This window comes from Rattus rattus, chromosome 2, assembly GCF_011064425.1.
Source record: "Rattus rattus isolate New Zealand chromosome 2, Rrattus_CSIRO_v1, whole genome shotgun sequence".
NCBI classification, from domain to species: domain Eukaryota; kingdom Metazoa; phylum Chordata; class Mammalia; order Rodentia; family Muridae; genus Rattus; species Rattus rattus.
In genome coordinates, this window is record NC_046155.1 from 111,602,451 (window position 1) to 111,674,539 (window position 72,089).

The 72,089-nt window shown below is 42.7% G+C and overlaps 1 protein-coding gene and 1 pseudogene across 1 annotated transcript; one reads left to right on the forward strand and one right to left on the reverse strand.

Annotated features, from left to right (window-relative positions):
* Nucleotides 1-25,216: 25,216 nt before the first annotated feature.
* Nucleotides 25,217-33,714, forward strand: Prss23 (serine protease 23). The gene is made up of 2 exons (XM_032893260.1): nucleotides 25,217-25,379; nucleotides 31,937-33,714. The coding sequence occupies exon 2, from the start codon at nucleotides 31,948-31,950 to the stop codon at nucleotides 33,097-33,099; it is 1,152 nt and encodes a 383-aa protein (XP_032749151.1). The 5' UTR covers nucleotides 25,217-25,379; nucleotides 31,937-31,947; the 3' UTR covers nucleotides 33,100-33,714.
* Nucleotides 33,715-66,951: 33,237 nt separating this feature from the next.
* On the reverse strand, nucleotides 66,952-67,467 carry LOC116893211 (annotated as a pseudogene).
* Nucleotides 67,468-72,089: the final 4,622 nt, after the last annotated feature.

Below are 72,089 nucleotides of genomic sequence, written 5' to 3' on the forward strand. Positions count from 1 at the left end.
ACCTACCTATTACTTAGCTATGCATAACATTGATTCTGTTCCTCTAGGGGTATTCAGCTGTTTTATTGTTGTTGTTGCTGTTGTTGTTGTTAGAATGTTTGTCTTAAAAGAATCTACCCAAAAAGTTTGGCATTTAAAGTATATAAAGAGGAAGAGTGGAAGAGGAGTAGAAAGGAAGAGAAAGGGAGAGGGAGGGGACAGAGAGAGAAAGACAGAGACAGAGACAGAGAGACAGAGAGATAGAGAGAATCTAATTGTGACTGCCTCCTAGTGGCTCATAATGGAGTAACTTACGGGGTGGAAGCTCACTCAAACCCTCAGGAAAGACCGAGGCTATACTAAGGCAAGGAGTAATTGATTGGTTGATTACTTTCTATTTGCTGATATTATGCTGTGGGCTCCATATGCATTATCTCATTTAATCCTCTAGGGACCCATGGGCATGCCTCCTGAGATAAATTATGTTTTACTAGTGGGGAAACTGAATGATATGACATGCAAAGGTGAGCAGGGGTGGTGAAGATCAAAGTCGTTGGTATGTGTCAACAGGCGGGAGAGCTCCAGCATCGTACCACACGCAACACAATGACAGCAACAACAAAAACATAATGTTTTTAGCATGCTTCTATGCCTATTAGATTAAAAAACATCATAGCTTTGCCAAGAAAACTTGTGGCAAACTTTTTTTTGTTGCCTATTAGATCAGCGAATAAACATTTATTCAGACAGTGGAGAAAGGAAATCGTTGAGATGGAGGCAGTCACTAAATTGATCCCAATAATAAAATTGTGCTATTTCTGTCTTGAGGCACAGCACATAGACTTCAATGCACCATCACCTACATCAGTTCAGTCACAATTTGCAGAAGGTCAGTTCTCCCTGGGAAAACAGTGTTGCTCTCTAACAACAGAGTCTGACTTTGAAATTGTTTCTACAGGGAAACTAAAAACATAGACAGTCCCTTTGCATTATTTTTTGTACTCTTTGCTTTCCAAATCTTAACACCCAGAAATTAAAGAACAATGTACAAACTATTAAATCTTTTCTTTAGAGATTTGCCTGGAAGAAAAATCTGTGTATGATTAGCCTTCACATATGTCATTGCCCTCTCCCAGGGTCCTTTAGATGCTAATTAAACCCTGAATGTGTTCAATCAAAAGCCACCTTCAGCAGGAGGCACTACAATCATGTGAATGCTCAATGCACATATGAAGGACAGAGGACAAGCTTGGGTGTCAGTGCTTGAATTCCGACTTCTTGGGGTCTTTTGCCATTCGCTGTTAGCTGGATTATCTGACGATGAGGGTATAGATCTTCTTTTGTCTCTGCCTCATGTTTTGCCATGAAACCCCTGGGATTACAGATGCCCACTGCCGTGTCCAGGTTAGTATAGGTTCTGGGGATCTGAGTGTTGAGTCCTCATGCCTGCAGGGCAAATGTTTTACCTGCTTTGTTCTCTTCCCACCCCTGTCTTTGCTCTTCATCCCCAACCTGTCACTGAGAAAAGTCATGTAACAGTTGTGACTAGTTTAGCTACAAAATCCCCCTTATCTAATCTCTGAAGGGCCCCTGGTGCCACCCAGAAATCCTTACTAATCCCGCTTGCTTTCCATCACATTTCCCAGGGCACTTTTTCCAAGTTTCTCCTTTTCTTGAGCTCGCAACCCGTGTCAGCACCACGGTCTGGATCTACCTTCCTGGAGGACACGGCTTATTGACTTACTTCCTCTCCCATGGAAAACCTTCCTGATCCTTCTCCAGAGTTTGTGGGGGGTACTTCTCCCCTACCCACCCCCTCCAAAAAACCACACAATTAGAGTGTGAGCTCAGATCTCTGACTTTCCACCACACCTCAGTTCGTTCCCGTCAGTGAGGACAAATGAGTTGTGTTGCACTGATCTGGTGTGGTTCCTTCGCTCTTCCCTAACGTTACTGCCATGAAGTATTTTGAGCATCTCTGACTCAGACGTCAGCTATTTCTCAGTCTTGATTGCGTGTGCCACACCTCTCAGGGCTGCATCAGCTGCATGTTAGAGTCGTGTCATGATGGCTTCTCTTTCAGACCACACTCCCAGATTGGGAAAGAAGCAGATCTTAGATCAGCCCCACCAGAGATGAGCCAATTCAACACCCGCCCCCCATACTTGTTTAGATAACCTAGTCGATTCCTAATCAATCTTTATAAAATTATGATAAAATGCAATTTTTTAAAAACATTGCCATTTTGAATGTGCAGCTCAACAACAACGTTAACTACACTCATGTTGCCCAACCATTAACCCTATCCAGATCCAGAACATTAACATCTCCAGCGGTCAGAAACATGACACTCGTGTCTGCCTCCAAGCTCCTGACAGCCCTCACTGTACTTCCCAGCCCCATGAATGTGAACCCTCTAAGCACTGCACACTGAGAGGTATGCAGTGAGTGTCCTTTTGTGCCTAGCTCATTCGACTTGGCTTTCTTCATGGTGCACCCTTGCTGTGAAACTTACCAGAATTTGATTCATTTTTTAAGGCTGAATGAAAAGCCTCACATGTGTAGACCACTTGTCGGTCCATCTGCCTTTTGGGGTTTGTAATAATACTATGAAGTTGAATTTAAAAATATCTATTCAAGTCCCTGCTTGGTTCCTTTAGGCATGCTCAGAAGTGAAACTGCTTCACCCCATGGCAAGTGCATACTTAATTGGGGATGGGGACTACCACCGTTTTCTCTATATGAACAGTTGCTCTACTGGTTTACCTGGCCTCCAGCAGGCCATAAGGCTTCTCATTTCTCCACAGCCTCCCAAGAGATTATCATTTGTCCTGCTGATCAGAACTATCCTGATGGGAGAATCTTACTGTGGTTTTGATTTATCTCTGTGATGATTATGGGTGCTAAGTCTTTATATTTGCTCACTAGACTTCTAAATGCTCCTTTGAAAAGATAATCCACCCAAGAAAGCAAGTCCTTTGCCTATTTTTCACCAAGAGAGTTGAGACTTCTTCTGGTTCTTTTTGTTGGTCTTATTGTCAATGTCACTTTAAGTAAACATTTATTTCCTTTTTTTAAATTTTAAAATTAGCATACCAATTATTTTAGGAATTCAAAATCACATTTGATCCTACCACCTGGAAGAACAAAGGATGTCACTTCTATAAGTAGCTCCAGGATTCTGTGAGTAAAAATGAACACGGTAAGGACATAAGGGCACAGCAGTGTTCTCTTGGCTAATTTGGGGTTCCAGCATCTGAAAGGCATTTCTTGGGTTTGATCTGCTTTCCTAAGTAGCATCATGCTGTAGCTGACTCACTATGTTCCCTTTTTCTTTAACATCAGCACATCTACTCGCTCCTCACCATGCCCACTCCTGTTCTTTCCAGATGAAACAGGATCTATATCTCTCCTTGAAGATATATCAGATTCCCAAATCTGTCTTCCAAAACAGTCGTCATATTTCTTTACACGAGTGAATGTAAATAGCCACATCTAACACCCATAAGCACTTGTGCCTAGTTCTGTGATTCTGTGGCGTTCTCCAAAGTTGAATGCTCCTGAACCAGGGTTCAGTAAAGAATTTTCGTTGACTCATAATCCTCTACACTCCTGGACTCAGGGTTCAAATAGCTACTATGGCAATTACATTTTACGCTATTTAGAGATTATTCCTGCCTAACTTCATGCAGCATTTCCTATCTAATTAGTAGATATGAGTGCCATTTTCTCAAAGCCCTCAACCTTGTGGCATCTCATTTTTATTATTTCTTCATCCCATTTCAAGATTCAAAGTAGGTTTTCTAGTGTTTCTCCTTTCCACAAAGTGACAACTTTGCTACTAGTGTGCTAATAGCAAATAGACCTGGTCATAATTTAATTATCTGAAAATTAAAATATTTGATCAAACCTTATTTATAGAGGATGTGGTTCACATTCTAGCAACAGTACAGTGTGTTCAGCTGAATAATTGGCATGTATGATCCAGGTTGGTGAATTAAGGATTATTTACTAAAATATTTTATGACCATGAAGTGGAAATCTCTGGTTTCTTTGGAGACTCAGTTGTATCATGTGATGTCTTTCCGGAAACTGTCTTATGAAAGGATGTTTTGCTGAGAACAGACAGGTGTTTTTCTGGAAGCTGCGTCTGGAAAAAGGGCATGTGTTTTGCTGGAGCAGATGCTTGAGAGGCCATGTTATGTTTGAAAAGGGTATAAGGATAACCCAACAGACAGTGGGTGACACTGTGGCCTTGGTTTGCCTTGCCACTCTTTGCTGGTCTTTACTGGGCTTTGCTGGTGCTGCTTTTCCCTGAAGATGCTGTGGTATTGGTTCACCTTGCTTCCTTCACTGATCATCATTGACAATGACTTCATAAAGAGAAATGTACCAAAGAACTTCTCAAGGTGACTTCTTGCTGCATCTGCAACTTATGACCATTGGCAGAGCCTTGCAGTTTCTACTGGACCCAAACTGCCATTGCTGATTCATGAATGGTATTTGTGAGTGGACTGAGTGACCACTGCTGGTTCATGTGATAACCTGACAACAAATATTAGGATTACCCCAAAGAACTATTTCTAGACAGATCCACATTCCTCTTGCCCTTTTAACCTTTCCTTTCCACTACCTCTTGTGGGTGGTGGGCTAGAAGGAAGGTTAAGGAGTTTAAGAACTCTTATTAAAGTAGGTTTTGAACAATTATGAATCTACATGAATATGTACTATATGCATAATAATAACAACAGACCTCCTAGAGTCTTCCAGAACTAGAACTCTAATCAATAAGCAATTTCCATTGTTCTGCTGTACCCTATCCTTGCCTGGCCACTTTTTTCCCTATAATCTCTCAGTCCTGTGTTCAAGTTCACACTATGTCTCCAAGCTAGGATGTAGGGTGAACATGTTTAAATATTCCTATTACTGTTTTTCCCCCAATCTTTCTCAAAACTGTTCAATTTTCACAGATGTCTGGTGGTTAACATAGCCACATACCCTTCTCTTTCATTGAAGGCTTTGCTTAGGGGCTCTAGATTGTCCCCTTGTCTCCTGCTTTTTATAATCTCTGGGTAGCTTCACCATACATATAAATAAACTCCCTAAATCCATGGCCTCTATGCTCTTTATCTTTTTTACCTCTTAGCTCTACAAATATGACTCCCAGGGTCACTACTCAGACTTTGTCTCTGATGGTGACTCCACCCTGATCTCAAACATTCCACTCCAAGATGAGCACCCCATGGGAGCTTTCAATACACAGACCTCATCACTTTTCTCCTTACTATACCTCACCTCTGACCTCACATCCTTCCTCAAACACTTAAAGTCTTTCACTGCAATTAAGTTTGACTCTTATCTCCCTGTCCCATTTCCACCTCCTCCCTCATTGTTAATACAAGAACTCAGCATTCCTTGAACCAACTCACTGCTCTTTCTGGCCTATGTTCAAGCAGTTCAAGACTACTGGGGTGATGGAGGGAGCTCAAAGCTAAGTTGATTGGTTTCCTTTTAAATATATGCTCACAAACCTAATCCATTTCCTAATCCACAATGGAGATTGCTTATTGATTGATAGCTCTGGAAGACTCTAGAAGAATTTTGTTGTTATTATGCATATAGTAGGCTTAAAATGTTCAAAACTTACTTTAATAGTACTCATGTAGGTGTGAATTTTTCAAAGTCTACTTTAATAAGAGTTCTTAAACACTTTAACCTACTAAAATATATGCCTACAAAGTCTACTCCATTTCTAGTCATGCTCAGTCAATTCCTACCTAGGAAACCTATCAAATTTCCTCAGAAAAATTCATTTCTCACTCAACTACCAACCTTTTTCTTACATCTTATTCCATATCTATCCATATCCCTTCTTCCCATTCTGGCAAAATCTTTGAGCTACACACTTCACTGAGCAAATGTAGGTTATCAACACTGGACTTCTCAGGTCCTCTCCAGTGGATACACTTCTTCCTGATTGGTTTGTTTTTCCTAAGGTGGAAGAAATATCTATCAGTGATTTACTCTTTTACTCATGGCCTTTGTTTTGTTCCCTCTGGCTTTCTTCGAAAATGTGTTTTGTTTGTTTGTTTGTTTGTTTGTTTTCATTATGTCAGAGTGCTCTGTGTTTGCAGTGCTTGCAGCATAGTCTGCTAATACATGGACCCCTTTCCTTCCCTTTTCCTGGTGTCCCAAATTAGGTCTTTAGCTGAATAAGTATGTGTGTGTGTGTGTGTGTGTGTGTGTGTGTGTGTGTGTGTGTGTGTGTGTGTTGCAGTATGTGTGCGGACTGGGGGAAGAGACAGTAATAATCTGTCTAATGTCTCTTATTTAAAAAACATTATGACATGAATCATCTAAGATCAGACCCCCATCCTCATAACTTAATTTAACATAAGTTTTATCCTTAGAGGAACCATCTCCAAATAGAGCACAGTGGAAGTTAGAGTGTCAGTTATAAATCATTGGAGGTGAAGGACACTTTTGTTAGTCTCTATCACCCATAAAGCCAGGACTCAAACTCAGGAGTGTCTAAATCTCCAGCCCCTGCACTTGATGTTAACACACATGGGTTTACTATTCCAGGTCCCTAGCACTACCCCAAGCCTCGAGGTCTCATATGTTGAGACAGATATTTCCCCATGGAGCATTAGCAGCTGTGTGGAGAGAGGTAAAGAATGCTATGTCAACCCCAGCCTGAAAGAAAGGCCATAACGCAGCCACATTCCACGTTATTCTCATCTTGCCCCAGTTGAAGTATTAGGGAATTTTTTCTTTCTGATTGAATGAAATCTTTTGTTCATTTTTTTTTTACTCATTTGTGCTACACGTGAGCTGGGAGTCATTTCCCTAAAAGGATTGTCCCAGCATTGCAGCCTAACCCCACAGAGCTGGATACAGTTCTGTCTGGACATTCTCAGGAATGGAATTTGTCTACTTCTCATCAATCAATGGGCAGCTGCAAATGCAAGTAGCAACAACTAAACATTGTTGTAACCACCACCTGGATATTGAAACCTTCATGCTCTGTGGTAACTATGCTTCTCCTGGATGCCTGCCAAATGGTCATCCTTCCATATCTGTGCATCCCAAATCCAGCCCAACTAAGTGGGCATAGGAAAAATTTAAGACTCACATTTGTCCTGAATAATGTAAAGATATTTTCTTTACATTATTTTATTTTTATGTATTTGTATATTTATTATGTATTTTATTATCAGATGTTCCCAAATAACATTTGGGGAATGTTATTTCCTCAAAACTATTTACCTAGCATTTTTATTATATCGACTATCACAAATAATTGAGTGATTGAGAGAGAGTTTAAAAGATTCAGAAGGATGCGTATAAACTATAGGGGAATATCATGCCATTTTATATAAAGAACTTAGGAGTCTGTGATTTTGGCATCCCTGAGGATCTTGCAGCCAATGCCTCATGGATACTGAGGGATGAGTATAATCATTCTTGTAGTTAGTAACTAGCCATGCTGGAATTAGAACCATGGGGTTTTTTGTACAGATGTATTCTGAAGCATGAATGACATCACAGGCTCTCCTGGTTCCTGCATCTTCACCTTGCCTGTCCTACAGTCTCTAGTGTCTCTAAGTACTGAAAGAGAAGGCCATCCTAGAGTTCAGAAAATGAAAACTTAATGTTTGTGAGAGGATGGGGAGTCAGGGAGTGCCATTCTGGGAATACAGGAAACAGCAAGAACATGGGATCTCCAATCACAAATGAAGAAGGTTGGAGATGGCTCTGGGGCCAAGGCTCCCCCATGAGCCTATGCTTTTCTCTCCTCTTATGATACCCATGGCCTACATGGGAACTATGAATTCAGCATGTCCTCTAGGGTCAGTGAGTTCTTCTAGGGCAGGACTATTGTCAGGTCAGCTGACAATCCCAGTGTTAATTCAACTGTCCATTAGTGAGATGAATACGTGTGAAAGTCAACTTAAAGGAGGAAGGTTCATGGCTTCAGCCTCACTGAGTCCATGGCCACTTAGCTCCATTGATTGTGGGCTTTATGGTAAGGCAGAACATGGTAAGGCCGAGTGTGCAGTAAAGCAAGGCAGCACCACAGAGTAGGTGGCATTGTGTTGGGGTGGGGGTGGAGAAGTCCCACAGGAGACAGGGAAGCAGAGTTTGTTAATTCTCATCACCCATGGGAGAAGGTTTATGGGCTTATGGGCAGGCATATGGGTTATGAAACTACTAATGCAAATGAGCTGTCAGAGGAAAGATGGAGGACCATGTCTCAGTCACTGAGTCACCTGTCCCCTAAAGGATAAATCTCCTTCCGCAGTTGCCCTGACCTAGACTGGGTCAGAGCCTTCAGAGGTCTCTTCTTCCCTTTCCTTTCCCTCCCTCTTTCACACACTCCTACTCAATATTTCCCTTGGAATGTTCTTTCTCACGCTCTGACTAAGGTCTATGGGTCAGACTTGCTTTGATTCTTGAAATACCTTTGTCCTTTCCTCCTGTTTTCTTTTGTGATGAGTCTTGGTATTCAGACTTAAGGGGAAAAATCAAATAGAAATTGTGAAGTTGAGCCTATATAGAAATTAAACTATTGAATGGTGGGAAAGAAGAAACGGCATTATCCTGATTATCTCTCAGTCCGCATAACACCAAATGCAGGAGCATTGGCTTTGGGGTTCCAAGCCATCTCTCTATCTGTTCTCTCATGCCTTAGTCCTCTAGAACTGAAACTTCAACAGGCATAGACACAGAACTGGGAAAGGGAGGTGCCATTTTGGCACTGGACCGTAAGTGGTTTCTTGGAATTCCTAGTGTTAGCCATTATCTATCCATCCAATTTTTAATTTTTGAGTGCAGCATATTCAACAAGGGATTGGAACTTTTTATTTACTGGGTTTGGCTCCTAAATTCTCTGCTCAGATTTATTTTTCCTGTAAAAGGAGAGTTGGAAACATTTCAAAGTATGTTTTAAAGGAATTGTCTGAGCTCTCTAAAGATCTGGGATGGGTAAAATGGCCATGCATTCCACATAGCTCATCTCCCATTGCATCAGTAACCAAATGGGCGGTCTCCATCTGTGGTCCTACAGAGAGCTCACATATAGCCCACTCCTAGGAAAGTCACTCTGAGGGACTTTCTCATGCTCTACCACTCCCTCCTTCTCGCCCTCCCTCCCTTCCTCTCTCAGTCATGTTGTCTCTTGCCTGAAAAAATAAAATTGTTTTTGGGCCTATCTATATGTCAGGCAAAATAGCAGCTGTAGTCCATCAAATTGAAGCTCCCTTCCTTGGTCTCTCCTTTTAAATCACTTGACAGAAACACTGTAATAAATGAATGGAGCATAGATCTCAAATCATCTCTCTTCTGAATGTCCCCAGGCTTCCCAGTGTCTAATTAGGAAGCTGTATAATTGAGGGAGAAGTGGTCCCCTCTCTACCATTTATCAGGATCCTCATTGGCATGTATGCTTGTTTTAGGACTCTTCTGGAAGCAATGAAAATTGTAAGACTTCCAGGCTTTGCTGACATTGCAATATACTGCAGCTAGCTACAGCCTCTTAAGAGATGTGATTATAGGACCTGTTTACTGTAGCAAGACATCCAGTGCTGGCTAGACCAGTGCTAATGAATGCACATCCATGTAGTCAAGAGCAAGAGATTCACCTCACAGAATCATTGTTTAACCAAAGAAAATGTCACTTTATTCTCTGCAACAGGAAAGTATCCCTGGTATATACACATGCTTTGTAGAATGCTCATTCAGCATTTAGGCATTATTGAGCACTGTTTGAAGAGAAGACTGCTCAGATCCAATAGATGCCTCATGCTATGGCTGGAACCATTACCCTGTTTCAAACAGAACCCATCTCAGAAATGGTTTAAAGGAAGAAAGACCTATTTTGGCTCATGGCTTCAAAGGGTTGCAGTCAAGGCAGGCAGGGGAGTGGCACAGGTCAGGATGGTGGGGACCTGTGGCAGTGCCTATTCATACAGGAAATCATACAGTTGCAGGAACTTAGGTGGGGAGCAAAACCAAAACCAGACCAAGACAAAACACCCACGATTCAAAGACCTGTTCCAGGTATATAATGTGCATGCAGACGTCAGAATGTGCATATATTCGGGTGCTGGTCCTCAGGTAACTTCCTACAGCCTTTGTTTGAAAAAGGCTCTCTCATTGGCCTGGAACAGTTCCATATAAGCCAGGCCAGTTGGTCCATTAGCTTCCAGAGATCTTCCTGTCTCTGTCTCCAATCTCTCCATTGCTGGGATCATAGGCCCGGGCCTTGCTTTACACATAGATTCTGTACTCTGAACTCAGTTTCTCATGCTTTGAGAGGGTGAGTGCTTTACTGACTGAACTATGTCCCCAGGCCTAAGAATTCCAAGTCTTTAATATGTTGTTTGAATCCAGGCATCTGACAGTTCTGAGGCTATTGAGAAATTATATGAATAGTTACTACCTCTTTGGAGGGGAAAATTTGGGTTGAATTTTTACCATTTCCACAGCAAAACCCCTGCCTTCCTCTCTCCACCAAGTGGCTTCTATGTCAGTTACCAAAAGCTATGGTTTCTCCCTCCAAGACATCTCAAACCCAACTTGTCATCTTCATCCCAATCTAGTCAAGGTTCCTTAAAGCACTTGTTTGAATGTTCAAAATCTTGGTCTCTCAGCTTTCTCTTCCTCCCCTCCTATCTCCCTATTCAACAGCAGTCTGAGTAATTCTCAGAAAGCATAGGTGTAATAATCAGGGTGCTTCTCCTTCATTTACAATGTTTTGCAGACAGAGTCAAGTTCAGTTCTGTCCTACCCTCCATGCTGTCTTCAGTCTAACTGTAGTCTCTACATTTTCCACTTCTGGTCTCTGCTTCCTCCCATGGCTTGTACTCCAGGATTAGGGATTCTTCTCAGGCATTTGAATCCTTGGAGTAACTTGGATGTAACTTATTGTCACCCAGCCCAGATCTTCCGGTTTCCAGGTCAAGTGACATCTTTTCCTTTTGGAGTTGAAGTCTTCCCTGACACATGACCAGAAGCTGTGTCTGCACTCTGAACACTTCCACTATGGTGTTACTTCAACCAGATGACTTTACACATTACTGTCTCTTCTCTTTACATGTCATAGTTTTAGCTGGATACACCTGCCTTCTAGCAATCTTCCCCACTAGACAGTCACTCTTCTGCTGTAGCTCTAGTTCAGATCCCCTCTCTTCCTTGTATATAATCACTCTCTTCCTATCTAATATTTATACATTGGTATAAATGAATAACATGAGTAGGGTTTTCATCATTTTTTTTGTCAAGGTCATTTTATATAATCCAGACTGGTCTCAAAGTTAGGGTCTTTTACTTTAGACTCCTAAGTGCTGGGATTATAGGCATGTGTCACTATACCTAGTCTATTTTTTAAAAACCTAATTCTTTAATAACACCAAAAAGTACATAGCTAAGTAAATAAGTAAATAAACAAAACTTTCCTATTTGTCTACTCTATCTAACTTTATATAAACCTACTAAAGTTCATGAGAATGTCAGAAAATTGGCATTCTTAGATACTATTGTAAATTTCATGTTACAAATATTTTGCACCATAAATTTTCCTTCATAAGACTAAAAGTTAGGCAACTTTTTTTTGACAAATCTCTTACAAGTTCTAAATTATTGTTGCTGAGCTCAGGAAGCACATATAAGTGTAATTTAAAAAGCTGTCTGAGTCATGTCAACAGGAGGAAGAATATGCACTTGAGCAGTGAACTCTGATTTACCACAGTGATGACTTCACTGCTGTCTCAAACAACCCTGTTAGATCAACAGAATAGTCCTCATCGGCACTGTTCAGTGTGGAAAAGGTAACGCATAAGAGGGGCTAAGCAGTTATCAAGGTTCCCTATTGAGATACTGGACAGGGTTAGTCCTAAAATTTAGTATTTCTGGCCCTATACTAAGTTCTTCCAGCTGCCCCCACACTTACTGCCTTGGGCTAAAACAGGTGACTTCATTCCTCATCAGTCATTGATTTACCACGGAACATATTACCACTGGGGTCCAGCCTTTGTAGTGTAAGGAGTGGAAAACAGAATAGTATCATTTTCTTATTTCCAACTAGCCTCCTTTCCATGTTCCTAGATGTGGTTGTATAAAGTCTTTGTTTCTGCTTCCCCTCCTCTTGCCCCCAAGACTGTGGGTAGAGCCAAGATAGATGAGAGACAAGTCCAAGAAAGCAAAAGCAAAGGCTAGAGTTCCCCTCACCTGGAGTCACCCTGGTCTTGGATTTCTTGGTAGGAAAGATAATTTATTTCTACATTACTGCTAGGCCTTCAAGTCTTTTGTGTGTGGAGGCATCACAACAGAAACAGCATGGAACTGTGATATGCATATTTATATGGAACTGTGATATGTATATTTATACGGAACTGTGATATGCATATTTATATGGAACTGTGATATGCATATTTATATGGAACTGTGATATGCATATTTAGGGTAGAGATTCTTGAGTCTCAGTCTCCTTTCTAACACTCCAATTTGGGGATCTTATTGTTTGGGGTTTAGAATTCTTTACAATAAAAAGAAGGGCATGAGTTTGATTGTGCTCAGTGTATCTGGCAAATGCAGCAAGGAGTAAGAATCACTTGGTGCACGGTGGATTATAAACGCCCTTCATTGGTATTCCAACTGTATCAACGCTACAACCACTTTTGCAAAGTGCTCTTTAGACCAAAACTTTACACAAAACATTTTTTATTGGTTCCCTCATCCTTTCTTCTCTTGTTAGAGAGGAATTGGGTAAATCAAAGGTAAATTATTAGATCAAAAATACAAACCTCTGAATGAACTTCATTTCCCTAAAGCTCAGAGATCATTGGGCAGGGCTGGGCAGGGGATAAAAGGCTTTGATAATAAAATTCTGGATTGGTGGTGGGTTTGGAGGGCTGCTGCAAAGATGAGAATTTGCCTTGAAGTCAGCAATGAATTCTTCAAAGACTAGTCTAGCAAATCAAAGACTTGTCATTTATTTGTTTTTAATTTTCCCGCAGAAAGGTTTTTAAGGATTTAGCAGTGCAATTTTACTGCATTATAAAGAAGTCAGAAGAGGTGGGGGAAGAGCTGCCATCTCTTGTCGTGAAGGACAGGCTAGCTTAGATAACTGACTTCACCAGTTATCTGTTTGGAACAGTCGGAGCTCCTTATCCTTTCAGGATGAGTTCCGAGACACCTAGTAAATGCCAGGAAACCCAGACCCCACCAAATCCCTTGAATACACACACTCTCTCATTTTTTACTGTATGTACATGTCTATAGTAGAGTTTATTTTATGAATTAGATACAATAAGAGAAGAATAGTTAATAATAAAATAGTGCAGCTATAACAATAATTTCTATGAATAGGGCTCTCACTTTCTCTCAAACTATCTTTTTGTACGTTTACCTTTTCATTTAAGGGGAGTGTTTCACAGCTTCTCTTTGCTGTATCTAAATTACCAGTTTACTCTTCTTGCACTTTGGTACCAGACCATTATTGTTCGTTTGTTGGGGACCATTATTAATTAAATAAGGGTAACTTGAATGCAACTGCTAGGATGCTGAATCCATTGCCTTGCTAATCGAGATGATATTAAGTGATTTGGGGATTGGGAGCACACAGGGCATGGATACACTGGACAAGGAAATGATCCAAGTCCCATAGGTGGTGGAATGGTCCAGCACAAGGTTTCATCTGATTATGCTAAAGTAGCTAGCAATTTAAAATGTGTACGTTGCTTATTTCTATGACTCCAATGTAATGTTTTCAGATTTTAGTCAAAATGAATAACTAAAATTGCAGAGAATGATAGCTCGGTTAAACAAGCCATCGTACACAGTGATGCTATCAAAGTAGCTTACGTACTTCAGGCTTCACAGCCTTTCTGTACTGAAGCTTTTACATACAACAACTTTTACATACAACAACAATAACAAAAAGTCATATCACCAAGGATGGTACCACATTAATAGAGTCATATATATAAATATATGTAAGTATATTTATATTTATAATTGAGTCATATGTATGTATGTATGTATGTATGTATGTATGTATGTATGTATGTTTGTTTACATCCTGGTCACAGTTTTCCCTCTCTCTTCTCCTTCCATCCCTCTGCCCACACCTCCTCTCTACCCTTCATTCTCCGTCAGAAAGGAGCAGGCCTCCCATGTATATCAACCAGCTCCAGTCTATCCAGTTGCAGTAAGATTACGCACCTCCCCTTTTATAAAGGCTAGAGGAAGCAACCTAGCATGGGGAAAGGGTCCCAAAGGCAGGCAACAGAGTCAGAGACTGCCCCCACTCCCACTGTTAGGAGTCCCACATGAAGACCAAGCTATACAACTGTACCATATGGACAGAGAACCTAGGTCAGTTCCACGCAGGCTCCCTGGTTGGCAGTTCGGTCTCTGTGACCGTCTATCAGCCAGGTTACTTGATTCTGTGGGTTTCCTTGTGGTGTCCTTGGCTCGTCTGTCTCCTATAATCCTTCCTCCCCTAAGAACCTATTTATTATCAGCATAAACCACAAAACCCCAGCCGCCTGCTATCCGTCTCCGGCAGAGAAGCCTACTGCTCACCTGTAGAGGATACCTCACTCTGAGCACGCGCCGTTTTTCAAACAGAGGTCCAGCCAGCCATGAGAAAAGAAACAAAATGCTTGATTATTGAAGGAAAAGCAAGAGAACCCAGGATCCAGGCCACCAGGGAAGCACAAGGCTTGTACCCACAGTGACCATGGAGTTACATGCTAACAGTTGTGGTTTACGTGGTGATTTCCCGGCGGGCAAGGACAGTAATGTGAGTAACTACTTCCAGATCTCACTGATAAATGTCCCCACTAATTTTAGTATACTGGAAACCCGGATAAGAAAGTCACCCCTCCTTGAAGAAAGCTACTACCTGCAGCTGCTGGTGTCAGTACTAGAATCTTCTGACAGGGTGACCTTCAATGACTGCCTTATGAGAGGATTCTCAGAACTGACACCCTCCCGGAGCCCAGGGACAAAACTGCGGGAGTGCCCAGGCTGCCTGTCTGCCTTCCTATGGTAAGTTCCCAGCTCCCAGGAAGGAGCTTCCCCCTGAATCCGGGCAGCAGCCCCAGAAGGGCCTCTGGGCCGTTAGCCTGGAGAACAGCTCTTCCAGTGTTCTTCAGGGTTTTGACATGAAAATAACACTGCTGATTACTCCTGCAATTTTCCTAATCCAAGTGCCCAGGGCAACAGGAACCAGGTGCCGGCGGTTTGAAATAAAGCCACTTACTTCTCCCAGCAAGAAGGTACATTGCTTCTGGAGATAGAAACTCTCCTCTTAGCCACCTATGACACGCTTTCAAAATGGGACCTAGCTACATCACTCCTGGGCGTGCACCAGAAAGACTCAGAGATTCTAACAACGCATTTGTTACTTGTCTATTCACAATGACTAAGACTTGGAACCAGCCCAGATCTCCATCAGCAGATAATGAAGTGATAATGAATCTGTGGTACATGTAAACAATGAAACTTTATATATCTGGGGAGAGAAAAATGAAATTATAAAAATTTCAGGACAGTAGATGGTTCTGGAAATGATTCTATTAAGAGAGGGGATCCAGACTCAGAAAGATAATGCATATTCTCTCTCTTATGTGGCTCCTAGGTCTTAACTTTTTTTCATAGATGTATGGCATTATATATTATAGAGTATAAGCGTATAAATAGGATGTATAGCATTATATATTATAGAGTATAAGCGTATAAACAGGATGTATGGCATTATATATTATATAAGCATCTAAATATAAATATGTGTGAGAGTAGTTGTGGTTATTGGCCCTAAAATTAGGAAAAGGACGCAAAGGGGGTAAAATGAGGCTTTGAAGGACGTGCTCAGTAAAGGAGAGCAGCAAGGCAGCTGAGGGGTAGGGCAAGGCAGAGGGTACTGAGAAGAAGCAGGAGGAAGATCAACAACCAACAGCAATCTTCAAAAAGGCTGCTGAGGAGCCTGATGCCTTGTGTGCAAACAAATACAACGTTCAACACAGCATCAAACAGTGGCGTGCACAGACTTGGCATGGATGAAAAGTGTAAGTGATGTCCACTACTTCCCGTCATGGCTCTGGGCGCTCAGACAGAGCCATCTCCTCAGCAATCCTTACCTCTGCAGACACAAAAGGAAAACCCGGAGACCTCGGATTGTCTAAGAAGGGCAGGGACAGCCCCAAGTTCAGTTTGTTGCTGTCTATGCCAAGGTCAGATCGACTAAAGACATCAGACAAAACAGCTATAAATTCCCTGCTCCTTCTCTTTAAAATGTCTCCCTGTCCTTTGCTCTATGGCCTCCATCATCAGGGACACCAATCCTTTGTCTCTGTGCTGAGTATACAAGGGTGGACAGTATGACATGATGTCTCCCTCCGTTACCTTTTAGATAATACTTATTCATAGAAATTTTTGTAACAATAAGAATAATGAGTAGCTAAAATGGAGAATCGTTGCTCAATATGTTAATGTTTTTATGTGTTTGCTAATTTAGTCAATATAGCCCTATAAGGTAAGTACTGGTCATAACCTGGTTTGGCTCTTAATGTGATGGGTACTCAGATGGTGTCTGTCCTATGTATTATCCACTAGTCAGTGTCCCTGGCTCTATGCCTTAGAGGCAGTTGGCCTGACTGCCTTGCAAGCTTATGCTGGTAGATCCAGAATATGAGAGCTGCTTCTACGTCCATCCCTTCTTTCTTGGGGATCAGCGGCTACACCTTTCTATGGACTTGGCAATAATTTCAGGCAGTCTTCCCTCTCTAGCAAGCATGCTCACCTGACGTTTTGACCCTTCTCCCAACCCCCAGTCCACTGGTGGCATAGCATTCTGGGTGGCTCTTATTTTACTCCTCAATCCTTTACCTCTACCAGGTGGCACTTGGTTAGAGTCTCTTCATTTGAGCCCATCTAGGATGAACCGTGTTCCTGCCAAGTTCCTGACTGGTACACCAAATTAAAATAATGTGCGGCAGAGAGATGCAAACCCATTACTTAACAGCAGGAAGATGGGAATGTAAACTGACAATAAACGAAATTAAAAGGCCATGAGAAAGTTGTAGAAAAACACTACAGGAAGTCATAGGCCGATAAGCAATGTTTTCTAGAGAATGGATACTGTGTCAGGCCTTCAAGAAGTCCTCAGAACATAGTCGCAGGATTTGGAATAGTGTTTCAAATATGAGCAGGAACAGTGGGACAAAAGTATTGGCCACATCTTAGAACAGAAGTGGCTCAGTCTTATAAGTAGAATACATTTACAAGCGATGTTTCCCAAATTCCCTTTTTTAGAACCTTGTTGCCCTATAAAACATTACTATCAACTTGAAAAACATTAAAAACTCTCCAATTAAGTAAGATTGAGTATCTTATAATAAATGAACTGAACAAGATTAATTTACTCAGAATTTTTCAGGGCATTTAGGATGCTAATAAGCACATTGAATTAACCTTGACTTTCAAAGATAATCTGTTAATACCTACAAGAAATACAGGGGTGGTATTTAGAAAATACATATTTTCCAAGAAGATTCTATATGGGTAGAGCATTCCTGGTAGAGCACTTCAGAACAGAATGGGGTACCTGAATTCTTAGCCTCCTTGGAAATACTCGCAAGAGCTCATTGAAATGCCTCAAGTCATGGAGAAATGGCATTTAGAATGCAACCATACAGAAAAGGAGGTTGAATTTATCACCTGGATGTGACTTGGAAGAAAACAGTGGTGATCAGAATTGAACTTATTTATATAGTGGACACTATTAAAACTCAGCAGTAAAACTTCACATATCTTATGTCCTGCTCATCATGGCTAGCCATTCAAATACTTTTAGATCTAATTCTTTTAGCTAATTAAAATGTTGTGTTTTAATTCATTTAATAACTGTTTATATACAAATTGATTGAGCCTTTACAAGGAGCTCTTGGCTCTGCTGTAGAGAGAGGGGCTCCAGACTCCAGAGGACTACAAGATGGATTTCCTGCTCATGGGGTAATCCGAGCTACTTGAACTTCAACACGCGAATGTACATGGCCAGAAGACACTATTTCCATATAGTTCCCTGAGAGCAAAGAATGATCTTAAACATTCAGCGCCTGAGGGTTTGGAAGCCTTCAGAGATGAGTCGATGTCTGAGCTTGAAGGATGAGTAGAATTTGCCAGACAGAAAAGCTGTCTCATGAAAGACACTGAATTGAAGCACCCAGACTCCATACTTAACCACATAAAAGCTTATTGTAAGAGAGAAAAGAGACTCCAGTATTTATGGATAAATATAACCAGAAATTGAAAACAAAACAATTTTCTAAAATAAAGTTTTCTAATTTGAGAGAATTTATTGTAATGCAAAAAATCTTTGATTTCTCCTTTGTTCTTGATGATTCAACTCTTTATAGAGTTAGGGAACACCAGAGAAACCCAGTGTTAGCCTCTGGAGACTTTTCAAATTTGACCCAAGAAGATGAGAAACACACAGTCATTTTGAAATGTTTCTAATTTTTCAGTTTAGAAGAATGCCCACAGTACATAGGAACTCGCCAGCGCCGAGTCTGTTTTCCTTCCTGGTGGCTGTAGCTCTCTCTGGTCTTCACAGAAGGGCTCCCCTGCTGTGCAGCTTCTGTCACTGAGTCCCAAGAGTGTCATTGTGAAGATCTAATATTTAATATTAAGCATATGTTACCTTTCTATTTTATATCTTTTCATATTTGGATCAGTGAGAGGGTGGCATTTATTTTTAAATGCTTATCATGCGTAATCTCTAACAGAACTAGGATTTTTTTTTAAGTTTTAATGTATTTCCTTTGTTTGATTAGTTGCTTGGAAGATTTCATATTTTTAGTGGTTCATCTTGTTAGTTTTTTTTTTATTTAATTATGGAAACTGTTGCATTCCTTTTTTTTAACAATGTAAGTTTTTAAATATGACATTTTAAGAAAAAATAAACGTCTGCCCTTAAGACATTAATAAATTTAAGTATAAAGGCCTGTCAGTGGTTTAACAGGTATTTGTTGACTAAATAAATTGGTGATGTCTTAGAGAAGATTAAAGGCAGAGGCATGCATGGAAAACCTAAATCTGTAATTTTTCCTAAATTCAATACTCAAAGAGGCATTCTTACTTACAGACCACACCAATAAAAACATATGAGGACTAAGTAGCAACTTGAGCTAAATTTTTCTTAGAATTTTTAGATTAAATAGGTAACGTTGATAGCATTTGATTCATAAGCCAATAACTTTAAAGACTTTTAATGGGCACTCAGAATAGCAATACTAATGACCACAGCTGATGGAAATCCAGAGTTTACGTAATGCTGAGCGCTGTATATTGATGGCATCCTTAACTCCCAGTTAGCCCCGCGAACAGAATGGAAAAGGGAAGTACAGAGAGTCGCAACCTTCACTAACGTCACCCCACAAGCCAATGAATTCTGACTTGTCAGCCTGAGGCTAGAGCCCCACACTCCTCTCTGAAAATCCTGTGGGGGCCTAAAATTTTAAAAAATAAATGGCGTGCTCCCCGCCCCCAAATGTCACGGACTCAGACTCTGAGAAAGCGTCACCAGGAGTTCTGATTGCAGATGAGCACGCAAGGACAGTGAGCAAGCAAAGTCCAAGCGAGGTGTTTTACTTGAGGGCACACCCCCTATGACTCACATAGGTCTCAAGAGCCCCGCCCCGCCCCATCTGCTACCTTATCTAGCCTTCTCCTTACTCACTGTGTAGAGCTGACGACGCCCACTGACTGAGCAAACCACTAGCTCCCCATAACACTTTGTGAAAGTCACCGAAGAAGTAAGAAAGCACATGGAAACGATTATTTAAATTATGTTTAAACGTTGCATCAAAACACAAGTGTTGTCCATGCTTATCAGTAGTGTGTGCTATTTCCATATATACATATATTGTAGAGTGCTTTAGCCAGGAAATAGATCTCCTCTGAAGAGATCTGACTGATAACTTCCAAACTGACTAACTTGCTGAAGCTGTGTATGGCCTCATATAAAACAAGCCCTAAATTAAGTGTCACCATTTAGAGCTGGGGTTGGGTCCAGTTTCCGGTTGTCACTCGGTTCCGTTTCACCGACTGATGTGAGGCCATTTAATAAGTCTCTGGTCAGCACCTGCACAACTGGAAAAAGGTAACAGGTGGCAGTGAAAGTTGGGAGAACAGCTGCGGCTGACTCGGCTCCTTATTGGGGAACAGGAGAGTCCTGGGGGCAGTAGGACTCTCAGCTAAGGTGTGAGGCAGGCCAGCAGGAGCCTCAGCTATGCCGTCTACTAGAGTAGAGCTCCGGATCCTAACTGAACACGCTAACCTCAGTGTCCCGCCTGCAAAATGAAGAAAATCGTAGTCCCTTGTTGTAGATTGAATCTTTGAATTCTCAGTATAATTAGTGCGACCATTATGAGGTAGATACCTCATGAAGTAAATTAATATTATGGAGGGAATAGGATATTTATTGTGAGGTTGCACTTGATATGGAAGTGAGCCCGCCACGTCTGTTCTTGTATCACGACACGATGCCCAGTGACCTATTTCATTAGCACAGACACTTCCACCTTACATTTCTCAGCCGACAGACTCATGAGCCGATCAAGTTTCTGTCCATTATAAACTGTCCAGTGTGTGGTGCCCTTTTGCAGTATCATATGACAGACTCACATGTCTCTTCTTTTCTGTTTGTCTTGAAGATTGCATGCAATAAAATATACTCCACACCACCAAGCATAATGTGTGCATTTAAGGAACGCACCCATAATCTTTACAGCTGAGTCCTACCTCTGCTCCCTTGATCCTTGTCCTCGTAGATGTCTCATTTATACAGTGGGAATTCTCTTCTCATCCTATGGCAGTGTGGTTCTACAGACCCAGTAAGATGATGTTTATTAAAACCTTGCCCAGAATCTAGGGATGTATCACAGTGGTAAAGCTTTAAGCCGATGTGAACAAACTGCTGTATCCAATCTCCAGCAATTCAAAGTGAGAAAAGGCAATAAAATGACACCCCTGGGTCTTTACCCTTTGAGCTTCAATTCAAATCCCATAGCCTCAGGGAAGCCTTCACACCTGGCATAGTAAGAAGCAATGGTACTCTCTCATTTTCTAGCTCAGGTTTGTTCCTTGACCTAGACTGTATTTCCCTTTTCCTTGTGTCAGATTTTGTTCTGTGTCCATAGCTTTTCCTTTTTTTTTTTTTTCGGAGCTGGGGACCGAACCCAGGGCCTTGTGCTTGCTAGGCAAGTGCTCTACCACTGAGCTAAATCCCCAACCCGTGTCCATAGCTTTTAATGACCTGTCCCCAAAGGGTCAGGGGCATTTGCCCAGCCGCAGAAATTTTAAACAGAGTGGGCAGACAGTAACCTTGCAGGCCTCACCCTAAGCGCACTTTTAACTCCTCAATTTCAGTGCACATAAAGGTTTGAAAAGACAGCGAGGGGGCTGAGGTCCTTTCCCCTGGGGGGAAGATGGACAAGTACAGAGAAAGAAAAAAGCAGACATCTATAAGCAGCATGAGAACACCTGCTGTTTACACAGAGCACTTCTCTCAAAGGTCAAAGTACGCTACACATCCATCATGTTGCTGTCCATATGGCCATCATATAGATGACTTAAGGGCCAAGTTATTTTTCTATAACAAACCTAGGAAACATCTAAAACCAGAGTCCTGTTTAAGCCCTGGACCCTCTGTATGCCCATCTGTGCTGAGAGCTCTTGTTTGTTAGCTGTTTGGGGAGAAGACAATAACACCTGGAACTGGCAGAGAGGGGGAAGTGATCTTAGGCCCTTCTGTGCCCTAGTTTTCTTTATGATTGATGGGAGTAATATTTGTTCTTCGTGGCTCAACTTTGAAAACTACAACTGTTAAGAAAAACAAGCAATAAATGTCAAAATGGGCCGGGGCCACGCTGTAAGAGAAGGCTTCAAAACACTGTCGTTCTGCAGAGTGGATTAACCACAGCTCATGTTTATTACTTGTTCCCTGCACAAAAAGAACTATTCTAAAGCACTTTCTGTGTACTTATCCATTCAACCTTTAAAACAACCCCAGCAGCCCTGGTTGTGTAGAAGAGGCTATGGAGGCAGAGAAAGGTTAGGACAAAAGCCACAATGCTAGTAAGGAGCAGGTCCTGGCATGATACCCACACATAGCTGTGGCACCTTTTGACATAGAAACAGTAGCACTGGCACTATGCCACATATACATAAGATAAGTAAAACTCCTTTATTGGGAGAACAAAGGAGTTGATCCACTCAACAGAGAATGCAACAAGTTTTTATTCACTTTGGGAAAGAATGAAGCTCACATTTAAAAATGGTGCATTAGTCAAAAGACCTTTTTTTGTTTCTGTTTTTTGTTTTTTGTTGTTGTTGTTGTTGTTGTTGTTGTTGTTTTGGAAACAGGGTCTGTCTGTGGAGTCCTGGCTGTCTTGGAACCCACTTTATAGACCAGGCTGACCTCAAACTCAGAGATCCTCCTGCCTCTGTTCTGGAGTGCTAAGATTAAAGGTATATGCCACCCCCGCTGGGCTTAGGACTTAAAATGCTTAAGTCAAGAATGATGAGTCCGTGCTGTGGCTGGTGACATCTTCTTGCTCAAATGCTCTGCTTCCATGGATCTGAGCCTCATGATGACTGGACTAGAGGGCTTGAACATGTGAGAAAGTACAAGGGCAGAGGGAAAGAAACTCATACCAACTCCACAGGCAATAGGTCAAGATAACCCTGACTTAGAGTCTTAGACAAAATAATCCTCAACGCTCATTGTGTTTATATGTAGTGATGAGAAGCCTACAAGTGCAAGATTGAGGATAGATATGATAGAAAAACTGAGGGACCAAGTCTTTCATTCCATCTCAGCCATCCATCAGTTTAGGCTCGGTAACTCCATGTTCCCATATGAATGCAGTCAATATTTTTGTTAGCCCACACATCAAAGGAGTTCCAGCGTTAAAGTTGATAGGCAGCTAACAAGATATCACATCACTATGTGGCCTCTAAAGCGAGCAGCTATTAACTATGAGCGAATAAAGCTGGAGGGTTTATCTGGGCTTTTCTTTGGTAATAATTCTCGTGCCTTTGTCATTTCTATGGCCTCTTGAACTGCACTGGGTTTTAGTTGGTTTAGCCATAAAGAGTTCCAAGTCCATAAATTTAGCTCCATTGGGAACTATAAACCCTTGTAGACCCATAATTTAATTTGCTTTACTTGTATGATTTCAAAGAATCAGTATAAGCATATTCTGGATCATTGAGATAACCATCAGTATTACTTTTCTATTGCTGTGATAATACTGCAAAGGCCAAGGCAACTCAGAGAAGAGTTTATTTCAGCTTATGGTTGCAGAGGGTTAGAGTCCACGATGGCAAGGCAAGGCAAGCAGGGGGCCCAAGAGCTCATACCTTAGATCTCAAGCACAAAACAGAGACTGTGAACTGGGAATGGTGCCAGACTCTGAAACCTCAAAGCCCACCCCCAGTGACACACTTCCTGAGGCAAGGCCACACCCCCCAAGGCCACCTAAACACCACCGCCCACTGGGGACCAAGTATTTTAAATGCCAGAGACTATGGGAAACATCTTATTCAAACCACCACATGACTCCAAGAATTAATCTTGTTTTCTGTGCCTGTGTGTGCTTTTTGTACGCCTCATCCAGGGGGCACTTTCACTGTTAACAAGAAAGAAAGCTAGGGAATAGAAGTACAGAGGTGGGGGAAAGGAGTCCTTAAGGGCATGGCACACCCCACAGGAGTGAAAACAATATGGAAAACTGAAGAGAACCCCTTCCTTCTGGCAGTCAGCAGCCACATGCTGTCAATAGTTGAGGAAGAAGTATTAATTTGTACTGTTGGAAGACGATTTTGTATTCGATCAGTTTTAGTTTTGTTCTTGAGTTGTTCAAAGGTTTAAGTTTTTACCTAGCTTTATGTATATACTCACATTAATGGAGTGTTTAAAAAGAAAGTGTAAGCTAAGACTGGGGAGATTTAAGGTTTTGCCTTTAATGTGGTGGACAATACTAGCTTCCTTTATGTTTGAGAAACACTACTTAACAATGTGTTCAGGGCTTTCCTATTTAGGCAAGGCAAACACCAGCTCACTGAGCATGTCATTAACATCCTGGTGTGGAATAGGATGTCAGGTCCTCCCTTTCTGAAGGCAGGCTTTGACAGGAAAGAGGAAGGCTACTCTGGGATTGACAGGAGAAAAAAAAAAATGATCTCTGCAAAATTTTGTCCTACCATTCAGGAGCTGTCTGACTGCTAGCAAGATTAGGCCTCTCCAATCCTGCCGTCCTTAGGGAGAAATCCACAGCACCACCCCTTCATCTTCATGACCTGCATGAAAGTTTGGTTCAGAGAAATGGATGTATTGGGAGAGACTACCAAGGCTCTAGCATTAGATTTTTAAATAGTGAGATCTGACTTCAGAAGACTCCCAGGTGTGTGGAAATCTTCAATGATTTAGGGAAGCGGGCACCATAGGCTAGGAGGTGGCTCCACCAGCTGGTGCCCTGCTGCCCCAATAAAGACTAGGCCAGGGGCGAGCGTCACCAGCCAACCCCTGGGAAGCTGCCAAATCTGCAACCCCTTGCTGTGCTGGAGACCCAGGTTGCTAGTGGCTGAACTTCAGGGCCTGCAGCCTTGGTAGTCTGCCTCTGGATTACAAACTCCAGAAGCCACTAGAGCCAGAACTGAGGTGGGAAGGAGCTCGCTCGGTAATCACTATTTAAGGCGCACAGATTGTGCACGGGTGAGGAGCTCACAAGTTTGAATTCAACTTCGCAAACCTGCCTAGGGGCGCTTCATGCACCCGGGATGCTGGAGGACTGGAAGGCTGGAAGGGACCGCCCATGCTGGAGCATTGCTTCAGCAGACTCCAGGCAATGAAGACCCATAGAACTCGGTGGTCGAGTTGTCGAGTTGTGGAGTTGTCGAGAGCCGGAGGGTGCAAGAGTCGCTGGTGGGATCTGTCCATCGGACCCGGTACAGGGGCATCGAGTCGGGGGACCTGCTGGTGGTGAAGGGCTGCGGAGACCGAGCTGCGCGGGGCCGGAGGGTCCAGGATCTCTGAATGGCAGGGTGAAGCTGGCTGGAGGCAGGCGGCGAGGGGAAGGGGAGGCGACGGCGGGCGGGCTGGCGGGCGGGCGGGCTGTGCGGCTCGCGGCCGGGGGCGGGGCGGGAGGGCCGGAGAGGCGAAGGGGAGGAGGATGAGGAGGGGCGGACCGGGCTCTGCGGCGCTGCTGGACCGCTGGCTTGCACTCGGCGGGTCTGCGGAGCAGGCATGGGAGCCGCGCGCGTCCTCGGGGCGCCCACACCTGTCTGAGCGGCGCACGGCCGCTGCCCGGGCGGGTTGCTCCACGCGGGTGAGTGCTCTGTGGGGACCTGGAGTCTCCGGCTGGGTCCGAGGGACACAGGAGTATGCTGGAGGGGGACAAAGGGTCGGGTGCGCGTGGGGTGGGGTGGCTACAGGCTGCGGGGGACACCGGAGAGTTCGCTGTGGCCTCTACACAGACTCTGGGCTTGGGGCAAGAGTGTTCCCCGCGACTCCGGACACGCGTTCTGTAGGGCATTTGGATTCACCCAGTGACTCCGGTAAAGTGGTTGGGGAAAGAAGGCTTTGAAAGTGCTGTCTTGGATGCAGGGTGCTGTGTAGGGGTCAAGTGGAGCTGTGTCTGGCAAGCCTTTCCCAGGAGTGGTCCGAGGAGGCTCTCTCCCAGGAGCACACACACTGTAACCTCTACCATTTGCTTTCCTTGAGTTTTGCACCTACTGTACCTGGCTCCATCACGCTCTGAGTATTAATTTTTAACCTGACACGTGATTATGAACACACCTTAACAAGCAAGAAAAAGTCAGCAAACACAGGTTAGGAACTGGCTCTGTGCTGGGCGACGACTTCGCGCAGCGTGCTAAACCTAGAAAATGCTGCCTGGGTTATCAACAGTTGTTGGAAGCAAATATTTCTTCAACCTGTAGCCATTTATCACAAATTGTTAACTCTGAAAGAAAAGATCCCCAGCACCCCCACCTCCCCGCGCCCCAGAGCTTTTAAGAGAGGAAGACTTGTTTATATGGAGCAATATCACCCCCTCCTGAAATGGGGCTGGCTCTCCCTCCCACCTCTCTCCAAGCATCTCTTGAGAAAAGGCTCAGATTAAAATCCCGTTTGTTTTACTGTCCATTGGGTGGCATCCATGAGAATTTAGAAACAGTTCGTGGCCTGTGGAAAGCTCCAGATTATTCAGTATCCCGGTTAGAAATTGCTTCTCTTGGGTTTTGAAAGTGAACTTGAGGGGTCCTAGCGAACTCCTTAGGGACAGATAGGCCAATACTAAAATTGCCTCATCAGTTCTGGGGGAAGAGTTTAATTTACATTGAAATTAGCTTTTGCCAAATTCCCTATTGCAAATTAGTATCAGGATATTGTTAGACATTGGTTCAAGAGTATAGTCAGGCGGGGAGAGCATTTAAAAGGACTATTAACTGTCCTTCTAGGAGTCTCTTAGGAGTGAGGTACAGTAGTGCATGCCTGTGAATCCCAACACTTGGAAGCCGGGGAGAGGCCAGTGAACTTGAGGCTAACCTAGGTTATACAGTGAACCTTCTTTAGAGTCTCTTAGAACTGGATTGGAAGTGGAATAAAAGGACTGAGGGTTCTACAGGAGGCAGTATACTCATTTCCTTCTGAGTGTTTGTGCCCATATGTACACCATAAACATATGAATAAACCCTCCACTTGTATTTTCCATTATTATAAACGGACAATAGGCAACTTGTTATGCTTTCTCTGAACTGGGAAGGAAGCAGTCTTCCAAGGTAATTAATATGGAACTCATTTCCGTCCCACTGATGTCTATGCAGGAAGACAGTGGATGTAAGTGTATTTTTGTGCCTGTAGCACACGTGCCAACGTGCCCATTAGTGTGTCTGAGAACATTGTTGCCCAGGTCTACAGTATTAAAAGTCTCAGGTTCTCCTGAGCATCCCTCCCATGGATGCTTTAGGAGCAAATGCACCAGGCACTATTCATGCATAATTCCAAATGGCTCCAGGGATTTCGTTTTTCATGGTCTCACCAAGGACAGCTTTATGCACTCTGTTTCTTGCTCTGCTGCTAGGTTGTCTTGGGATTACTTGGACGGCTCGTTTTGCCTAAAACCTGATAGAGAAGTTAAGCTCTGTGTGACCATGAGGCCGCGCTTGTGTTGCTGGGCTTCTGAAGTCCCCTCCAGTTTCCTTACAAGACCATCATTCTTAAGCTATCCTGTGATTAGGTCCTGTCTGGCTTTAATGGGTTATGTGACTCTGGAAAGTGAGAGCAAGCCTGGCTTCAGTGTATTCACAGAGCTTTGTTCAGTTTTAGGCATTTGCTTTGGGAATTAGCAAAGCCTGATTGTTCAGTATCCCTGGCTACAGATTTCATGGGGGACCCTTTGTCACCTTTCCAACGGTATCTAGAATGAGCACCTTCATGTACTTTCTTACCTTTTCCTATGGTCACGGGAAACCATACCTTCTATAATAGAGAAGAGATTCTGAAAAATTAGGTGTTCCCTTGCCCCAATTGCTTGCTTATAGGAATTAAATCATTCTCTCAAACATCCCTCCCCCCCCTTTGAGGAGAACTGAGTTGTTGGCAGGTTTGAAGACTGTCCTGTAAAGAACCACAAAAGACAATCTCAGTACTCCAGTCCCTAAGTCCTCAGTCCCTAGAAAGGTCATTGTCATTGGCACATCTGATAATGTGCAGATTCCCTCTACTGTAAAATTAGTATTGGTAAAGCCTAATGTTTTGCACACTAGATAGCCAGACAGTGGCTAATATTTGCAACCTGGGCAGGGAGTGTGTAGTTTCCCTGTGAGTCAGATGCCTAGAAAAGAAATGTAGTTTCTGTATTACTAAGCATGGTGAAGAAAAAATATAGCTGCTCACCTTGCTTTTTTATTTTGCTTTGCCATTAGGTGAAGTAATTCATAAACTTATTTAGTCGGAAAGCTTAGAAGATAATTAATATGTATGAGGAAACTATATCCTGCAAAAAGTTCATTCCTAGAAATGCAATGTGATAGAACTGATTTTTTTTTATCCAGATTTATCTATAAGGAAGATAATGTTTGGAAATCCTCGTTCCTTTAAAAAGATGTTGGTTTTCCCAACAGCTCTACAGGAACACGATGATCCACTTTTAAACATTAGAGAATTTAAAGTTAAGTAGCACATGTATCATGTTTCTATCTAAGAGATTAAAATTGTGTACGTTACATCTGTTTACGTCCCTGAGTGTCTATGTATAAATCACTTTAAATAGGACGACAGAGCAAATTACTTTGGGTGCTTATAACTTTAATAGCCAGATGCTAGTTTAAGACCACACGAGGACTTCACATTTACATCTCAATTGCTCACCAGATATCCCCAGTCAATTTGGAAAAATGATCTGTGCTAGTTGCTTGAAGTCTATATCCCTTTCTATGTTTGGATTAAAGTTTTACCTTTCAGAGGTTCATAGAAACCTTAAGGGAAACATAGAATGAAGATTGTCTTGTCACATCAATGAATACAGCTCAACACCACTGGAAATGTCTAAGCCTTGTTTCCTACAGAGAAAATAGTGCTTCCAAAGTACCCACAGAATTGATCTTATACAAAGAAAGCTGTGCTTTTCCTTAAGTGGACAGCAGCCTTTCCCACAGACAGCCAACTTCTCCCTGACTGCTGGCTACGTGCTCAGAACCTCAGTTGTTAGCAATCTGGATTGGGAATAGCCTATCATTTAGTGGACCCTTTAGCATTCTTTCATTTGTAAGTGATCTCCAAAGTTCTTGGCATGTAGTCATCTACCATTTTGCCAAGGAGTAAATTTGACCATCTATACTGAGAGGCTATCAGGACAAGAGCCAAGCTGACTGACTACCCCGCACCCACAACCCGAGAAAAACTGGGTACCCATCCATGCAGTACCGCTCACTTGACTGGTTTCTAAAGACGTTACTTCTTTTTAAAACACAGACTAAGGGGAGATGGCATGTTGGCACTTGTGAACTTGGGACCTTAGAAAGTATTCTTTAAATAAATAGGGATTTGCTGTGCAGGCAAAGCATTCGGAGGGAGGGTTTAATTTTGCCTGAGAGGAGGATTAGTTCATTAAAGCAAAGTTCCTAGTTGTATTTTTAAAAATATGTTTGCAGTGGTTTCAGAGTTTTCCTGACATTCTCTTTCCTGACACCCTTGTCATCAAACTGTTTAATTTTAAATAGATGGATAAAGGTATGGACAGTTAGCAGTACAAGTTTGGTCCAGTTGATAACTCAGACTCTATCCGATTATGAATTTGTTTCAGACTTGGAATTCATAGTTTTTGTTCTGATATTAGCATATCTTAACACTCGTGCTTTTTTTGTCTACTGTGAGTATTATGTGTCTTATGATAAGTGTAGCATAGTCCTGTCACATGTCCTACTCTCCCACACACAGGTTTTAAAAACAGGGACAATTGACAGTTTGGGCCTCTGGATTCTATGCTTCCTTAAGACAAGATGAAATAAAACTCAGTGCCTTGACGTAACAGAATTAACCTTTTCCACACTGGTCAAACAAAGAGGGCATAGTTATGTCGCCGTCTTAGAGAGAGACATCTGACTTCTTTAGTAGATCCCATTTGACAGGGATTCTGGTGCGAGTGGAGTGGATAGTCAAACAGGAATTACCACAGAGCAAAGGCTGTTCACACCAGAGATGAGCTTACAAGCTGGGTCCTCAGTCAGTAACTGGTATAGTCAGGCTGAGACCATGCTCCACAGATCTCCCAAAGTGTACTCATCACTGCATGGCTTAACTCTCCATCACAGGCTGGACTCCGTTAGCATCAGCACAGCTCCCCTGGTCACTTCGAAACATTAGTCCTGATATTATTGTCCCCAACAATCACATACGAATATGCATGTGCACATATCCATTTACTCCATGATTTAGCAGATGTAATAAAACAGCCTCACAGTTTTCCACTCCCAAGTATCCAAGTACTCCCCCAATACCCAAGATCTTGCCTATTTAGAAAGATGGAGAGAAGTAGAACTTTGATGACTTAGGAAATACTGAGGAAATGAATTTTTTTAAAGGTTCTCATTCCTTCATTTCTCCATTCCTATTGTGCTTAGCAGAAGTAGAGTTCAAGGCAATGGGGCAAAAGAGAGAGAAGAGGGGACGGAACCCACAGTTTAGTGTGTGGATATTAGGCGGTGTGGCTTGCCTTACTCAGTCAGATCAATAGTTTTCTGCCTTATGTAAAGCAAGCACCCAGAAGTGGCCAGTATATCTGTACCTTACAAGAGGAAGGGAGTGAAAATAAGGAAACCACTGTTTCCTCTTGTTCAGGCTTTGTTCCCTTAGCTGGACTGGAAATACCCCTCCCCTTCTACTCTGGGATGCCTGATTGTGAATGAATTACCCTACCCACTGAGTCAGCTGAACCAGAAGATTTGGAGCCGTCAGAGCCCACTGATGCTTAAGCAACGATGAAAGCACTTCCAACCCTCTTTGTAATTGCTTTTCTCCAGGGATGATTGATCAGGGCTTTAAATACATCTTTCAGGATACGATTTGTACTCTTGCATTTAGTACACGCAGTGCTCCACAACGAGGCTGTTACCTGCCGCCTCTGCCTTCTCTGCCCACCCCTGCTGAGCTGAATGTAATTCCTGAGCTGACTCACACTGTGACCCAGCCCCATGGTCTTGCCCGTTGTTCTTTCTAAGTGTCCCCTTCTCTGTCTCCTAATGTATCTAATGCCCTTCCGACCTCACACCTCCGCTCAGTGGAACACCTCTCCTGCTCCTCTTACTTTCTGCATCTGATTTTGTACCCTGTGTCTGAAGCACCACATCATCTATGTATATCTGTCACTAGAAGTCACCATGCATCATTCCAAGAAATATATTTCCTGAATTGCAATATTAATTTATCATCCCAGCAGCTTAAGCACCCATCCCAAGACTCTTTCAAATGTTAGCATAGGTCCACGGTGAAGGCTTTAGACAAGCTAGAGACACAGATTCAGACACCCGAATAAATAACCAACAGTAATAGAGTTGTTAGTGTTAAAAGCTTCATATCTTTGACAATGATCCCTTTATTTTGCAGCGTAATTCAAATGTCTACAGTTATTCATGTGCAAGTGCAAAGATGGTTATTCATGACCCGACAGCTCTTTCAGCCATGCTCTAAAATGTAAAACTTGACTGCATCAGGGTGAAATGCACCCATGTTACTGAAAGTTGGATCAAAGGCGATGCCTAACATACTTTTCCCAATTCAAAGCAAAATTCTGCAAAATTCTCCTGTCATTTTCCAAATACATGCATGCATTATGTAGGAATGATAAGATTTCCAGTATGACTCCACCCCTCTCAAATGCCTCTGTGCCCAGTGTAGTGTCTGATTTAGTTTTACTATCTAAATGAGCATGTTGCCCGGAAAGTTACGTAAGAAGTTATTGAAATAGAATAACATAAGAAAGAAGGAAATGGTCCAGGGGTGGGTGGGTAGCTAGAAAGGAGAGGACAAGGTATATATAATCAGGTAAAAAGAATGTTCAAAATCTCACGAAAATGAGAGCTTGCCACATGTTCACAAAATAGTGGTAACTTTTCTAGATATGGCCCTGTAATATCACATGGTCTTTATTTCTTAAACATGGGGAGGGGGGCAGCTTCATTTGAGGCTGAGGTGTGGGAATGATCCCAAGGTCAAGCAAGTCCTTGCATGTAAGTGAGACCACTACCTGAGGAATTCTCTCTCTGGGAACCTGAGGAATGTTCCCAGTCTTAGAAACATGACCAGCACCCTGCAGTGCATTGCCATGCTGCAGTAAATGAACTATATAGCTTCTGTCCTCCTGACTTTTTGTCTTTATTTCTACAGTAGCACTCAGCATGGCTGGAATCCCAGGACTCTTCATCCTTCTCCTTGTCCTGCTCTGTGTGTTCATGCAGGTGAGTCCCTACAACGTTCCGTGGAAACCAACATGGCCGGCTTACCGCCTCCCTGTAGTCTTGCCTCAGTCTACCCTCAAGTTAGCCAAACCAGACTTCGATGCCAAAGCGAAATTGGAGGTGTCCTCCTCATGTGGACCCCAGTGTCACAAGGGAACACCGCTGCCCACCTACGAAGAGGCCAAGCAGTACCTTTCCTATGAAACCCTTTATGCCAACGGCAGCCGCACAGAGACTCAGGTGGGCATCTACATCCTCAGCAACGGTGAAGGCAGGGCACGCAGCAGAGACTCGGAGGCCGCAGGGAAATCTCGCAGGAAGAGGCAGATTTATGGCTATGATGGCAGATTTAGCATTTTCGGGAAGGACTTCCTGCTCAACTATCCCTTCTCAACATCGGTGAAATTGTCTACTGGCTGCACCGGCACCCTGGTGGCAGAGAAGCACGTCCTCACTGCTGCCCACTGCATACACGATGGCAAAACCTATGTGAAAGGAACACAGAAACTCCGAGTGGGCTTCCTGAAGCCCAAGTATAAAGATGGTGCCGGAGGGGACAACAGTTCAAGCTCAGCTCTGCCGGATAAGATGAAATTTCAGTGGATCCGTGTGAAACGCACCCATGTGCCCAAGGGGTGGATCAAGGGTAATGCCAACGACATCGGCATGGATTATGACTACGCCCTTCTGGAACTCAAGAAACCCCACAAAAGAAAGTTCATGAAGATTGGTGTGAGTCCTCCAGCGAAGCAGCTCCCGGGGGGCAGGATCCACTTCTCAGGCTACGACAATGACCGGCCCGGCAATTTGGTGTACCGCTTCTGCGATGTCAAAGATGAGACATACGACCTTCTTTATCAGCAGTGTGATGCCCAGCCCGGGGCCAGCGGTTCAGGGGTCTATGTGAGGATGTGGAAGAGACCACAGCAGAAATGGGAAAGGAAAATTATCGGCATCTTCTCAGGGCACCAGTGGGTGGACATGAATGGCTCTCCGCAGGATTTCAATGTGGCAGTTAGAATCACGCCTCTGAAATATGCCCAGATTTGCTATTGGATTAAAGGAAACTACCTGGATTGCAGGGAGGGGTGACATGCGTCTTCTTGCCAGCACCGATGGTCGTTTTGCACTCATTGTAGGAGAGAGGCCAGCTTTTTATCATTGACTCTTGTGGGGTGTGTCACATAGTATCTTTTACCTAATATTCTTCAAATAGCAAAACGATTGGTTCTATTATTTGAAAACTGTTGTGTGCGTTATAGCATTTAAGCAGTCTGAAAGCATACTTTTTACATAGAGACTTTAAAATATTGATGTTCGGGTTAATAGGGGATATTTGGCAAGTGTTAAACTTTCAGCTTTTGGAGAGCTCTGATTTTTGTCTTATCCAAACATGCTTCAGAGGTTTATATCAAATATGTGACATACAGGGAATATGGATTCTTATGTTTGTATATGTATATGTCTTCTGAGAGTCATACATATATTGATATTTTTGTAATGTGTGGTTATAATGTTTCCAAATGACGATAGCAAAGCTTGCAATAGGCAATCAGAATGTTTCCGATTCAAACATTTACATAATAGTCCTTGAAGAGAAACAGTAATTTATTGGCTCTATTAATACACATGTAAAGCTGTATCTTACAGTGCAGAGAATTCCCATGCTGCTTTTAGTTTTGAAAATAAAACTCTGTCTTCTAAAAACTTTTGGTCTGCTTTGTGGGAAGTCTGTATACAGCTCTGCAAACCTTGCTATCACACCAGAGTAGGCAAGATCATTTATTCCCATCCCTCCTCTTGGCCAGATTTTCTTCGCATAGCTGAAGCTAACAGTTTCTCGAAAGACAACAAGCGGAGTCTAATTAGAACAGGCTGCGACGCTTCCCAGCGAGCGGCTGTGGCTACAATAAAAACAGTTCTTGGATTTTCTCCCCTCAATGAGGCGCATCACACTGTTTATCATTTGGGTGAGTAATTTAAAGTGAATTAAATTCCAGAGAACAATGGACTCATTGCTCCCTAGATGTCACAGCAGAATAACCCCTTGTTTGAAGCCTAGCATGATCACACAGCCTAATCCAGAATTATTCCGCTCAGTTTTTCAACGTTTCCAGAGAGCTGTATATTTGTTCCATTTGTAAACTTTCTCTCTCACTGTACTTATTTTATAGTTTTAAAAAATGTTTGGCAGTTGCTTTAAGGAAATCCAACATAGCTTTATTTTCCCAGTTCAAGCGGGGGGATCTCTTGCTAGAATGGTCTAGGCTATAGGCACATATAACCAGACACAGCAGTCAGAAAAACAATTGAAGATGGTGAGTGAGATGGCCCAGAGGGCAAGGGTATTTGCTGTCAAGCCTGACAGCCTGAGTTCAATTCCTGGGAGCCACACATGGAAGGGAACTGACTCCCACAAGCTGACTTCTGACCTTCACAGACGCACAGTGGCAAACCAGCACATTTCCCCATAAATAAACAGATGAAATTTAAAAATCAGAAGGCTGACCAAGTAGTTAGGAATGTTTGCTGAGAAAGCATGTGGACCGAGATTCAATTCCCCAGCACTCCATACAAAAATGGAATATAGATACATACCATGTAATCCCAGCACCATCAAGGACAAAGATAGAAGGATGGATGGTCCTTGCTGGCTTCTGGCCAGCTCCATGTTCAGAAAGAGATTTTGCTACAGAGGAATAAGGCAGAGAATGATAGAGCAAAACATGGGATGTCCTCCTCTGGCAAAACACACACACACACACACACACACACACACACACACACACACACACACACACACCATAAAATCATTCAGACAATGGAGGAGAATGAGAATCATGTATTCTAGTAAATGTATGAACAGAATCATACCATAAAAAGGAATTACTGACTTATTTTGTAGTTTCATCTTGTGGCTCTTAACCTCATTTTATCAGTCAGGAGACAAACAATATGAGGTAGATGTTTGAGACGTTGCATGCTGGGTAATTTTCGCTTACATTGCGGCTCTGAGGACATTCAAATATAACACTGTCAGTTAAACATGCTCCTGGTGGCTTGTGTTTCTTGAGCTTTATGAAGGACAAGGTAAGGCCCTCAAGACTGTGCTGCAGGTGTTCTTCATATTGTGCAGATGTGGAAGGCACAGTGAAGGGACTCAGCAGTGCTGGGGGAATCAGTTCATCAGTACACTGCTTTGCAATCTAGCAGAAATCTCATCCAACGTGAGGAGGAAGAGGCGTGTCCGGTACTGTGTCTGGTACTTAGAAGTTGTGTTTGTTTTTGCATGTACATGCAAGAGGTGCAGTGTGTGTGTGTGTGTGTGTGTGGGTGGGATTTTGGAAATAGATAATCCTTTTTTGAATCTCCTTGATGTTTAGATTTGGGTTTTTTTTTTAAAGAGTGGCACAAATCAAAATAACATCAGTTCTTGCCTTATAAGTGCAATGTACTTGAGAATAGCAGCCATAGGCATGGGATGGTAAAAGAAAATGGTGAACTATTTCAATATGTCCATCTTTTCATTGGTGATAAACTGTGCTGTTAAAGTGTCGCAGCAGAGCTAGGGAGAAGGTTCAGTGTACCATGTACTTTTTCTGCAAGTGTAAAGACTGGAGTTCAGATCCCCAGGACCCACAAAAGAGCTGGGAAGCCTACAAACCCAGACCTAGGAAACCAGAGAGGGTAGCTCCCTGGAGCAGGCTAGCTAGACTCTCCAGAATCAACAAGCTCCATCCAGCACAGATCTTATCTCAATAAATACAGTATGGAGCATGGAGGAAGATATCTGACTCTGATTTTTACCTATCTATGCACATGCACTGGCACATACACATGCAAGCACATGCACACACATGCAACCACACACACCATGCACATACACAACAAACGAAGAAAGTGCCCTGGCAATAGAAAGAATGACTTCGTGGTAGCAGGGCAATGAACATTATGCCTGTGTTAGCTGTGTACACTGTAACAGTGTATTTCTCCCAAGGCTAGTAGAACCATGGTCCCTAAACCATGTCCCTTAAGTACATGTCATTCCAAGTTTTCTGTCAGAACTGAAAAAGGTACTGTCATCAAGTGGGAGGAAGATGCCACTTAGTGCCCCATCATCTGTATGCACACTAAGAACTATAGAAATCTATTATAGGAAAGAGACCTGTGACTATTTTTAAGTCTGCATTTCAGCAAACATGCCTGGTCACAGAACCTTTGCTTTCTCCCTTACAGCTTCCAACAAGTTTGCCCTTGCAATATATGTTAAGCGTTGTTGTACAAATGTCTTAGTCAAGGAGACAGAGTAGAAAATGCAATGAGCTGTGGATTGGGTTGGGTATCCGTGCCTTTAGGGCTTACTTAGACCTTGTCACTAGGATTTGGAGATGTCCAGAGCATAAAACGGAAGAATAAATCTGAAAACCATTTGTCTGTGAGGATCAGAAGGCTGTGACAGAATTTAGGACATACTTGTCAGCATGATCACAAACTTTGGGAAGAAACTAGTGTAAGAAGCTGCAGAAACAACACGCGGAAGAGACAAAATGTGAAGCGTAAGTGTCAGAGCTGTGCGTGAACTCCTGCCTGACCTGTTTGGGATGAGAAAGGGGTGAGGGTGTTGAGACCACGCTCCTATTTCCCTGTTCTTTATGGCACTTAGACTGTCTGCTCGCTGGAAAAAGTTCCAAGGACACCTGGGCCCCATACTTCCATGGTGATCTTTCCGAACCCCTACGAGGTTTTCAACCCAGAATATGTGAGGATGATGGGGTCCACTGGCTGACTTGGTAATCTACCACCCATCAATTGGAAACTAATGGTGCGTACAGGCATGCAGAGGAGTTCAGACTGCTCTCCTCAGCACCTCCTCATCCAGGGCTAGTGAGGGCCCTGGGCCAAGGATGCCAACAGACAGTCCCTGCACAAGACTGGATTCTTCATTGCCCTGGCATATGCTACTGCTCACATCTGCTCCTTTCCTTCATTCTTGTCATGAACCACTTCAGTGATGCTTTGAAGTGGTCTCTGTCACCGTGTGGATGTTCATAAGGTATTCCTTTCTTTGTCATCCAGAACGAGGCTGACTGAAAGACGAAAATGACGCTGAGTCACATTTCACGTACCCTAGGCAAACTAGCACATTTAGTCATTGTTCTAGTTTAATTCTGGGGCCGAAACACTTTATCCCACCACAGTTTAGGGGAAGGAAGGATTTATTAGGCTTACAGACCAAAGTCCAAGTCTATCACTGAGGGATGTCAGGGCAGAAACTCGAGGCAGGAACCTGAAGGCAGGACCGGTTGCCGTTCCACAAAGCACTACCACCAACAGGGAACGAGCGGATAGCCAAGAAGTTGCAGCACAAAACACAGAGAAGCACTGCCTTCGGGCTTTCTCAGAGGCTCTTGTTCGGATGACTTTCTTATAGAGTTCAAGACCACCTGCGTGGGGGCAATGCTGCCCTTAGTGGGCTGGGCCCTCCACATTCACTATCAAGACAACTGCAGACACACCCACAGACCAATCTGAAATAGGTAACTTCTCCACTGAGACTTCTCCTCTCAAAGACTCTAGGCTGTGCCAAGTTGAAAATTAAGGCTTTCCAGAACAGTCAGTCTGGCTGCTAAATCCTTGAGGCACTAGATAGAATGTGGATTGTGAGCACTGCTAACCTAGGGCCGCATCCCCTCCCCAGCTCACCCCCCAACCCCCGCACTATGGTTCTGGGGTACATTTCTTCTTTGCCTGCGTCATTCCTAGGTCCTCCCATTAGGGAGGGGCATTTCAAAGACCTCTTGGTAGGTGCTTAGGTGCTGAAGAGAGAACTCAGCAAATGAGACCAAGTCTGAGGACCTTGAGTTCAATCCCAAGTTGGTGTGACAGTGCACACATGTAATCATAGTGCTGAGGAAGCAGAGACAGGCAGGTCCCTGACTGACCATCCTGCCTGGCTGAAACCCTGTCTCATAAAGCAGAGTGAACAGCATCTTTAGAAATGACCGACACACAAGGTTGACCTCTGGCCTCCACAAGCGCGTGCACACCTGCACACTCAAATGAACACACACACACAGTCATATTCACAAACCTTCTGATGGAGCTAGAATACATCGGTAGTAACAGTAATCCACTTCTAGTCAATGTGCTACACTTATTTTTTACTCTGGTATTTCCCTAGAGAAAGGAATAAACTCCAAGGTAAGTGCAAATAAGGCTGGGGAGAAAAACAAACAAACAAACAAACAAACACCAAAACTGGTATGGGGACAGGATGGCCTTGCAGTTGGACAGATTGATTTCTTGGTTATCTGGCTTATTTTATCAAACAAATCTTGGTGCACTTTAATTTAGAGCTTAAACCCTTCAGTGAGGTTTAAAGATTTCACGCCTCCAGCCTCCAGCTCCTCCAGAGGCCTGGGATGAAGCAGATGGAAAGGGAAAGGAAAAGCATCTCAATCCACTGTGAGTGACTCCTCAGTAGCTGCTGCTTCCCGTTAGCTCCCAGCTCTGTCGGCGTGACCATCCCCTCCTTGCTAGTGGATCAGCCATCTTAGAACACTTACAGCCCTCTTCAACGGCGAACCAGCAAGGGGTTCCAAGCCCTGCCATTATCTTCCAAGTCTAGATCATCTAGGACCAACAGGCTCTCTACTCATAACAGCTGCCTTCAGCAAATCTGAAGAGGAGCAGGGTCCCAGACTGGAGGGTAAAAGCCCCTGTCAGCATCAGATTTGTACTATTAAAGAAACTGCCAGAGGTCTTTGTGGCCAGAGCAGATCAAACAAACAAACAAACAAACAAACAGATGAACAAACAGAAAGATGGTTGTTGGGAGAGAACAGTTCTGACCAGCTCATGTAGGAGAGAAGAGTTAAGGCAGAGTTATAATTCATTCTACTTGCTAAGAGACACGAGCTTCTAGCATGGGTGCTGAGAGGATCCACCAGGACGGAGGTAGGTCTGAATGGCCATGTACATGTCTGAATGGGCATCTTTAGAGATGAACAGTTTCCTTTGGTGACTTCCACACTCCTCATTAAAAAGGTAACCCTGCTACAGTACCCAGTTAATGTACTCAGTCATCACCTACGAATAAATGGTTGACTCACCAGATCTTCTTACGAGGACTTTGAACAGCTTTGCCTCCAATAAACACAAAGTGCCAGGGCCAAACCTTCCCGGTGATGCACAGGCTTTAGTGAGTCATAAAAATGGTGGACTCAGGAATGGGCACCAACCAAGAGTCACCTGGGAAGAGAGTCTACCTGAAGAAGTATTTAGATCATGCTGACCTGGGGGCACATTTGAACAGGATTGGCCTACGTGTTAATTGACGTGGGAAAAACCCAGTCATTTATGGTAACACCATTGCCTAGACAGTGAGTCCTGATCTAAGTGAGCAGATCTAAGCGAGCACAGCTGTGTGCCTTATTTTCTCAGCGCTTGACTATAGGATGTGACTAGCTACACAGAGTCCCTGCCACTAACTCCTGTGCTATGGCGGACTGAAATCTGGAACTGGAAGCTGAATAAACCTTTTTCCCCCTCCCATAAGTTGCTTTTTCTCAGTGTTTTTTTTTTTTAAATCCACAGTCTAAATGGAAGTAAGACACTCACTGCCATCTGCCCTGCCAAGCTCGATGCAAAAATGTCAGCTGGCTCCACAGGATGCCTTCTCTCTATGTGTATCAAGAACGTTGTGTCAAATGCTCCTTTGGTTCTGATTTGCCGCTTTCCCTGTCCCTGGACTTTTAAAAGGACATCAGATGTGCTTTTTTTTTTCATAAAGAAAAATGACATTTTTTGAGAAACGATAGTCCCAATCCAATGAAACAAGATTGAAGGGTTTGTATGGTTGAGCGTGAGGAAAGCGAGTGACTGGCTTGGGTTCCTCAGTATGGGAACCACGGTGAGCTGATGCCATCAGGAGAATGTCTCATAGGAACACCCGTATATCCTCCTCAGTGTCTCCATAAGTCCAACCCTCCTGCTGCCTCCGGGACAATTCTCACTGCTTTGCTCTGCTTGTTTTCTCTGCATCCCATTTGCTTACTCCACTGCCATTGATCTCTGCTGCTAGACTACAATTTCATGAGGACAGGACCTTTATTTCTTGTATCCCTACAACAATGCCCAGGTTATGTCCTAATAAGTGCATCCAAGGCAATCACTGAATAAATTGCCTTATTAGCTTTAGAAAATCTATAATGCCATGGTTAGGATTACTTGGGTTTAGATAATTCTTGAAGCCAGAATGAGACTTTTGTAGTGTCTTGGACCCTCCCTCTCTCACTTATCTGCCCTAGCCTACCTTTCTTATCCTCCCCTACCATACCCCACACCCTATCTTATTTATAAACCGTATCCTGTCCTGTCTTGTCCTAGCAGGTGTTACACCATCACTGTCATTTATATCTGTCTTCCCCGGTAGAGTAGGAGCCTTGTAAGAGCAAGAGTTGAATTCTGTTCTAGCTCCCACTGTTGTCCTGTGGCCCAGCATAAGAATCGCTCGCTCAGTGAGAAAGCAGATCTTTGTATGACTTGTGCAGTAATCGTGTCTGCTCCCTCAGCACATCTTATATGCAATCAGGGCGATTGATTGCTTAGTGGCCTGTCCCCCAATATATCCACTATCTTGATCAACTTTCTTCTCCATTGCTCTCTAGACTCATACAGTCTGGCTTTCAGCCATCTGTACTGAACACACCTGTGCTTTTTATCTTCGGTCATTGGCCAAGCTCTCTCCTCCCCTTAGCTTGCACTTTTCCATATCTCTAGTTATTTAATGACTTATCCAGCAAATATTCAACAGTGGGTACTAGTCACCCCCATCTTCATCCCAGAACCTCAGAGAGGACATTGCACATCTGTGTGTTCAAGATTCTTATGCGTCACTGTAGTAAAGGCACTGCCCCCCTTTCCCAAGGCTCAGGAATCACTCTCTCTACAGAAATATCTTGGCATCAGTGAAATGTAGTCACCACTTTGTGAGTTAAACAGCTGAGTCTCTCCCATTTACTTTAATAAATCTCCCAGTTTGTGTCCAGTCTCACTGCTGCATTTCCTTTCTTGGATTTATTAATGCTGATTCTATATCCAGTTCCCCGATGGGGGGAAAAAAATGCCATGTTTGGCAAACCAGTGTGACCCAAGCGTGACTAATGTCCTCTGTGGATAAGCCATTCTGGGACACAGAACATTTTCCTTTTAAAATGACATGCTTTACTACTCCCAGATAATTGCCAGAGCAGTCAAACACAAAGATAGGAAATTCCACAAAAGTATCTCACTTTGCTTTCCCACTGTAAGAAAGATGTTTGTTGGTCAACTACAGTATAGTATCAGGAAGAATCAGTCTTTACTGATCGCCTTAATGGTGACTTTTCTTCTGTTCTGTAAAGTCTCTACTGCCTCATGCTCCATACTCTTGGAGTTCTTAAATATAGTAAAATGCCATCAAGACTTATTGGAGGGGGGGGGGATTTAACCCAGGGGTAGGGCGGGTGCCTAGGAAACACAAGGCCCTGGGTTGGGCCCCCAGCTCCAAAAAAAAAAAAAAAAAAAAAAAAAAAAAGACTTATTGGAGGAAAAAAGGGAATTTGACTTGAAAAAAATCTAGATTTTCATGAGAATTGTGGAAGAGAACAAAACATTGTGATCACACTTGAATCTATAAATCTGGGCATTAGCATGTGTAATCAGATTCCTTTCAGTTTATCTTTTACCCAACAGCCAGCGTTGGGTAACTGCAAACTACTTGTCTGTCTGTATATCAGCACTAGCCAAGTGTGCTCCGATTTTCTTTACTCTCTGGTCATGTTAGGTGTACCATTAATTAAATTTCTTTCCAATTTGTGAGCGTTTAGAAGTTTTCCACTGCCCTGGAGAAGGGATTTAAATCTGCCAGGAGCATTGTCTTAGCACTGCAGTTTCTCCTGATAGCACAATTCTGTTTAGAGAGCTGTTGTTTAGTGTTTCTGATCACTTAGGAGGAATTCCCAAGTTAAGAGTAACCTGGGGTTAAAGTCAACACTTTGAAATATCACCTTGTTCTGCTTACTGCGCGATCTCAGCTTTCTTTGGATGTTATAAAAAGCAACTTTTCTTGGCCGCTGCTGATTTTTTTCCCCATTCTTGGGTTGCCCCCTAGTGGTTTCCTTGACTTATAGGCATGTTGATATCCTTCAACTCTCGGAGCCTAAAAGGGGCTTTCTGGTAGCTCTAAGTATTTGATATTAACTTTGTCTTTTCCACACCTCCTCCTGTTTACAAAGAGGACAGCTTCTCCTTTTTCCCTTGAAGGGAAAGTCAGCAATGTGCAAAGCAGTCCAGGCACATTTTTTGTCACGATCGCTGCATTCTACTGATCACAGTGAAATCCTTCCTAGAAGTTTCCACTGTGGTTTTGCCTCAGCGCTGTTTTCCACTTGCCTGGCATTCACTTTCTCTGTCAACATTGGCGTGATGCCAGGTAATCTAGGGGTGCAGGGATAATTTAAAGGCTGTGCTGCAGTTTGAAAATGCCAATTATATATGCTGAATACAGCTGGGCAGGAGTCCCATACTCCCATCCATAATAAATAAACAAGTTAGCACTCTTAGGGCCTGCAGTTGGTTCCGGACTTCTTGGCTCCATCTGGATATTGGAACTGTGACTTGTCCCCACCCAACCACTTGAGTTCTATCCAAATGTCTTGGAAAGCCTTTGAGATCCTGTAGAAAATGAGTGAGAGACCTGATCAGTATCATACCTGACTTTGTGCTGGATGCTGGGTCCTGGACATCTGTACCAGGAAACTCAGTGCAACAAACATTACTAATCTAAAAAGTTATTGGCTAATTAGAGAAGGCCAAGAAGTTTTCAAAATTCAAAACTTTATTAAAAGATTTTTAAAGGAAAAAAAGCTTGCTTTTATTAAAATCTAAATTGTAAGAGGACAGTTGATACCACAAACTGATGGTCTTTCCAGGAACACAGTGACTACAGAATTGAATTAGAGACTTCTCCCAGCAAGGTTTGAGTACAGGGGAGGAAGAGATTGCTTTGTGGTTAGGAGCACCTGATGCTCTTGACAAGGACATTGGTCCAAGTCCCAATGCTCACATCAGCCAATTCTAAATGGCTAACAATCACCTGTAACTCCAGTTCCATAGGATTCAGCACCCTCTTCTGGCCTCCATGGGCATCTGTATGGATATGGTGCGCATACATACAGTCTGGTAAGTACATACACACAAAATTAAAAAATAGAATAAGTATAAAGGAATCAGTAGATTAAAAGTACACCAAGTGGATCAAGGATCTCCACAAAAAAACAGGATACGCTATCTAATAGAAGAGAAAGTGGGGAAGAGTCTCAAACACATGGGCACAGGAGGAAATTCCCTGAACAGAACACCAATGTCTTATGCTCTAAAATCAACAATCAACAAATGGGACCTCATAAAATTGCAAAGCTTCTGCAAGGGAAAGGACACTGTCAATAGGACAAAACAGCAACCAACAGATTGGGAAAAGATCTTTACCAATCCTACATCTGATAGAGGACTAATATCCAATATATACAAAGAACTCAAGAAGTTAGACTCCAGAGAACCAAATAACCCTTTTAAAAATGGTGTTCACAGCTAAACAAAGAATTCTCAACTGAGGAATATTGAATGGCTGAGAAGCACCTAAAGAAATGTTCAACATTCTTAGTTATCAGGAAAATGCAAATCAAAACAACCCCAAGATTCCACCTCACACCAGTCAGAATGGCTAAGAGCAAAATCTCAGGTGACAACAGATGCTGGCAAGAATGTGGAGAAAAAGGAACACTCCTCCATTGTTGGTGGGATTGCAAGCTGGAAATCAGTCTGGAGGTTCCTCAGAAAATTGGATATAGTTACCTGAGGACCCAGTAATAACACTCCTTGGCATATACCCAAAAGATGCCCCAACATATAACAAGGACACGTGCTCCAATATGTTCATAGCAGCCTTACTTATAATAGCCAGAAGCTGGAAAGAACCCAGATGTCCGTCAAAAGAGAAATTGATACAGAAAATATGCTACATTTACACAATGGAGTACTACTCAGCTATTAAAAAAATGACTTCATGAAATTCTTTGGCAAATGGATGGAGCTAGAAAATATCATCCTGAATGAGGTAACCCAGTCACAAAAGAACACACATGGTATGCATGCACTGTAAGTAGACAATTAAATAAAAAGCTCAGAAGAACATGATACAATTCACAGACCATAAGTTCAAGAAGAAGAAAGACCAAAGTGTGGATGCTTCAGTCCTTCTTAGAAGGGGGAACAGAGTACTCACAGGAAGTAGAGGGTGGGAGGGACGGGCAGAAGAGAGGAGGGGGCAGCAAAAGGGGAGCAGGATCTGGTGTGGAAGGAGACTGGCATGATATATGGAGGGTCAGGAACTTGAACAGTGGTGCATAGCAGTGGGGGAAGGGGAGCTGGGGATAGTCACCAGAAAGTCTCATTTGTCCAGAAAGCAAGAGCCTCCTAAGATCCAACAGGGAGGACATGAGTTGAAATACCTAACAAAACAGAGGGAAAATCTGCAGAGACCATATACAGAGGTAGGCAGCGCCCCCCATCCCCGAATGGGGGATGGGGTCACCCACTTATCTCTAAATTTTTAACCCAGAATTGCTACTTTCTAAAGGAAATACAGGGACAAAGTGTGGAGCAGAGACTGAAGAAAAGGCCATCACCTGTCTCACCTAGGGATCCATCCCATATACAGAAAACAAACCTAGACACTATTGCAGATGCCAAGAAGTCCTTGCTGACAGGAGCCTGGAGGCTCTGCCAAAGCCTGACAAATACAGATGTCAATGCTCACATCCAATGATTGCACTGAGGACAGGGACCCCAATGGAGAAGTTAGGGAACGGACTGAAGGAGCTGAAGAAGTTTGTAACTCCATAGGAAGAACGACAATATCAACCAACCAGACTCCCCCACCCCGACCCCAGAACTCTCAGGGACTAAACCACCAACCAAAGAGTGGAACCCATGGCTCCAACTGCATATGTAGCAGAGGATGTCCTTATCTGACATCAATGGAAGGCGAGGCCTTTGGTCCTGTGAAAGCTTAATGCCCCAGTATAGTGGAATGCCAAGGTGGTGAGGTGGGAGTGGATGGTGGAGGATCCTTATAGAAATAGGGAGAGGGAATATGGAATAGGGAGTTCATGGAGGGAAAGGGGAAACTATATAATATTTGAAATGTAAATAAAATATACAGTAAAAAATAAAAAAGAGAAAGTAACAAAAAGAGAAAAAATATCACTTTTAAAAAGTGCATAGTAGGAGGATATTTATTTGTATTTATAGTTATTGAAAACCTACTATGTTCAAGGCACTCATTTAAGTAAAACTGAAATAGCATATGCCCGTGTAAGCTTTACATAGTCACTTCCAAAAAAATAACATGTGAAAAATGACCTCATCTTTTAGAATGTGTAGGGTCCTGTAAGATAAGGGACCTTGTGTTCTACATGACTATGGAAAGGAGAGCCAGGATCAATACATGGACCCTCAGGGACATTTGTCTACCTCCAATGAAAGAAAGACCCAGTTACAATCAGCACTGGCCACAAACTGAATGACCAGCTACTATAGGGAACAAAGGAGCACGGCCTGTATTTTTCCTCTCACTGGAAATATTTTGTAAGGTATTTGGGACTTAGTATGGAGAATTTCTGCAATATTATCGGGGGGGGATAGAATCCATGGTTCCTTCTGCTGCTTAATTTCCAAACGCTGGGAATGTGATGGAAGTCGGGTCACCACAATGGCTGGGTGTCTTGTTAACAAGGGGGAGAGGGAGCATGACCGTAGGAACTGTTCTGGCTAACAACAACCAAGGACCACAGATTCCTGACATCTTTTGCGTCTAGCAATTCACTTCCGGAGTCTGGATCTGTCCGGGCTCAGGTAGGGGCCAGGGTAGGGGACATTCTGTCAGACGCTCTCTTCTAAAAAAACCAGGAGCCTGCATTGAGCAACCATGACAAACATGAGATGGTGGGGGTGATAATATAAGTATGAACACTTAGCTCTTATTTTTTTTTTTTTTTGGTTCTTTTTTTCGGAGCGGGGGACCGAACCCGGGGCCTTGCGCTTCCTAGGTAAGCGCTCTCCACTGAGCTAAATCCCCAGCCCCAGCTCTTATTTTTCTAATAATATTTGATATTTCCAATCAGAGAAAAAGCGGAAAAAATAAACATACTTAATTCCATCTTATAGAGGAGTACACTGAGGAGCTGAGAAATTAACCTAATGCTGCACAGTTAATTTAATATTAAAGATGGGTCTTAAACGTGCAGCCTGCATGCTTCCATTACTCCAGGCATCTCTGACCCACACACAGTGAGAAAAGTGGAAACTGGACTGAGACAGGTGAGCTATGTGTACCTCTCTTGGCCAGGACCTGTGTCCTAATCTGTGGAAGGTAAAGAGGTGTGAACATAGCAATTTCTATCCCTTTTCAAAGTCTCCAGTCCCAGAGACTCTGTATTCCAACAGCTAGTTAGAAACAGAATGCTAGGATAAATGAGGCCATTGTTGGTCCTGGCAGAGTTCATGGAAGTGGAAAAGACGTGTGTTCATAAACAAGCTGCAAAGCAAAATCCTAGTGCTACTAACAGCTACCTCATGCTTCCCAACCCCCATTCCTTTCAAAGGAGCCAAGCAAATCCTCATTACTTCCATCAAGTACTAAGAACAGAAGGCTTGGATAAGAGAGGTTAAAGGTTCCAAAGGAACGCCAGCACACCCAGGAGAAGATGGGATTGAAGAGAATGTGCTGTGTGGCCTAAGGATCTGAAATCATGGTGAAATCCACTTGTCCTTTGGAATTCTTAGATGCACAAGACCTGGCGAATAGTAGAAAGGGCACCTGCTAGTTCTCTGAGCTCCTTTTAGGACTAGCTAGAATATCATATCTATTTCTATGTCTCTTTAAAACAAAACTTTACTAAATCCTGGCCCAGAATCTGTGTTATGTTTGAGCAATGGACTGAGATAGAAACTTGGGTACCAGTCCTGAAAGGGTAAGGATTTGATTGAGTATGGCTCCTTGACTATGTCTGCAATACAAAAGATTATTGCTAAGCCAATGGACCCGATATTCTGTGCCTTTGAAGAGTAGGATGATGGGAAACTGTCACTTCTCCTGTTGGCCCCAGTAGATGCAGCTGAGGTTAATATTAGATGTCTATCCCAACAGAACAACTAAGAAGACGGGTTGTTATACCTGATGACTTTCTAAAACAGGTGCAAGAGCAAGCCTACCTTTCAGCTGTGTGGACTGTGACCCAGAGTCTTCCATGGTTTTGTAGCTTGGTGTTAGTTTCATAAGATTGTAGGAATGATGTTCTGATTGACCAATTACTGGCATTTATTGAGAGAAAGGAGGTTTTGTGCCTCTTTGTTCTTTAAAATATTTCATTCATGTGAGTTAGTGTCACCATTAAGATGAACGGTATGGGAATTCTGAAGAAAGCTAAAAATAGATTTATTTGGGCAACGGGAGAGGGCTTGGTTGGTAAAAGATTTTCTGTGAAAGCATGGGGACCCAGGCTTGATCCCAGAATCCACATAGATAAGCTAGGCATGGTAGTGGATACTTGCAACCCCTGTGTTGCAGAGATGTGGATAGGCAGAGCCCTGAAATTCACTGGCCTGACAGCCAAGCCTAACCTGTGATTTCAAGGCCAATGAGAGACCTTGCTTCAAACAAATACACGCAAGATGGGCAGCTCCTGGAGAGCACCTAAGGTTGACTTCTAGCCTTCATGTGTATGTATGTAAGTACACACATGAAAAAAAATCCATGAATGTGCATAGATATTTCAATATCTATGTAAGTATAAGCAGAAAGAGAGAGAGAGAGAGAGAGAGAGAGAGAGAGAGAGAGAGCTGTATTTTTAGTCTAGGCCTAATTGGAAAGTGTTGAAACCTTTAGGAGGTAAGGTTTAGAGGAAAGAGGTTGAAGGAGCTTGCCCTTCAATGGAATATTGGGACTATCTAAGCTTCTTCCTGTGTCTTGATATTTCTTGACTATGAAGTCAGCAGTGTCAGACCAAGAGGCACAGCCTACATTGATGTTCTGCCTCACCATAGATCAGTGCTGTAGATGAGTGTAGAATGGAGCTACTAAAACTGTAAGCCACAGAAAACACCCCTCATAAATGTTTATTTCATATTTTTCACACAGTGGTAACAAGCTACTAAGTGAATATATACCCAAAGGAATTGAATACCAATGAGACCCTTTAGCATATATGTTTATTGTAGCTTTTTCACAATAGCTAAGATAGGGAACGAGCATAGCTTGCCACCCATGAATGAATGGATAAAGCAAACATTCTCTTATAGGTGATATGTGATAGGTAGGTAGGTAAATGGATGGATGGATGGATGGATGGATGGATGGATGGACAGACGGATGGATGGACAGACAGACAGACAGATAATAGAATGGTATTTAGTCTTGAAGAATCTGCAGTCCTGTCATTGGCAGCAAAATAGTTAGAACTGGAAGACATGTGTCAAGTGAAATAAACAACACAGAAGGGCACAACATCCTCCATGTTCTCTCTCATATGCAAGAGGTAAGAAATAGACCTGGCTATAGAATCACCAGTGAAGGGTGGAAAGGAGAAAGGAGAACAAAGAAAGGCTGGATTTAATCAATGTCTGTATGGAAATATTACATAGAATCACACTGATTCATATGATTAATAAATGTTTATGAAAGGTTTTCTTTTGATTGTATCTGGGGTTGACAAGATGGCTCAGTAAAAACTCTTACTCTCCAAGCCTAATGACCTCAGTTTGATCCTCTGAATCCATAAAAAGGTAGAAGGAGAAAACTAACCCCATAAGGCTGCCTCTGACCCCCGTTTGTATGCCATGACATATGCATGCCCAGACCCTGCACCATGTGCATACAATGATAATAAATAATATCTAAAAATAGTTGTTAAAGAATTGTATTGTTACTGATCCATAAACAAAACATGTTACTTCCATTGTTCACTTTCCTGGTGTTCTTTTTATAGTTATTTTTTTTAACATTATAACTGAATTTCATGGAACATTTTACAATTAAACATCTCTTCTGCTCTCTTTCCTTAATGATCTTTTTTTTTTAAAAAATCACATTTTTCAATATTATGTGCTGCTCTTCACAGTTCATAAAACACAAATTCATGATCTCATGAATCTGGTTGAAGCCCATGAGGCCACAAAGCAATCATTATACACATTTCAAAGGTGAGAGAGCTGCAGGGTAAAGAATTAAGTCATTTTCTCCAGACTGCTCAGCTCTGTAGATGAGCTTAGACTTGCACTCAACCTGAGCCATGGTGGACACTGGGCCTGAGCTATTGTCCCATGTCAGCAAGGTTGCATATCTGAGATGTGACGGACCTGGTTTAGGACATGGGATCTCCTTTCATGTGATTTTGTGAGGTCAAAGGCTGAAGAACCTGATTTCCTAAAGCATGATCAAATCAGTGATAAAATATAGAAAGCCAAATCTGTGAATCAAAAGAGAGGTAATGTTTGGATGCTAAGTAAGCTTATTATGTTACAAAATGACCCCCTCTCTAACACCTCTAAGACTGTCATCGCTAGACAACAGTCAGTCTGCACAGAGAACACACACGTATATATTGTGGGGTAAATAATTGGGTAAGTGAATGATGGTGGTATTCTGGGCCCTTGAGATACAACAGTGAACGGATTCTAGTCTAGAGGCCAAGGTGTACCTCTGTGAGGAAATATTGTTTACTTTGAGACTAAAGGCTGAGAAGAATTTGTCCAGTGGAAGGAATGGTGAGGCAGATGGAGAATGTTTAAACGTAGAGAATACCATAAGCAAAAAGCATGAAACTTAGGAATGTAAAGAATTTCAATATATAAGCACAGGGCAGCAGGGATGCCAGATGGACCCAGGAGGCAGACAGAGCCTAACAGATAAAGGTCTGGCCCCATATGCCAAAGAGTCTAAGACAGAGAACTGTTTGTGCTTTGAAATAAACATCATAGAACATCCACATAGACATGGAAGGCTGGGAAGCTACAAGAACCAGTTATATCTACCTTATATGAAAGCAGGAGCTTTGTAAAATGGAAACATGGAATATGGTTTCTGAGGAAGGGTTCCCAGGGCTGAAAAAGCCACATGAACGAAGGCTTAGGGGTCTTCCGGAAACAGGCAGCAGTTTCTATCTCTCAGAAGAAAGGGACTGGTGTTGGGGAGATGGCTCAATAGTTAAGAACACATACTAGATGTGCAAGCTTGAGGACCTGGGTTCAAATCTTCAGCATCCATTTAAAAGCTGCACATAGCCATCCATTACTGTAACTCCAGACCTATGGAAGGGGTGGAGACAGGCAGTTTCCAGGAGCCCAGTGGCTATCTAGTATCCTATTCAATAAGCTTGTGGTTCAATGCCTTAAAAGAATAAGGTGAACAGAGGAAGATATTCAATGCTGTCCTCTGGCCTCCACACACACACCCACAGGGGTGTACACCTGAATGACTGCATGTGTGTCCCGTGTACACACAGCACAGATAGATGGATGGAGCAGTAGGCCTGAGGCTGTAGTTTGAGGGTGTTGCGTCAGGAAATGTTTTCAGTGCTGCAGCAGGCTTGATTAGGGTTCCTCCCATAGAAAATGGGGATCTGGTAAAGCTGCTCCATCAACTCTGAGGATGATGAGACACAGGACAGTTGTCCCTGCACTGGCAGTTTATCCCTCACTCTCATGTGATCAATGTCACATGAGCCATAGTGTGACCAAATGTTGATATTGTTTGTGATTAGTAACAATGGCTATCATTTACTGAGTGCATAATATTTTTCTTGCACAGAATTAGATAGACCTTTTACAGACACCATTTCAGACAATCCCTACTTTTTTTGGTCTGACATTTAGATGAAATAACTAAAACAGAATGCTAAATGACTCACCAAGGAACACATTATGGATTCTGACTGGATATGTGTTTTATCCATTTGGACCAGAGGTATAGTGCCTGAGTTCCCAAGTCTTTTGGATGACTGTAGAAAATGTTTGAAATGTGACTCTATAAACAGGTAAGAAAGAGGGTCTTGAGAGATGGACCAGTGGTTAAGAGCACATACTCTGATTATAGAAGACCCAAATTCAGTTCCCAGCACACAGAACTTACTGTAACCCAAATGCCAGGGGAATCAATATCCTCTTCTTGACGTTTATGGATATTTGATCTCATTTGCACACACAAGACACAAGACACACATGAATACACAAAGTTTTAAAGTAAAAATAAAATCAAAAATAAGGTAGGAAAGGAAGAAATCAAATCATCTCTATTTTCAGATGGTATGATCCTATACTTCAAAGGCTTTAAAGAAAGGCTTCAAAGGCTACCAGAAAACTCTCCTATCTGATAAATAGTTCCAGCAAGTTAGTAGGATAAAATATAAGCATAAGAAAATCAATAATTTTATTATATACAAATAACAAAGAAATTGAGAAATATTTTATTCACAATATCCTCTAAAACGTCTAAGCCTAAGCTTAACCAAGGTGAAAAAGCTCTAAAATGAAAAATTCAAACCGCCAAAGAAGGCTGAAAGATGGCTCAGTAATTAAGAACACTGGTCATTATTTCTCAACATCAATGGACTCAATTTCTCAGTAAAAAGACACCGGTTAATGGAATGAATGCATTAATAGAATCCATCATTTTGGTGTATAAAAGAAACACATCTCAGCAATAAAGATAGCCATTATTTCAGTATAAAGGGCCAGAAAAAGGTTTTCCAAGCAAATTGACCCAAGAAACAAGCTGGAGTAGCCATATTAATACATAATAAAAGAAACTTTCAATGAAAAGTAATCAAAAGAGACAGGACACTTCATACCCATTAAAGGAAAAATTCATTAAGAGGACATCTCAATTCTGAATATTTTTGTTCCAAATGCAAGGGCACCCACATTCATAAAAGAAACCTTACTAAAGCTTAAATAACACAGTGAACTACACACATTAATAGTAGGACACCTCACTCTCACCAATGAACAGGTCATCAAGACAGAAATTAACAGAGGTTATGATCCAAATGGACCTAACAGATATCTATACATTTCACCCAAACACAAAAAAAAATATTCTTACCACCTAACAGAAGATTGAAATAACCCCATGCATCTTACCAGATTATCATGGATTAAGGTTGAACTTCAACAACAACTGAAATAACAGAATGCCTACATACTCGTGGAAACTGAACAACTGTCTACTGAATGGTTCCTTGGTCAGGGAATAAAAGAAGAAAGAAATTAAAGAATTTCTAAAATTCAATGAAAATGAGGACACAACATACCCAAACTTATGGGCTGCAATGGAAGCTGTGCTAAGAGGAAAGGTCATAGCACTAAATACCCTCATAAAGAAATTAGAGAGTTCTCAGACTAACAAACTTAAAGCACATCTGAATGCTATAGAAAAAAGGCAAATGCAAACAGGACAAGTACACAGCAGGAAATAATTAAACTCAGGGCTGAAATAAATCAATTAGAAACAAAGAGAACAATACAAAGAGTCATCAAAACCAAAAGCTGGTTCTTTGAGAAAAATCAACATGATAGACAAACTCTTAGCCAAAGTAACTAAAGGGCAGAGAGACAGAATCAAAATTAACAAAATTAGAAATGAAAATGGAGATATAACAATGGATACAGAGGAAATTCAAAGAATCATTTTGTCTTACTTCAAAAGCCTTACTCCATAAAACTGGAAAATCTAAACAAAATGGATGGTTTTCTAGATAGATACCACTTACAAAATTTAAATGAAGATCACATAAACAATCTGAATAGTCCTATAACATCTAAGGAAATAGAAGCAGTCATTAAAAGTCTCCTAAACAAACAAACAAACAAACAAAAGTCCTAGGGTCCGATGGTTCAGTGCAGAATTCTACCAGACCTTCAAATAAGGACTAATACTCATATTCTTCAAACTATTCCATGAAGTAGAAACAGAAGGAATGCAGCCAAACTCATTCTATGAGGTCACAGTCACCCTGATACCTAAGCCACAGAAAGACCTAACAAAGAAAGAGAATATTAGATCAATTTCCCTTAAGAATGTTGATGCAAAAATACTCAATAAAATACTCGTAAGCTGAATCCAGGAACACATCAGATTCATCGCTCACCATGATCAAGTAGGCTTCATCCCAGAGATGCAGGGGTGGTTCAGCCTACAAAATTCCATCAATGTATTCTGTCATATAACAAACTGAAAGAAAAGAGAAACACATGACCATCTCACCAGATGCCAGAAGATCATTTGACAAATTCAATATCTCTCCATGTTAAAAGTCTTGGAGAGAGCAGGGATATAATGTGCATACCTAAAGACAACAAAGGCAATATACAGCAAACAGCCAACCTCAAAGTAAATGGAGAGAAACTTAAAGCAATACCACTAAAATCAGAGAGAAGACAAGGCCGTCCACTCTCCTCAATATAGTACTTGAAGTTCTAGCTAGAGCAATAAGATATCTAAAGAAAATCAAGGGGATTTCAAAATAGAAAGGAATGCAAATCAAAGTATTGCTATTTGAAGATAATAAGATAGTATACCTACGTGACCCCAAAAATTCTGCCAGAGAACTCCTACAGTGGATAAACAACTTCAGCAAAGTGGCTAGATATAAAATTAATTCAAAAATCAGTTAGCCCTCCTTTACATAAGCCATAAATGGGCTGAGAAAGAAGTTAAGGAAACAGTACCCTTCAAAGGAGCCACAAATAACATAAAATACCTTGGTGTAATTCTAACCAAGCAAGACAAGAACTTCAGTCTCTGAAGAAAGGAATTAAGGAAGACATCAGACGGTGGAAATATCTCTCTTGCTCATGCATCAGTAGGATTATCATAGTGAAAATGGACATCTTACCAAAAACAATCTACAAATTCAATTAAATTCCCATCAAAAATTCCAACACAATTCTTCATAGATCTTGAAAGAACAATTCTCAGTTTCATATGGAAAAAATAAAAGACCCAGGATAGCTAAAACAATCCTGAACCATAAAAGAACTTCTGGAGCAATCACCATCCCTGACTTTAAGCTGTACTACAGAGCAATAGTGATAAAAATAATACTGCATGGTATTGGTACAGAAATAGACAAGTTGATCAATGGAATCAAATCAAAGACCCAGAAATAAACCCACACACCTATGAACATTCGATTTTTGACAAAGTCAAAACCATACAATAGGAAAAAAAAGAAAGCATATTCAACAAATGGTGCTGCTCAAACTGGATGTCTGCATGTAGAAGAATGCAAGTAGTTTCCTATTTACCACCCTGCACAAAACTCGAGTCCAAGTGGATCAAAGACCTCAACTCAAACTAGACATACTTAATCTAGTAGAACAGAAAGTGGGAAATAGCCTTGAACACATTGGTATAGGAGATAATTTCCTAAACAGAACACCAGTGGCTCAGATTCTAAGATCAACAATTAATAAATGGAACCTCATGAAACTGAAAAGCTTCTGTAAGGCAAAGGACACTATCAATAGAACAAAATGGCAGCCTATATTTTGTACTTTTGCTACTTTGGAAAAGATCTTCACTGACCCTATATCTGATAGAGGGCTAATATCCAAAATATACAGAGAACTCAAGAAGTTAGACTCTGGGTTGGAGAGTTGGCTCAGAAGTTAAGAGCACTGACTGCTCTTCCAGAGGTCCTGAGTTTGAATCCCAGCAACCACACGGTGGCACACAACTATGTAATGGAATCCGATGCCCTCTTCTGGTGTATCTGAAGACAGCTACAGTGTACTCATATACATAAAATAAATAAATCTTTTTTAGAAGAAAGAAGGAGGATCTTAAAGGAAAAAAAAAGGATTCAGTAGAGGGAGGAAGGGGGAGAAGAGGAGAAAGAGGAGGAGGAGGAGGAGGAGGAGAAGGAGGAGGAGAAGGGGAAGGAGAAGGAGAAGGAGAAGAAGAAGTTAGACTCCAACAAACTAGATAACCCAATTTTAAAATTGGGACATGGAGCTAAACATAATTCTCAACAGAGGTACCTTGAATGGCCAAGAAACACTTAAAGAAATATTCAATATCCTTACTCATCAGGGTAATGCAAATCAAAACAACCCTAAGATTCCACCTTACACCAATCAGAATGGCTAAGATCAAAACCTCAAGCACAGCACGTGCTGGTGAGAATGCGGAGAAAGAGGAACACTCCTCCACTGCCGATGGGATTGCAAACTTGTACAACCACTCTGAAAATCAATCTAGCAATTTCTCAGAAAATTGGAAATAGTTCTACCTGAAGACCCAGCTATATCACTCCTAGGCATATATATACTCCTAGGTATATACTCTACCATACCACAAGGACACATGCTCCATTATGTTCATAGCAGCCTTATTTGTAATAGCTAGAAACTGCAAACAACCCAGATGTCCCTCAAATGAAGAATGGACACAGAAAATGGGCTCCATTTACCTAATGGGATACTATTCAACTATTAAAAACAAGAGCATCGTGAGTTTTGTAGGCAAACATGTATGTTATGTATTCACTGATAAGTGGATTTTAATCATAAAGAACAGGATGCACATTGTATACCCCACAGACCCAAAGAGGTTAAAGAAAAAGAAAGGCACAAGCGAGGATGTTTGAATCCCACTTAAATGAGGGGAACAAAATAGTCACAGGAAGCAGAGGGAGGGAGGGAAGTCTGTAGGAGAGGGAATGGTGAAGGGAATGAGGTGGTCAGAATCAGGTGTGAGATAGGAGAGAGAGCTAGAAGGCCAGGAGAATTAATGGAAATCTACAGATACCAAGGGTGGGGAGTGGGAGATGGGCTTGAAACCCATCTCATGGTCAAGCACCAATCCCTGACACTATTACTGATACTCTGTTATACTTGCAGATGGGAGCCTAGCACAACTATCCTCTGAGAGGCTCTACCCAGCAGCTGACTGAAACAGATGCAGACACCTAATGCCAAACACTGGACAGAGGTTGGGGACTCTTATGGAAGAGTTGGGGTGAAGGATTGAAAGTCCTAAAATGGGAACTTCACAGGAAGACCAACAGAGTCAACTCACCTGGACCCCAGGGAGCTCTCAGAGACTGAGCCACCAACCAAAGAACTTACACGGGCTACACTGAGGCCCCTGGCACATATGTAGCAGACGTGCAGCTCAGTCTCCCTGTGGGTTCCCCAACAACTGGGGCAGGGGCTACCCTAAAGCTGTAACCTCACTGTATCCTGTCAGGGACCCAGAACATTGATGAAAGATCACCCTGGCTAGGAATTCTGCAGTTGTGAAGACTTCCTAGAACTGAAGCCTGTCAGCTGAGTTCAGAGATACTGTATTCCAAAGGGAAGAAACAAACCCCAAAAGCTGGCTGGAACTCCTCTGTAGTCATGCATAGACAACTTTCAAGCCAGTGGATAAACAAGAGCTTTGGGCGAGGCCTTGATCTATGAAAATAAATATGTGCTTTGTCAAAGGCCCGAGGGCACAGCCTCCACCCAACTATTCTCTGGGGCTGGGGATGAGGGAAAGCTGGGTAGACTGAGCCTTCTGCAGATCTCCACAGAGTGTCAGTTTACAGGAGGCTCTCTGCCGTCAGTGTTGTGGGCAGCACCCAGCTCTCACATCTATATATCCCCCCAATATATCAACCAATAGTCATTGATGTGTTTATAAAAAAGGTAAAGGGGGGATATGTTCTATGGAGGTATGGTGAAGTATGGGGGAAGAGGGTGCCTCTGTGGACTAATGCTGAGGTATCCCTTCCTCCACTCCGAGGGACCAGCCACACAATGATATAGTATAGAACAGAGTTTATTCAGGGTGAGGGGAGGAGAGGTAAGAAGGTAATAGAAGCAGAGAAAGGAGGGAGGGGAGAGAGAGAGAGAGAGAGAGAGAGAGAGAGAGAGAGAGAGAGAGAGAGAGAGGCCATGAGCACATGGAGAGAGAGGAGGGAAAGGAATGGGGAGAGTGGGGGAAGGGAATGGGGAGAGTGGGAACAAGAGTAAGGCATACCTGGATGTAGCCAGGTAACTGGGGCAGAGTTTATCAAAATGCTAACAGTTATGATATATCCACTGTGTCCTAGGCAATGAGATAGATGTGGACATAAATGTCAAAATCCCAAAATGGAGCTTCTGTTCATATTTAGGGAAAGGAAATTCTAATTACAAACCCCTAAGTAAAAAATTTAATCTATGGTGCAGCTGCAATGGCCAGTCTTCATAAAAATACACCATCGTCAAGTGCTTTTCTAAGTCCCTCCATCTAAGTTAAATTATTCCTAACTTAATAGATGTGAAATTTGCCATTTAATGGGTGAACCTAAGTTATTGTCCAAGATCAGCTTGACTGCTGGAGAAAAACCCACTTGAACAAATGTCAGTTTTGCTCTAGCTTCTGTGGTCAGAGGCAAATTGTCAACCTCCCTGCCTCTCCATTTCATTATCTATTAAATGAGAAGACTGTGGTGTTTACTTTGAAGTGTCGGTCTCACCAGGGTGAGGACGCCTACAGATAGGGTGAAGCCTTGCGTCTGGGTGTGTCTGAGTTTGCAGAGCATTTCAGTGTATAGGCCAGGCAGGGGAACATGGGAGACCCACCTCAGTGTGAGTTACACCATTCCATCATCTAGTGGGATGGTAAAGAAAGGCAGAAGAAAGTGAGCACCTTGCTTGGTCTTCAGTCAGAGTACGTACACCTTCCTGTGGCTGCTCTCAGAGCTCATGCTCCAGGTTCTTCAGTCTTCACACTCAAGAACTTGTACCTGTAACCCTCAGTGCCCCTGAGACTCTAAGCCTGAGGGCCTTAAATTGGGAGGTGTATCACTGGTCCCCTGTTTGGAAGCTTTAGGCTTCTTCTAATGAGACAGCCATACTACTAGCTAATAAGCAGCCTTTACAAGCTATTTAAGCCACTGACATTGCATGAGCTCATCTTCTTCATATGTGTGTAAGAGTGTGTGTGTGTGTGTGTGCGTGTGTGAGCATGTCTTGAGGACTCTGACTTATATTTGATATAATACTGATATCTAACACTGATAGAAGATTGAAATGAGTTAGTAAGCATAAGGTGCTTAAAAGTACTACATAAATGTATGCATGTAACATGTAAACAACATCTGAACAGGAGGTCACACAAAACAAACAGGACAAGAAACAGGAGTAAAAGAGACATCAGGGGGGCTGGAGAGATGGCTCAGTGGTTAAGAGCACTGACTGCTCTTCCAGAGGTCCTGAGTTCAATTCCCAGCAACCACACGGTGGCTCACAACCATCTGTAATGGGATCTGATGCCCTCTTCTGGTGTGTCTGAAGACAGTGATAGTGTCCTTACCTACATACATATAATAAATAAATAAAATTTTAAAAAAAGAAGAGACATCAGGGCCAGAAGAGCCAGGCAGACATCAAGGAAGTGGGGCATGGTCCACAAATGCTGGGCATTTCAGCTTCAGATCAGGAGGACATTGCAAGCAGGTGCTAGGAGTCTGGGCTAAGACTGCACTTGAAGCGATGGACCACATTAACATCTTAGAAAGCTAGCGCTGATTAATCTTTCCCAGCGTTCTATAAATATGAGATGTATGAGTCCATTCAGAGGAAGGACCCCATTTGGCTAAGCAAAATGAACTCATCTTGTTCTGTATAGAGGGCTTCTTCCTGGGCACATCCTCATGGCAGATTAACTCCATCTAAACTTGCCCTTTCATCACAAACAACTAAAAACAAACAAGAAACTGCACGCTATATACGTGCAAACTATTCTAAATAGTACATTGTGGGCATTGTCAAAACGTGACTCCTGCCCAGGCTCGTGTGCTGCCTGGGAGAACGGCGGCACACGGGAGCCATTCTGTTGATGTGAAGAGATGGATCCCTGGAAGCTGAAGAAGTTGCATAGTTTGAAGTAAAAGGGGCATGGAAGTTTTGCCTAAACTGCTCCATTTCTATTAACTTAAAAAAGCCAAGAGCAGAATGTCATGCTATTCCTGTATAAGAAGAAGGGGAAATTAAATATAGCAATATAATTTGGGGGGGGGGGATCACAAGGAAAAGCACCAGAAATCCCTGTGAATCTGTGGCTGGGAAATCAGGAAAGCACATGCGGTGAGAGACTCCACATGCCAGAAAAAAAAAAAAAAAAACAAAAAACAAAAACCCAAAGAACTGCAAAGTAAGCAAGCCTCAGGACTGCCGAAGCTGCATCTGGGTTCCATTTGGTCAGAGTGGGAAAGTCCCACTGCATAAGGACATTCAGCAGAGCTCACGGAAGGGTGTGGTCGAGTAGGAGGGCTAAATGGGCCCTAGGCTAACATTCTGGCAGTGGTTTCCTAACAAGCACCAAAAGAGAGAAGTCAACAGCTGATAGATTACCTGCCCACTTGGGGGATGGGGAGATGTTTAGAAGAAGTGGGGTCCACACTGCAACCTCACAGAGCCCAGCATTGCAAATCAACAGGTGTGCCAGGGAATTGATGTGACTCCCAGAATTCCATTGAAAGAAACTCACAAGAGGCCGCCAGTAGGGATGCAAAAGGAGCCGGCTAAAATTTTGTATTCCTTTGACTTTTGGAAGCCTGTCAATGCTTTACATACTAAAACTGAAAGTCAATCATTAAGAACAGAAAATACTAAGATGAAATTCCAGCAAGCTGTATTTAACTTTCATATGGCCCCCGTGGGACAGCATGTGCTTAATACTGTGGAAATTTGATGTCCCAGGAAAGAGGGATGCTGGTGGGGGTGAGTTGGGGGTAGGTGGGCAGGTGGGGAAGCACCCTTCAGAGGCAAGGGTGGGCATGGGGTAAAAACTCAGGAAGGGGGACTAGGAAGGGGGCAACTTTGGGAATGTAAACAAATAAACTAAATAATTTAATAATAATAATAATAAAACCTTTCTCATTCTGAAAAAGAGAAAAACCAATCAAACTTCAGAACTAACTACAGAACTTCGACTACCTCATCCAGATTTAGGAGAAACACTGAACTCGTCTACATTTGTGTTTTCCTAGCAGGATTCAGACCTGGAATTATGTTGTCTGTATTGAGAGACTGAGCAACTGTCTGGACACCTAGCATTGTTGAGATTCTCTCTGCACGAGGGGAAATATACAAACACAGGATGGGGAGGTCGCAAAGAAACCCCTTGAGGTTTAATTGGAAATAAAAGTTTCAAGAGAGATTCTCACTGTTTCTTTTCTTTCCTTCCTTCCTTCCTCCCTTCCTTCCTTCCTTCTTTCCTTCCTTCCCTTCTTCTTCTTTTTCTCTTCCTCCACCCTCTCTTATAGCAGTAGTGTGTTTGCATGTGGGCTATAAAGACAATGAGTCAGGGCAAACAAGAAACAGAGAAAAATATTATAGTGTAGGGGATTTTTTTAATTGATAGATATGGCTGAAGATATGAGAGTTATCTTTGCCATTGCAAATTTTCTGTACATTTGAAAAATTCCAACTGAAAAATTAAGAATAATGTACGTGTATGCCTCTTGTCTTTGGAGACAAACAGTGTGGCTGTGGATGCTCTGGAACTAACCACCTGTGCTTCTTGCTGGACCCAGAAAGGTGGCCACACCCTGCTTGTCTGTTGTCTTCCTGTTCCCTTTCACTCAAGGCTGACCTCGAATATACCAAATGTACCAAACCCCTGTCAGGGGCTCCCAGTGTGCAGCATCTGTTCTGACCACTCCCATTTCACTCTCCTTTTTAATCCCCAGAACTCCTGTGGAGTCTAAATAATGGCCACCATCAGAGAAGGTTCACATCCTCACTCCCAGAACCTGCTGACCATTACCTCATATACCAGAAGCCTTTAGTTATGATTAAGGTTTGGGGGCAAAAAGTTACTGTGGTCTATCTGGGTGTGCCTGGCATGATGGTTGGGCTACTTACAGGAGGAAAACAGGAAGTCAGAATGAGAAAGCATTGGGATGACTGAATCAGTGACTGGCATGGTGAGCTTCGAGAATGAAGCCAGGTGGCTCTTCAGCCAGGGGACACTTGAGCCAGGTGATGAGATGTTGAAAAAATGGCAAGGGAATCAGAGTCTCTCGAGGACCACCGATCAACACTGGACTGCAGACCAGTAAAACTTCTATTTAATCTTAGTGTCAGGTACATGATATGAGTACAGAATGGAAAATCAGGCAAGCTGGTTCAAGATCCTGGCTTTCTTGGGCATCCAATGTAATGTCTGAGCAAAGGGTCACGAGTGGCAGCGAATGAGTGTCAATAGATAGTAGGGTGAAACACCAGGCACACTGAGAATGTTCTGTGGATTCCAGTTCCTGTGGCGTATCTGAATATTGCTAAACATTCGGTTTCCTTTGCTGCTCTTTAATTCTGCAGCTGTCCCTAATGTTTTTTATTGATAGATCAAGACCTCTTTAAAGGCCTCAGCCTCAAACATCCCAAGCTCCCCACAGCATGCAGCAAGGTACCGAAAATACACCATGTACTCATAAGTGCTTTCCAAAGACTTCCCTCACCAGCTACCTGCAACAAACATCTGGAAGAAACAGCCTAGACAACTCAGTACACCACAGGCACTGCCTCAGAGAGAGAACTCCTGGGGAGCTCTGAATGTTTATGTGGGGAACATTTCTTACCACAGAATCCCAACCTTCCGGAATTAAAGGCCACAAACATTCCAAATGCCGTAACACTAGATCAAGTATTTCTCAGCAACTACTAGACCTGTTTTCTCTAACACAAAATGACTTCCCACACTTCCAGTTCTTCAACAACCCCGGAGATGCTTTCAAATGCTGACACTTTAAGGATTAACATAGAAAGGGGAAAAAGCCACGCACTTCATTCACAACTAAAATCCAAATTGAAGCCTGAATTAAAGAGCAAAGTTTATATAATTGTGTAATCCTGCCCTGTACAATATCTGAGACAAACAAGGTGGCTTCCTTGCAAATATTTGCTTGGCTATTAAGCCTGAAGTCACCTGGAGCCCAAGGCCGTGAAAATTTAAACTGCAAAGTCACAACACTAGTAACATGGTTTGTGACAGGGACTGACATAGTCTCATACTGGAATGTGTATTCTGCCTTTTCCATCTCGTTTCCTCCTGACAGCTCAATGTGCTTTGTGTTCTTTTCCTCACTTTACAAAACAGATCTCCAAAGAGGAGACGTAAGGAATCTGGCCCTGTCTGTGGAACTGTAGCCTTCGCACGTACCGCACACCCCGCGACGGCGATTCATGATTCGTATACCATCATTTTTCTAGTCGAAGATAGCTGGTGTGGCCTCCCGTGAGACTAGGCCACTAGGTAAACATGGGAAGTAGAGGAGCCAGTGCCGGTGGGATTTTGACAGCTGCACTAGACTCACTCCCTGAGGGGCAGGGGAGGAGCGCGTGAGCATTGGAAGGTGCTGAGAGCAAGGTGCTGAAGGTAGAAGTGGGCGTCATCTGCTCTCTCCCCGATCCCACAACCCTACTCTCCCCACCACTGCTCTCCCTACACCTGATCTCCACCCCATTCCCCTCCCCACCCCCTCTTCCGCCTAGTTCCTTCCCTCCACTCACCTCCGATATCTATTTTATTTCTGCTTCTGAGTGAGATTCAAGCATCTTCCCCGTGGGACTGGGAGGAGAGGAGGGAGGGGGCTTTGATCGGGATATAAAGTGAATAAACAAAAGGGGGACATCATACAGTTACATCTGAAAATTATGGCCAATAGCGTCGCCAGTTCTGCCCAATGAAACCAGTCTCTCTGCCTTGAACAATATTAGCTCTGTGTCCCTTCTTCCTATGGTGACCTGAAATGTACCCCTGGACATCTATTAGTCTTGTTTTCCAGGCTATATGAATTTCCTGTGGCTACCATAACAAATGATCATAAATTTAGTGGTTCATACAACACAGATTGACCATCTTGTGATGCTGGATGTCAGACCTTCCAAAATTGATCTGGCCAACAGGGGATCTGCCCTAGTCTAAGGATCAGAAGGATAAGGATGTGACCATCTTTGATAGCAGCAAGAGAGGCGACCGCATTATTCTGCCTAACATAGGGAAGGAGAAGTTTGGTGGGAAGCTGTCCCTAGCACCTAGTAGCTAGTACCTAGCGCCTAGCACCTAGTGCCTAGCAACTAGTACCTAGCGCCTAGCACCTAGTGCCTAGCACCTAGCACTATGCTCTGCAAAAGCATAGGTAGGTATATAGGCTTTGCAGCCAGGCAGAAGACCTGAGAATCGGTTTCTAGCTCAGCTTCGTAGCTACTTAGTTTCTCTGAGTTTGAGTGCCCTCTTGTGGGCTGAGTACAGTATGGCTATCTTCGTTGCGTGAGACGATGCTTCGGACGGAGCACAGAGGCAGTGCATGCAAAGTGCCTAGTACATACCTTATACATGAGCCACTGTCATCACTGTCTCGCTTGTGTCGTTTAAACTTTCGTGAACATAGTGGAGGCCATGCTATGCCGAAAGGCTCTTAGGCAGAATGGCTCCCTGCTGGGCCTTGGTGGATGCAGGAAGAGCCTTCTCTCTAAGAGAGCAGCCCAGCACATGCTCAGACTCTCTCAGGTTAGCAGTTACCAGGCCTGTGCTCATCCTTTGTTGGCTGTTTCTTCCCAGATAGCCAAGTCCTGGCTCTGCTCCCACTGATTACTCAATGACTAGTGCCTCCAGGTCGGGACCCTCCTCTTACTTCCCTAATGCCGCCAAGGTGTGCACACAGTCAGTGGAATGGCAAAGCCCGGAGAAGAGGATAACTTGCTGAAAATTGATTTTTCCATACACGCAACATCAGCTTACACATGGTCCTTTGAACTGAAGTTTGCCAAGTGTTTCTTACAGAAGTCTTATGGGATTAAATAATCACACCTGGGAAACTAATCATCCGTCACTTCTTACAGATGGCTGTGTCTAGGAGCTAGGCTCCCTGTCTCTGAGAGGCCCTGTTCTGAGAGGAACAGGAGAGAGGCCTGTTTTCCTGGCTCTAAATGTAATAGAGATGTTTTGAGAACACTGAGACACAGCCTTAGATTTTTCAACGGTGTTTTTCTTGCATCTGCAAAAACGGGGTTTTAAGTAGCATCTCCAAGTGGCACATCGTCTTCTAACGCCCAGCTTGACTGTGACACACAGAGTAAATCTGCCGCCTTAGAGAAGCACCCGGCAGGGAAATGCAAGTGAAGTATCCACAGTGCTGAGTTCTGGAACAGTAAGAATAGTGAGGTTTGGGGCTGGAGGATAGCTACCGAGAGCAACCTGGGAAGCCAGACCAGATGGGTCAATGAGCTTCAGCTTCAAGTGACAGACCCTGTCCCAAAGAATAGGGTGGGAGAGGAAGTGAGGAAGACTTGTGACATCAACTTAGAGCTCCACAGAAATGCTCACATGCACGCACCTCGTACATAGGAACATGTAAACACTATACACGTAAAAAGAAAGAGGAAAAAAGAACTGAGGTTCAAGAGTAGTGTATGCAGGGATGACATATTTAAACAATGTCATCTTGCAATTAAATTAACATGCTTAAAATTCTTGTCATCATTAATGAGTTTTTTTGTCAACTCAGTTTGACTCAATAGCTCACCACCAGCTCCCTTTGATCTATCTTTTTGCAAAGAAGACTGTAGCTGGCATTCCCCACCACGGAGACCATTGTAGTTAGTGCTTCCACCATTATGTACTCAGTTAGCCCCTGTGCTCCGCTAGGCTGTTGTTGTTTAGAAAAGGAGGCCCTGTACAGCAATGTGTCCTGAGCAAAGATGGGCTGTTTAATTTATGCTCGTAGCACAGCAGCAGAATCTGTGCGTACAAACACAAGCTTCCGGGCCTTTGTCTATCTCATTCTCATCAGGAGAAGTTTCTTCTCCACAATATCTCAGGGGTAAGATCATCTTATCTTCTAAGATTTAAACAAGGCCTTCCCCTGAAGGTTTCACAACTATTTGATGGGGTTGGGGGAGGGTGCTGGATATGAAGCTCAGTGGTAAAGCACTTGTGTGGTAAATAAGAGGCCCTGGGTTAGAATCTCAGTAAACAACAAGGAACAAAGCCTATTCTTCCTCACGTTCCTACAGTGCCTCACACCTGACTCCCGCAGGAACCGGAGTTTACTCATTTCCTAAATTCACGCACAGTATTGTGCATGCTGTTCTTGCTCCTCCTCATCTCTGCCGAGGGCGAGGGCGTTTGAAAGAAAGGCTCAGATGGGGTCAGCAAGCCTCAACCTCTCACTTTCGGGGTATAACCATGCTTGTTTTATTTTTAAATTGAAAGTTAAAATGTATTATGCCATCATGTGCCAAAATACTTGGGTTCCAATTAATTTCAAAATATATGCAGGCACGTAATGGACTTAAAATGAGAAAGCTGGATTGGAAACCTCACAAAGCTACAAGTGACAGGTGGAACTCAGTTAAAACTCAAGGTCATTATCTATTACAAACTGTTATCTCTTGGTACCCAACATTCCACTGATTCACGATTCTCTAGACCTTTAAAGGGCAATTTTTAATAAAATGCATTCAGTTACCCTATCAAGTTTGTCCAAAAATTGAAATGATAGAAACTGAATCCACCATTTTCTACAAATTAATTTTAAGCAAAGTGACCTCAGTGATGAATGTGTTTCATCATTTATTTAGATGTTGACGCTCTCGCACTAAGCTTTTACAAGCTGGTGAACACTGGCAAACTGTTTCTCCCACAAAACTATAACCATACATTCCCAGACACTATAAATATGTGGTTGAACTAACATTAATACACATTACCATCTAATCAATTACATAATAAAACAAATGATCAAGTATCCAATTATTAAGTTACATAGCTCAAAAGGCGTATAAAATATCTGTGCTCAGTTCACTAGCAGACTCCACTCTTTCTTTTTTGCAAGAGATTGGGAAGAGAAGGGGAAAACCATATTGGAAACAAGTTGGAAAACTCGTGATAGGTATGGAAAACACAAGAATTTCAGAAATTTTGATTAAGAATTGGTTAGCTACAACAATGTTTCTCTAGGTCTTAAAAAATATGTACTAAATGAAAGAGCATACTCTACATGTTCTGCACAAGACAATGGCAATATATGACTAAAATACTTAATAGCCTCCTCTCATTTCTTTTTCAGGCCCTCCCTGTTGAGTTGCACCCCTGGGTGAAAACATTAAATTAACCATAAGGCTTTTTGTCTGGAGACATTATTGAAGATATGTGCTTCTGTAACAACGTTGGTTTTTAAAAGGTTTTCCAAAACAGCACAAAATAAGACAGAGACATTAAATAGTCACCACAAGACTTAGTTTTAAAGAAGAGAATGATGGCTAAGCAAACCTGATGGATTCTGGAGTAAGTGTGGGAGATGTAAACATAGAGTGAGCAGGCAGATAACGAGAGAAACCCTGCGGGCTTTGAAACGGCTGAAGGAATAAACCAAGGAAGGTCTGGGGAGTTCTTAGTTCCTGGAATCCTGGTTCTGTATGATGCTAAAAATATACAAGTATCGTGCTGGGTATTTTGGCACCTAATCCTTCTAAATTCCTTATAAACTGGCACAGAAGTACATTTAATGACATTACTCGATACCTATTTTAGGAAAGGTCAATTAGCACAAATATTAAGCACATTTTAAAGCTGACCAGCAAAAATCTTTTTGCTAAGTGTCCAAACATGTTGATCATGGCCCAAACATAGAGGTTGCGATTCTGTCGAGCTTGAGGCCTGGTAAAACTGTTCTTCAGTATCCCAGTGGAGCTTCAGTAGACTTACTTGGTAAGTCTTACCCGACACATTGGGTAATTACATATGCCAAATCAGGTCCCATCTGACCCTCCACTTCCAAGGCAATGGCATCAGGCACACCAGTTTTATTGAACACGACTGTTTCTACGACCGTTGGAATCCTTGAAGCAGAGCCGCATTTTAGGATGGTTCTTCTCCAGATGCAAACGCTGCCTGCCGTTAAAAGCTCTGCGCTGCTTTCTTATGAATTGTACTGCACCTTCATATTTCACTCCACCTTCAATTAATGCCGGGGCAACAAGCCCCGGAGCTCTGCCAAGGCCTGCGACACAATGGACAGCAATGCAGCAACCGGGTTCTTCATGAAACCTGTTCTTCACAAGACTTAACCAGTCATCAACAATCTGGTTGGATGGCCGTGCACCACCATCAAACGGCCAGTCAAGAACACGAATACCTTCTTTCTCCACAAGAGCAGTGTCATGAGTTGCTTCACATACTCTTACTATTGTGGTGACTCCATACTTCTTAAGTTCCTCTATAAATTTGTTTAAGGTCGCGTTGGTTGGATTGTGTGTAATAAGAAATCTCATGTTCTCGTGTGTGACTTCCACAGGAGCAGGGCGGTTCATTCAAGCCATGTTAATTTAGTTTAAAAAAAAAATCCAATAGGGTTATGAAATAATTAAAAATTGAATATAGAAATGATTCAAAACAAAGCCAAAAAAAACCCTGAAGTCTACTCCAATATTCAATATATGCACTTGAAATTCTCAGGGCTTTGAGTATGAACTGGGAGAAACGGGCAATGCAATGAACCCCCTCACAAGAAGCAGTGACTCTTCAATCCAGGAATACTGAGGCGAGGTCGACCCCAACCAGGTCTGAGCTCTCGGAAAATACTCTGCAGATTTCAATTCAACACGCCTGTGTCCCGGTTATCCACTCTCATGGGGGCTTCTTGGTAGAGAAGTAATGAATTTCTACAGTTCACTTGTCTGCATAGAGGTCGTGCTGTGCCCGCAGTAATTTCCACTGCCCTTCAGAAACTCCATAAATGTGTGACCGAGAACACCACAGAACTGAGGAACATGTCTACTCATTGAAAATTCTGGCCTAATCATTCAGCTGATCCCGAGGTGGCACAGGCAGTGGGCGCCAAGGGTGGCAGAGGCAATGCAGGCAGCAGGGGCACCAAGAGATCATGCAGTGAGCTGCCCCATAGCTAGGCTTCTTATGAGGAGTGATCAGCAAACTAAGAAAGCACAGGAGTGGCTTCTATAATTCAATTCCAGGCAGAGAAGCAGAAGCCCTTCCAACAAGACTGGGAGTCATGCTAAGTCAGCACCCCTTTTACCTCAGGACACCCTACAACTCTAGGATATGTGATGAAGGAAAACTTGACCCAAAGACCAAAACTGGGGTAGAGGGAAGGTAGATGAAGATAGTAGAGAGGACCACAAAGAAGCCTGAGAATGAAGGAAGCTGTGGGTAGGATGAGAGAGGCTCCCAAGAGACCACAGGACATCTGTGAGCACAAAGGACGATGGCTTCATGTTCCCCAAGAGCTAAGAAGAGCAGAAGACCAACTGGCAATTCCCCGTAGCATGGGATGTTGCTGGGTTCCTTAAGCAAGAGACGAAGATTGCCCTTCCTTTCCCCCTGGGGGGCATGAGGATGCTGTGCATCGTGGTGACTGAACTGGTCTGACTTTAGGAACAAGGACACTTGGAATCGAGCCTTGTCTGTCACTTCGCGTGACTGATGCTTTGGATAAGTTTTTAAATCGCTTTCAAATTTACCTAGAACAAAACAAAGGAACAGAACCTAAGCACCTCCACGATCTTTGTCTGCTCATTAATTCAGCTCCAAAACCCAAACCAAACTCTGAGAGAATGTAAAGACGGAAGGCACATGGCTCCTCCCCTTAAACTGAACTCTGGTAGGAAAGTCAGTGCTCACACCATTGGTCAGTCTGGGTGGTAAAACGCAGCTTCTGGGAGGTTCCTGGGATCCAGCTGCTGTGATGCACATTGTCTTCTACATTTGAAAGGGACTGGAGAAGAAGTACTGATGTATGTGTTTGATGAGGAATTTAAGTTCTCTGAGCTTAAATCTGATTAGTTTAAGGTTAATTGGCTTCATTAAGGCCAGCGGGTCTAGGATGACCCAAGCCCATTTTCCTCTACCATTGGACAAAGGAGAAGTGAGTCCAACCTGCTGATAGACACACTATCCATCTATTGATCTCCATTTCTATCTGTCCGTCTTTGTCCCTCTTTCCCTTCCTCCCTTCCTCTTTCTCTTCCATGCCCGCAAGTTATCATGGGATTAAAAATACATAAAGCACAAGACTCATTTTTTTTTCTTACTGTTTTCAGGGATGATGGAAGTCGTCAACATCTCTTTCTGACCAGCAGAGGGCGGGCTTGGACAGAGTCAGCATCCCAACACCCCAACTCAGAAAATGTACTCGCAAAGAGGCCTTAAAAGGTAACAGACCTAAAGGGCCTTTCCCCAGTCATCCACCATAATTAGCCCTACCTATCCTGTTTCTCGGAGGGCTGCTTATAATGTATCCACTCTTCAGTGTGCAAGCAATGGACGGGAATTGATGTTTCTCTCCTTGTTGTTTCCACAGTTGATGTTTCCTTTGTTCATCTGTTTGATAGCTTCCCTGAGCTTACCTCCTCTCTTCTCCAGCGTCAATCTTCTCTTATGTCTTCTCAGTAGAATGTTCTTTTCAGACATTACAATTTTCGGGTCCATTTGCTTTTTATCTTTCTAGTTCTTATGCTTAACTCCCCATCTTATCAATTGGAAAAAAAATCCATTTTTTTCCTTTAAACAGTTAAAGATATTTATATTCATTTTTTAAACTCCTTGCCTTTACTCCAGCTGCTGCATCATCTCTGAGATTATTTCTATCGAAATTTACTTCCTGATTAAGTTTTTCCAGGTCGAATACTTTTTATAATATGCTAGACATGATTTTTCCTTTGAGAAGTGTGGGCTTTTGTTTTGGTAGATAGATGAGCTTATAAGATAACGTAAGCTTGTTGGGCTTAGCTATGCACATTGTTAGAATGCATCAGAGTTATCTTTATTTCAAGGCATGATCCCTAATCTGAAAGTGTGCCTTCTGTAATGTCTTAATTCATTCTCAGCATTTGCAGTGAGGTCTTTCTTAATCTTTATATCTCTAAGCACCTGGAACATCTTCATTCTGCTCACTCCCTGTGAGTTCTTGTAGGGTCTTATCACACAATAGGTAAGTTATTCATGTAGCAAGTGTGCATGTAGTAGCCAGCCTCTTTGAGAATCTGCAGGTCCTTTTCTAAACACCCTCTTTTTAGTTTTTCTGCCCCATGATGCCCCTACCCCTACCTCAGCAGCCCCAGGCTTCAGTGTTTATCTCATCCTCTTTGCAAGACTTTTTTCTTTTTGGGTTCATCTTTCCAACCCATGCTGTGAATTGCTCTTCTGTGAAGCCTCACGGGCTTGTGATTTCTAATGGACAACGACTGACAAGAGTTGCCCATGTGCAGTTTGTTTTCACTAATGGTAGGAGGTGCCTGTGCTCTCCATTTTTGCTGAGAGCAGAGGAAAGCAGAAAGGGGAAATGGGCCAAAGGTGATAGGGAAGACTTGAGATCCTGGCCCTCGGGTTACCCAGAGTTATCCCTGCGGCTTGGTTAGTCAGCATTATTTCATTCATGCTGGGTTCTTTGGCTGTTACTATGACATGTAAACTCTGCCAATGTTGGTAACAGGAAATGCAGAAGGAGCCAAAGGAGTCAGGGAAGGTTGTGAAGCCAAGCTGTGGGTCAACTCTTTTAAAAATAATAAATTAAGGGTTGGGTGACATAGTCATGAACTACAAAAAAAGTTCAAAGAAAGCTCAACAGATACAATGGAGAATCGCTGAACCAGTCAGCCTCTACGCCCTATCGCCGAAGCGCAACCCAGCATAGAACCCTGCCACATTTAGTCATGGTTTGGGAGTAGCATGTGTGCAGTGGCCCGACTACATATGAGACACCCAGTTTAAACTTGAATTTGAATTCAGATAATAACTTCAGTATGAGTAAATTTCTAATAGTTCATGTGCACCTGTGTTTTATGTGTGAAATCTTGCACCTCTATTCTTGTGGGGCTCTTGGACTCGTGTGCACACAATAATGGATCTTGCTCAGGCAGACGGGACCATTAGCCATTTTGCTCTCATGGTGGCAGAACTATGAGGCAGTGTTTTGGGGCTCCATTGGTGGTTTTTCCAAATACATCTTCTAGAAGATTCTTATCTTATGCTAGTTTGCATGTTGTTTTCATGATTTGTAGACCAATGAGTCTTGACTGATTATTATTATTAATGCAAACAAATCACCTAAAACTCATAGTATAAAAATAAGAACCATGATATTATGCCTGTGAATTCTGCCAATCATTAATTCGGATAGATTACAATGAAGATGGCTTATATCTCCCCCACAATGACTTAGGCCTTATCTGGCATGCACGTGCCCAAGAGACTGAAATACCTGGAACTTCTTCACTCACATGCCATCTCATGCCTGATGTGTGCCTGGTGTGACTTGAAAGCTGAGTTCAACCAACAAGAACACCTACACATGTCTTCTCCTTGTGTTTACAGATAATAACCCTATTAAAAATGGGGTACAGAGCTAAACAAGTAATTTTCAACGAGGAAAATCGAGTGGCCAAGAAGCACCAAAAGAAAAGTTCAACACCCTTAGTCATCAGGGAAATTCAAATCAAAACAACCCCAAGATTCTACCTCACGCCAGTCAGAATGGCTAAAATCAAAAACTCAGATGACAGCAAATGCTGGCAAGGATGTGGAGAAAGAGGAACACTCCTCCATTGTTGGTGGTATTACAAACTGGTACAACCACTCTGGAAATCAGTTTGGCAGTTCCTCAGAAAATTGGACATTGTACTATCTGAGGACCCAGCTATAGCTCTTCTGGGCATATGCCCAAAAGATGCTCCAACATATAACAAGGACACATGCTCCACTATGTTCAGCCCTATTTATAATAGCCAGAAGCTGGAAAGAACCCAGATGTCCCTCAACAGAGGAATGGATACAGAAACGTGGCACATTTACACAACAGAGTACTACTCAGCTATCAAAAACAAAGACTTCATGAAATTCTTAGGCAATGGATGGAACTAGAAAATATCCTGAGTGAAGTAACCCAGTCACAAAAGAACACACATGACATGCACTCACTTATAAG

What these genes read in the sequence shown, in the direction of transcription:
- Prss23 (XM_032893260.1), top strand. Translation starts at nt 31,948, where the DNA reads ATGGCTGGAATCCCAGGACTCTTCATCCTTCTCCTTGTCCTGCTCTGT.